The sequence below is a fragment of the Hemibagrus wyckioides genome, linkage group LG18 (genome assembly GCF_019097595.1).
Source record: "Hemibagrus wyckioides isolate EC202008001 linkage group LG18, SWU_Hwy_1.0, whole genome shotgun sequence".
Classification (NCBI taxonomy): domain Eukaryota; kingdom Metazoa; phylum Chordata; class Actinopteri; order Siluriformes; family Bagridae; genus Hemibagrus; species Hemibagrus wyckioides.
Window position 1 is genome coordinate 10412928 of NC_080727.1, and position 69573 is coordinate 10482500.

The 69573-nt window shown below is 37.1% G+C and overlaps 4 protein-coding genes across 8 annotated transcripts in view; 1 reads left to right on the forward strand and 3 right to left on the reverse strand.

Moving 5' to 3' along the window:
• Nucleotides 1–5067: 5067 nt before the first annotated feature.
• On the reverse strand, nt 5068–47073 carry slc4a4b (solute carrier family 4 member 4b). Of its 4 annotated transcripts, none has more exons than XM_058415467.1 (28): nt 46674–47073; nt 33925–33995; nt 31875–32048; nt 27605–27740; nt 26000–26160; nt 25598–25777; nt 24893–24988; nt 22761–22837; nt 21055–21212; nt 19841–19928; nt 19404–19558; nt 19177–19308; nt 18810–18984; nt 16592–16725; nt 15132–15400; nt 14409–14464; nt 14049–14234; nt 11940–12053; nt 11478–11639; nt 11014–11192; nt 10465–10537; nt 9802–9870; nt 9528–9635; nt 8004–8069; nt 7458–7619; nt 7239–7332; nt 6816–6880; nt 5068–6725 (listed from the first exon to the last, which is right to left on the reverse strand). In XM_058415467.1, exons 1-27 carry the CDS (start codon nt 46688–46690, stop codon nt 6846–6848), a joined length of 3327 nt encoding a protein of 1108 aa, XP_058271450.1. In that variant the 5' UTR covers nt 46691–47073; the 3' UTR covers nt 5068–6725; nt 6816–6845. The 4 variants fall into 4 exon arrangements, with proteins under 4 accessions (XP_058271450.1, XP_058271449.1, XP_058271452.1 ...); XM_058415466.1 differs by having other exon boundaries at nt 14049–14237; XM_058415469.1 differs by lacking the exon at nt 24893–24988 and having other exon boundaries at nt 46674–47072.
• Nucleotides 47074–49976: 2903 nt separating this feature from the next.
• Nucleotides 49977–59115, reverse strand: dck (deoxycytidine kinase). The gene is made up of 7 exons (XM_058414774.1): nt 58926–59115; nt 58079–58194; nt 54570–54763; nt 53170–53317; nt 52684–52799; nt 52245–52344; nt 49977–51787 (listed from the first exon to the last, which is right to left on the reverse strand). The coding sequence occupies exons 1-7, from the start codon at nt 59014–59016 to the stop codon at nt 51761–51763; spliced, it is 792 nt and encodes a 263-aa protein (XP_058270757.1). The 5' UTR covers nt 59017–59115; the 3' UTR covers nt 49977–51760.
• Nucleotides 59116–59337: 222 nt separating this feature from the next.
• Nucleotides 59338–67847, reverse strand: mob1bb (MOB kinase activator 1Bb). Its single transcript, XM_058414775.1, has 6 exons — nt 67648–67847; nt 65602–65768; nt 64187–64280; nt 61230–61363; nt 60837–61000; nt 59338–60501 (listed from the first exon to the last, which is right to left on the reverse strand). Exons 1-6 carry the CDS (start codon nt 67659–67661, stop codon nt 60424–60426), a joined length of 651 nt encoding a protein of 216 aa, XP_058270758.1. The 5' UTR covers nt 67662–67847; the 3' UTR covers nt 59338–60423.
• Nucleotides 67848–69549: 1702 nt separating this feature from the next.
• The window catches only part of cacfd1 (calcium channel flower domain containing 1), an 11302-nt gene continuing 11278 nt past the window's right edge, over nt 69550–69573 (forward strand). The window contains exon 1 of one of the 2 annotated variants that reach the window (XM_058414778.1): nt 69550–69573. This exon is cut by the window's right edge and continues 631 nt beyond it. The gene's annotated coding sequence lies outside the window, so the exon portion shown is untranslated. The other variant, XM_058414777.1, reaches the window with a different exon arrangement.

The following is a 69573-nucleotide window of genomic DNA, read 5'->3' on the forward strand; positions in this document are numbered from 1 at the left end:
GTGAGTGACAGAATAACAACAAAAAAATTCAGAAAAACACATTTCAAAAAAGTTATACATTGATTTGCATTTTATTGAGTGAAATAAGTATTTGACCCCTTTGCAAAACATGACTTAGTACTTGGTGGCAAACCCTTGTTGGCAATCACAGACGTCAGACATTTCTTGTAGTTGGCCACCAGGTTTGCACACATCTCACATCTCAAGGAATTTGGGCCCACTCCTCTTTGCAGATCCTCTCCAAGTCATTAAGGTTTTGTGGCTGACCCTTCAGCTCCCTCCACAGATTTTCTATGGGATTAAGGTCTGGAGACTGGCTACGCCACTACAGGACCTTAATGTGCTTCTTTTTGAACCAATCCTTTGTTGCCTTGGCCGTGTGTTTTGGGTCATTGTCAGGCTGGAATATCCATCCACCACCCATTTTCAATGCCCTGGCTGAGGGAAAGAGGGTCTCATCCAAGATTTAATGGTACATGGCCCCGTCCATTGCCACTTTGATGCGGTGCAGTTGTCCTGTCACCTGGGGATGGTGTACTTGGGGTCATAGGCAGCATTCCTCCTCCTCCAAACACGGCGAGTTGAGTTGATGCCAAAGAGCTGGATTTTGGTCTCATTTGACCACAACACTTTCACCCAGTTCTCCTCTGAATCATTCAGATGTTCACTGGCAAACTTCAGACGAGCCTGTACATGTGCTTTCTTTAGCAGGGGGACCTTGCGGGCTTACTGGATTTCAGTCTTTCACAGCGTAGTGTGTTACCAATTGTTTTCTTGGTGACTATGGTCCCAGCTGCCTTGAGATCATTGACAAAATCCTCCAGTGTAATTCTGGGCTCTGGGATCTGGGATCTGAGATCTTGCATGGAGCCCCAGACTGAGGAAGATTGACAGTCCTTCTGTGTTTCTTCCATTTGGGAATAATCGCACCAACTGTTGTCAACTTCTCACCGAGCTGCTTGTCGATGGTCTTGTAGCTCATTCCAGCCTTGTGTAGGTCTACAATCTTGTCCCTGACATCCATGGACAGCTCTTTGGTCTTGGCCATGAAGTTTGGAATCTGATTGATTGCTTCCTTCTGTGGACAGGTGTCTTTCATACAGGTAACGAGCTGAGATTAAGAGCACTCCCCGAGAGTGCTCCTACTGTAATCTCAGCTCCTTACCTGTATAAAAGACACCTGGGAGCCAGAAATCTTTCTGATTGACAGGGGATCAAATACTTATTTCACTCATTAAAATGCAAATCAATGTAGAACTTTTCTGAAATGCGTTTTTCTGGATTTTTTTGTTGTTATTCTGTCTCTCACTGTTCAAATACACCTACCATTAAAATTACAGACTGATCATTTCTTTGTCAGTGGGAAAACGTACAAAATCAGCAGGGGATCAAATAATTTTTCCCTCACTGTATATTTTCATATTTTTACACCTATTTTCATATTTTATTTTTTATTTATATTATTTTTTTATTTACACCTATATTTTCATATTTTATTTTTATTTATCTATATTATATTTTATTTTACTTTATTTTCTATTTTCTATTTTTATACTTTTAAGATACTCTAGTTTTATTTTTATCTTTATTTTTTATGGATCTCTTTCAAACATACTTTTTATAAATGTTTACATGCCGGACAGTCGTGAAAAAACATTTCACTGCATGTCGTACTGTGTATGTTTATGTATGTGACAAATAAAAAAATTAGAGTTTGAATTTCTGCTGGGAAACCTTTGGTCCTGGCATTCATGTGGATGTTAATATTACATGCACCACTTACCAAAGCTAGCAAAATGCTACTCTGTCTGTGCCCAAACCCACAGAGGAGCTACAGTAGTACAAGTTGCTGAAAAAGTTTATGCGGGCTATGATAGGAAGGTGTCAGACCACACAGTGCATCTCAGCTTGCTGCGTATGAGGCTGTGGAGCTGCAGAGTGCCCATGCTGACCCCTTTCCACTGGCAAGATTCAAGATTCAAGAAGCTTTATTGTCATTTCAACCACATATAGCTGACGCAGTACATAGTGAAATGAAACAACGTTTCTCCAGGACCTGGTGATACATAAACATACAACAACAAGTTCAACACAAAAACAACACCACAGAGCTAGGACAGAAGTTTGTCTTAGCCACGTAAAGTGTACAGTGTGCAGCTAGGTGCAAACAGAGCATAGACAAGACAGTGCAAAAGACAATAAATACAAGAAAGACAACACAAAAGAACACAGGACACTTTCAGCCGCTTTCAGCTCCCTGCCACACAGCAAAAATTGTTCAGGAATGGTTTAAGGAACATGACAAGTAAAGGATCTGCTGCTAACGTCTTGGTGCCAGATACCACAGCACGTCTTCAGAAGTCTTGCACAAGGGAACCTAAACTATATTAGGCAGGTGGTTTTAATGTCATGGCTGAGTGGTGAATATTAGCAAAGTTAACAATAGTAAATATTGCTTGAACCATCAATTACATGTTAAATATGTTTTCAGAGTGCACATGTCTAAAAATTGTGTAATAAAACAAGGGTTAAAAGATGAAATGATAATTAAGCACAAATGACACCATCATTGGCTCTTTATTCCCCTAAATACTATGTGTGATGTGAAGTGAAGCATAGATTTACTACCAAAACCCAGTGAGATTCAGTCTTGTTTCATCTGAACAAACGTTCACACATAATCATAGACAGCTTTAATCCATAGTGCATTCAAGCGTTAGACAATCTTAAGAAGCCACATGGCAAAGATTTGGATTAGGCGAAAGAGAAGGAATGAGTAAAAGTTAGAATTCCTTCAGTTCAAAACAAGCAATTAATCTTCAGTGGTATTATACTGTATTATCCACATGCAAGTTTTTTTGTTGTGATCATGTTCAGCATTGAATGTCTTTGTCATGTCACAGTGGTGGTTAATGGCTCATATGAAAGTGGACACTTAATATTTCTGTTTTTAACTGGCCTACTGGTGCAATATATTCATAGAAACTCCTCGCACTGCACCTCACTCAGTGAAGCAGTGTTGATGTAGTCACTGATAGAGATTCCAAGCACTCTTGTACATCGCTCTGGATAAGAGTGTCTACCAAATGCCAGAAATTTAAATGTAGAAAAGCTCCAAAAATTCAACAACCATTGTTGTTGTTGTTTTTTTTTTGACACAAATGTGAAACCTGTTTTTTTCATAAGCATTTAAAATTTCAACCACTAAAATTAAGTGTAAAATAATTCAGCAGAGCTAAATACATCCCACAATGAAAGCCAACAATGCCCTGACTAATTTTATTTTAGACTTGTGATCATTAAACAATTCATTTGTTTATACTGATAGAAAATGTCCCATATGTCGATTTCACCAGTGTACTGGTAAAAAGGGTTAATTCTGCCCCTGCGCCACATCATAAACCAGTCATAAACCAATTCTACTTGAAGCATCTTCTCTCTTGATTTGACTTGATACTATACTATTATATATACACTACCAGTCAAAAGTTTGGACACACCTCGTAATTCAATGTTTTTGTTTAGGGATTTATTTTCTACATTCTAGAACAATACTGGAGGTTTCAAAACTATGAAATAACACACATGGACTTAAGTAATCCATATGTAATGACAACAAAAAACAACAGTCAGTTGTTATTTTAAGACACAAAGGTGAGGTGTTCTGGAATTGTTCTTGCAAGAACAGTATTGTCAAGTGCATTTGCAAAACCCATCAAGCACCATGATGAAACTGGCTCACATGAAGACCATCCCAGGAAAGCAAGACCAAAACTTACCTCTGCTGCAGAGGAGAAGTTCATTTAGAGTTACCAGCCTCAGAAATCACCAATTAACAGCACCTCAGATTAGAGTCGTTATGAAGGCTTTACAGAGCATCAGTAGCAGACATATCTCAATATCAACTGTTCGAAGGACATTATTGTGTATTTCGGCCGCCTTCAGCATTGTTTTACAATGTAGAAAGAAATAAACATCAGGAAAGACCATGGGATTAGAAGGTGTGTCCAAACTTTTGACTGGTAGTGTATATATAGTATATGTACTATTCAGTAATTTAACAATTAATATTTTATTTTATTTTTCTGTTTTATTAACAGAATTACATTTTTTTATCTGTTTTATAAACCACTTTTTCTTTTAATTTTTCTTTGTTTCATGGATGAGACAAGCACAAACTACTACGAATAAGCATGGAAACAACAATGTTCAAAAATCACTTTATTTTTCTTTATTTTCTTCATGTTTCATTTCATGCTGAAAATGTGATGTATCGTGTCATATTTAGTGTAGGCTTTCTCATAAAGCCATAATGACTTATTGGGCAGGTAAAACATACACAAATCACACAGAAACTGATTGTAAAACACAAGTCTAATATTATCCATGATACATGTCATCCTCTGATTCTAAAATAATTCATTATCATTGCTCTTTTGTACAGTTTGAAGGAGTGCAGCTCTTTCTTAAGTGTAAGTAGTTAAGGTCATTTTAAGTAGCCAGAATTATGCCAGAATATCAAAAATCACAGAAATGAGCAAGGTTCAGAAAGATTTAAGAGAATTTGTCTCAGTGGAAAAAATAATGCACTTTCATTAGTTCCTTTAGTTAAAAAAAAATGTTTTTAGCAATTTCAAATATATACAGATGAAACATCCAGGGAATGGAAGCGAACCAACAATTTTGCTCACATTCTGCATTTCTTTACATTCAAGTGTATATTGTCTGTCGATGGGTCATAATTATAAATAAATGGACTAGAAGGCTTTTAGATATCCCCTCCTGCCTGAAATACCAGTGTGCACACTACCAAAAGGCTCTAAAACATCACCTTTGTTCTAGAACCGAAAGCATATAATTACCATATAACATGTTTTAAGTGATCTACTTATTTAGATCCCCCCATTCCAAGACTTCATAAAACCTGACTTAGTTTCTGACTCAAACCCAATTGCAGACATAGTGGGCAATAGTGTAGCATTAAAAACACTGTGGTGCATCTTCCCATACTGTATCTTTCTTACTGAGTTACTGATAAAAAAGTTTAATTACTGATATTGATTTATATCTTATGGACTGGCCACTTTAATTGATAATGCTTGTGTACCTGTTCGTTCATACAGTTATCCAATCAGCTAGTCATGTGGCAGCAGCACATTGCATCACAGCAGCAGATACACAGATACAAGAGCTTTATTTTATGTTCATATCCGTTCAGAATGGGGGAAAATGTGATCTTGAGCTTTGGATATTGGTACCACACAGGCTGGTATGAATATTTCATACACTGCTGATCGCCTGGGATTTCCACACACAACACTCTCCAGAGTTTAGACAGCAATTTTGGGTTGAATTAATAAATTAAATTGAAACTAATAATTTGAATAATTTGAAAGTATTTCTATTTATTATCAGTTGCTAATATAAATCTGTAACCCACATCGAACATTACCTACATATGTATAAAAGACTATATGCTAGATCAATCATAATCTCTTTGTTAAAAAAAAAAATGAAGTACAATAAAAATATATTTGCACAGATGATACTCAAAGTACACTTAATAAAATCACATTTTAATCTCTTCAAGACAAATCGGTCATTTACTTAGTAGAAATACACATATTGTGTTTTGCATAGTTTATGGAGGATTATTATAATTTGTAATAAAATGATGACAGCAATCTCAGTTGTGCACACTTTTAAGAGAACTATATTTCATCGTAATTATTCCGTTTCTGCATAGATCAAACACACAGAGCCTGGCACTACAGCACTCTAAGAGGTAGAGCTATGATTCAAGGTTAAATATAATAAAATTAACTAATCAGTAAAGTATTAGTAAAAATGTCATGTGTGTGCAGCACTGGTTCAGAAAAACAGATAAAATAATGAAATGCTTCTTTTTTTTGTTTCAGAACTGCTGTTTCTGTCTATTATTTATAATATCTGTTTATCAAAATGATCTATTTGATCTATTTGCTCATAGGATAAAAGACAAAGACATTCTGCACAAATTTAAGACTCCTTACAAGAGAAACAGATGTTCCATAATATTAAGTACAAATTTAATATTAAATACAAACTTCTTTGCTTTACTTTTGCCTTCATATGAAGACCACTCTGCAAAACTACATGATCTTATCTCCTTTTAAACTCTAGTCTGTAAATGATTGAATTTTAAATATGTACAGTATTATTCATATATTTAGAGAAGTGTTTTATCTAGAGAACAAAATATTTCTTCTTACAGTCACAGTGGGTTTTAGGTCCAGCATTTGTATTATATTTCCTCATACTCTTTGTATCCACTAAGTTACTGACTAAAATCTAACGCAGAAAAAGACTGATATGAGATAGAGTACACTGAAGTCTCATGGATAAATAATTAATGAAAAACAGAGGATGGAAGCTGGCAGCTTGTTAAATAAATGCTAAGTGTGTGTAATGGTGAACACATGCACCCACCAGCATGTATTTATAATATGCATCTATTTCCATATATGTTTTACTTATAATCCATATAAATTAAGATAAATAAGTTATATCACATCATACATTTGGCTTTGGATCTAGATCAGGGCTATCATGCTAGCTAGTGTATAGAACTTGAGGGCTAACGAGCCGGTTCATCCGCCTGAGCTTTTCAGAAAAATCTGTTGAGTTTTGGGTCCAAATCAGCTCTGTTTACAGGAACAGACATCTTAAATGGGCTTAAATCTTGACTGTGAGGGGAAAAAGATACATAAACATAATTTAATCTTTTGAAGATATTATGTGATGTGCAACAAATGATCTGAAATTTGCATGTTTACCTTGATCTGGAAGGAAAGAAACCCAGTGAATCAGTATGGAGTGAGGAATGACATGGGCTTATTTCCTGTAAAATATAAACATGAAGCATTAAATGATTCTTATGATAAAGTGCAGTGAAAAAGAAGTACACATTTGTAAGGTTAAACACGTAGAAGTAGACACAGCTGGTGTCACAACTGTGCGTGAATCTTCTGCATATGAAGATTAATGTTACATGAAGCATCCAGCAAGCAAAAAGAGTTAAGGCTGATTCCAATCAGACCAGACTGACTGGGAATATAATTGAATCAGGAAAGAAGGAGAGAAATCAAGAGGAAAAGAGAGTGAGGCAGAAACCAGAGTCAATAGCAAAAGTGTGCAAGTTTTTTTAAGGGTTTTAGATTGGCACCCTGGCTTTCATGCAGTCTTTCTGCCCTACTCACTCTCTGAGGGTTTCTCTCCCCTCATTTGTTCCTCCTCCATCGTCTCCATGGATATCTTTATACTGGGAATATTGTCATTGCCTGGATAGTCTGACTGTAAAGTGCAGAGGGTGGACAAACTTACTAACATGAATTAAAATTCAGTGACCAATATCTGATTTGGACAGCAGCCGTTTGTCATTTTTAGATAATCACAAATATAGAACACAGTTTTCTTACATAGTTTAAGTCACTGTCAATGCTGCCCTTCTTCTTTTTCTTCTTTTTTTCATCCTCTTTCTTCTTCTTGTCTTTCTCTGGCATAACATCATCGAGGTAGCCAAGATCGTGCTGAGAGAAAATGTAGTCCATTGCCTTCCTTACAGCCACCAGGGCCAAAATCTATGAAGAGTGCAAGTTATAAAAGAGGATCAGGGTGTTAGATAGACATCCAAATAAAATCCCTGGAAAGGAGTGGAAGGGTGGTTTTACACTCTGGCCTTTTCCAAGACAGTTTGAACAAGTAATCCACTGGACAGTGGTTTTCAAACCCCAATTTGATCCAGGGAACTGATCTCTTTGGTCCACCAGAAAACAGTGGTCTGGAGTTTGCTTTAATTTGTTCCCCATATTTAGTTTAAAACAGAGCAGAAATAATTAACAAAATTTTCAATTAATTTATGATTTGGACTGAATTAATGTGTGTGAAAACAGCCCTGTAATGATGACATCCTGCCCCACCCTGAGTCAAGCATTCTGTCTAAGTGTCAGAAACTCCAGACTCACCATGACTGGGAAGATTATAGCTGCCACAGTGGACTTCAGGATCCAAAGCAGGGCGAGACAAAGAATCTGTGCAAAGACATCACACATACATTCAGTGTTATATAGATATCTGGGTTACCTAATGTCTGCCAGTGTGAATCTCAGGTAAGAATCTCCCTGTAAGAACACAGCTACTAAACCTGGCTTTATACACTATATTGCCAAAAGTATTCGCGCACCCATCCAAATAATCAGAATCAGGTGTTCCAATCACTTCCATGGCCACAGGTGTATAAAATCAAGCACCTAGGCATGCAGACTGTTTTTACAAACATTTGTGAAAGAATGGGTCGCTCTCAGGAGCTCAGTGAATTCCAGCGTGGAACTGTGATAGGATGCCACCTGTGCAACAAATCCAGTCGTGAAATTTCCTCGCTCCTAAATATTCCACAGTCAACTGTCAGCTGTATTATAAGAACATGGAAGTGTTTGGGAACGACAGCAACTCAGCCACGAAGTGGTAGGCCACGTAAACTGACGGAGCGGGGTCAGCGGATGCTGAGGCGCAAAGTGCGAAGAGGTCGCCAACTTTCTGCAGAGTCAATCGCTACAGACCTCCAAACTTCATGTGGCCTTCAGATTAGCTCAAGAACAGTGCGCAGAGAGCTTCATGGAATGGGTTTCCATGGCCGAGCAGCTGCATCCAAGCCATACATCACCAAGTGCAATGCAAAGCGTCGGATGCAGTGGTGTAAAGCACGCCGCCACTGGACTCTAGAGCAGTGGAGACGCGTTCTCTGGAGTGACGAATCGCGCTTCTCCATCTGGCAATCTGATGGACGAGTCTGGGTTTGGCGGTTGCCAGGAGAACGGTACTTGTCTGACTGCATTGTGCCAAGTGTAAAGTTTGGTGGAGGGGGGATTATGGTGTGGGGTTGTTTTTCAGGAGCTGGGCTTGGCCCCTTAGTTCCAGTGAAAGGAACTCTGAATGCTTCAGCATACCAAGACATTTTGGACAATTTCATGCTCCCAACTTTGTGGGAACAGTTTGGAGCTGGCCCCTTCCTCTTCCAACATGACTGTGCACCAGTGCACAAAGCAAGGTCCATAAAGACATGGATGACAGAGTCTGGTGTGGATGAACTTGACTGGTCTGCACAGAGTCCTGACCTCAACCCGATAGAACACCTTTGGGATGAATTAGAGCGGAGACTGAGAGCCAGGCCTTCTCGTCCTACATCAGTGTGCTTCTGGAAGAATGGTCAAAAATTCCCATAAACACACTCCTAAACCTTGTGGACAGCCTTCCCAGAAGAGTTGAAGCTGTTATAGCTGCAAAGGGTGGACCGACGTCATATTGAACCCTATGGATTAGGAATGGGATGTCACTTAAGTTCATATGCGAGTCAAGGCAGGTGAGCGAATACTTTTGGCAATATAGTGTAGCTCGGGAGTTGGATTAAGTGTCAATAAAAACGATCAAACTATGCTGCATTCTGATCTTTCATGACTGAAGCAGGACATTTCATTATATGCAGACACAACCTGGACAAAGGTGAACAGGTGAACTCGGCGCAGGGGGACATGGCGCAAGTAGATCAGATCTGGCTGGTGTTTTGCTGGCATCAGAAACAGCTTCAAGCGATCCATGAACTACACACACATACACACACACACACATTGAGATGGAGACATACATTAAAATATCTCACTCACTGTATTTTAAATATATATTACTATAAATATTAACATTTGTACATATTAATTACATAAATTTTTACAGATCACAACACACAAGTCGAAACTCAGAAACACTCACCTGCACTCCATTTAGAGACGCTACTCCCATATAGAGGAAGACACCATAAAGCACCGGCATGGGAATGAACTAAAAGGAAAAAAAATAGTACAATATATGTTAAATAAACCAGAAACAGTAAGCAGACCACACAGTAGAAATAATATGTACCAAAATAAACCCCCAAAAATCAATTAAAAAATATGAAGATATGTGGTGTAGCCTGAAATAAACATCAGATTATATTTTGGACTTATATTACCGCAGACAAGGATCCAATAAATTAAGAAATTTCACTTTTTGCCCTCATTCCTGAGCCCAATCAAGTGTGTTGTAGTAGAGCAGCACTAACTTACTCTAAAACAGTGGTTTGGGAAATTAATATTTCCAATGAGAGACTTGTTAAATTCTTTGCTTAGTTTGGCTAATTTAAGTTTTAGGCCCATGTTTTCAGAAAAATAATTGGCTCAATTTGGGTGATTCCTGATTGTAGAATTTGATGTATGTATGGCTACTGAAAGCTGGACTACAGTGGATAATCTGATACATGGAAGACTGACTCAAACACATGCACATACACACAAAACCAGCCTCAATAATATACTGTAACTTTCCAGAGGGTAGAGAGCCAAAGTTATTTAGAATAAAAGGATAAACTGGTAAAGTGGTCAGCCGTGTGTGTACCTTAAGAACAGGTGCCATGAAGACTGATAGGCCAGTTAGAAGGAAGACACTCACTCCAGTTACTCTTTGTTCTCTAAATCCAGAAGATTAAGCACACTAATCATTTATAAACAAACACTCATGCATAAGTCTATTCATGTGCACACACATGTATTTGCATGTAAATAATTATGTATATTTGAGAATGAGGATGAAGCAATGGCTAAACTAATTCCATTACATTAGGGTCTAAAACTTTCTTAAATGCTATAAAGCCACCACTTTTCTTACTGATATATTTTGCCAACATATAAAAAAGACCAGTATAAACAGGTAACACATAAATGACTCACAAAATTAGTCATTACCATTTAGATGAAATACATGACAACTAAATATATGACAATTAAAACAATCTGCAAACCAATATTAACATAAATTTGCATTTTATATGGATTCATTGACAGTAAACACTGTTTTAAATAAAATGATAACCTTGTTTTCACATTATGTTTGCATACTTCAAATAGTTTTCCACTACAACAGCTACACCAGATATTATCTGTGTACCTGACTCCAAGGAATTTGGGCTGTTCGCCTGGTGCTGATGTCTCTGTCTCCATCTTAAGTGAGTCTATGTGGGCAATAGAGATAACAGTGGCAGCGACATACCACGGCAGGCCCATGAATGAGCACACAATCATCAGCACAGCCACCCAGAACAGATCCAAATGGTACCCAGCACCTTTCTGCTCTCCAGACACAGACACAGACATTTAGGAAGGAGTAAGATGATATTCTCTCACAGTTTATTAATCCCAATTTACCATTCATCTTACAGTGTGCAGTGTAGTCAAAAACAAGCATAAAAGATTTAGAGTCAGATAAAAAAAATCAACATGGCATGTTAACTAAACAGACTCTTTCTTATATTCTCAGGAAGATTAGTAGGATCCCCTCTGCTGTCTTGATTTATTGATACTTGTGCATTCTTGTGAAAGGGACAACACACACACCAACGTGTTCACACACACCTTGAGTTTATTCTCCTTTCTGTTGACGATGACGGCAGTGATCTGCTGGTCCATAAAGATGAGGATAGTGACAAGCAGTGCAGGGAGTAAGGAGGCCAGGTACACCCACCATGGGTTTCCACCAAAAGGGGGCACAAACCAGCCACGGGTTGGATTTGTAGGCTTTATATACACACACACACACACACACACACAAATGCATTCAATAAAAGTATAAGAACCACACATGTATGACTTGTATGAGCAGCTCAGTCTGAGCCATGGGTATTTTCCCTGGAGAGAAAATCCAGTAATACTCTCTATGAGAACAACGCACTCTCTTTCTGCATGAAATCTTGATGTGTCTTTTTCACTGATATAATCAGCAGTACAGGAACAAAGAGACTATTGTAAAACAGAAGAAAAACACTTGCTCTCTCTCTTTCTCACAGAAAACACACACACACACACACACACACTTACCTTAAATTCACTTGGCACTTCTAGTTTAGGTGTGTCCACACCAACCAGCGCGTCTATCCCACAGAATATCAGAATGGCCAGTATGATTGCAAAGTCACTGATCAGCTTACGTACCTGTCAATCAGTCAGTCAATCAATCAATCAATTATTTAATTCTAGCATATTTCTTATATCTTCTAGCATATTTCAAGAGTTATACTACATCCAATAAAATAACATAATCTTGCCATAATCTTAACACTGTAACGATTCCAGGTTGCCACAATACCAACACATGGACGTACTAATAATGTCATCTGATCAAGCAAAGAAAACTGAGTAATTGGTATTAAAATAAAACACTATATATAACCAAATAATTAGTTTAGTTTAAGTTTTTTGTGAAAATGCCACTAAGGATCAAGAACAAGTACAAGGCTAGACCCTAATGGAGATTAATGAGCTTTTAATGAGCAAGGATTGGATGTAAAAATAGATTTTTGGTAGGATTTATAGATGGATATTTTCCATCTACACTGCCAAAGCCTGCTCAGCAATTCAGCAAGTTTTTGTCTCTCTCTCTCTCTTTCTGTGTGTGTGGTAGGGTGGCGAATGGAGACAAATAATCTAAGATTTTACTGAATAATCAGGGACTGCCGAGGTGTAAGAGAAAGAAAGGAAGGAAGGAAAGAAGGAATTGGAGGGCATGCAATATGCCAGAGATCTCATAACAGTCAGTTACTGCATGTGTTGTCTTTTTTGTGGCAATATGCTAGTGGCAGCATTAGAGCCATAGAATAAGGAAACTCAATAAATTGATAAAGAAGGCTGGCTCTGTACAGGGATGCTGCTGGACAGTTTGAAGTGGTTGGAGAAAGAAGGACAGTAAGCAAAGTATTATCCCTCCTGGACAATGTATCACATTCCCATTCATCAAACAGTGGCACACCTTTAGTAAAAGACTCATCCAGATTAATTGTAGGAGAAGAACAGGAAGTCATCCGCACAATTGGCAATCACCATGTATGGTAATGCATCACTGTGCCAGGCACAAGCTCATTGGAAATATGTTACATTTTTACATTCTGCTTACTGAACTGAACTCATCATATTATTGTGTAGTGTAAACGGGTGCCTCAGAGGGGTACTAAATCCATAACAAAATGCAGGGGTAGCATAACAAACTGGGGAATTATTAAAATAACAGAACTACAAAGATATAGGAACCCTGGGGAAAATCTAGATAACTGAAATACAAATTAACAAACCAAAAAAAAAAACCAAACCATGAAAAAAACCAGGAGACAAAGACAAGGACTCAAACACAAGACAGCAGGTATATATATATATGGAGGGTGAGCAGGTGTGCAGAGGGAGGATGGAATTAAGGGTAGGGTGGGGCAAACACACGTGAGCACAGAACGTAAACAAAAACACATGGCACAAGACACACACTGCCGGAACACCCCCTAATGTTCCAGCAGGGAATTGTCTAAGTATAACTATGACAATTTGGATCCTTACACTAAACATTCATATTCCCTGGGGTTGATACTCCAGTATTGCACTAATACTTTCACATTTACTTAGAGGGCCTGGGTATATAAGGTGATATTCACATTATATAATGCACAATATTTTATAATAATAATAATAATAATAATAGTAATAATAATAATAATAAGCATAACACTCTATCTAACAATAATAATAATAATAATAATAATAATAATAATAATAAGCATAATACTCCATCCATCCATCCATCCATCTATCTATCTATCTATCTATCTATCTATCTATCTATCTATCTATCTATCTATCTATCTATCTATCTATCTATCTATCTATCTATCCACACTCACTATATTAGGAACACCAGTACAGAATGTCAGTGATTTTGACTGTGGCATGATTGTTGGTGTCAAATGGGTGGTTTCAGTGTCCCCTGGGAAGTTCACACACAACAGTCTCCAGAGAAAAAAACCTCCACTGAGCCCCAGTTCTACCAAGTGAAACACCTTGTTGATGAGAGAGGACAACAGAGAATGGCCAAGCTAGTTTGAACTGACAGAAATGCAACAATAAGGCAGATAACCACTGTGTGTGTGTGTGTGTGTGTATTTGTACCATGGTGGGGAAGAATCTGCTGGTTTTAAACTTCTTTAAGCCCATGGAACACGTGTAGGTGCCCATGAACAGGATAAATGACATCAGTGTGATGTCAGGAACAAAGCCACAGGATTCTCCTTGCAGAACTCCGCCCCACTCCAAACACTCCGTACGAGTTAGTGATGACCAGGTAGAATTCCAGTGCTGCTGCCCATGTATACACATACATAATACACACACACACACACGCACACAACGTTGCAATAATTTTTTACAAGGAAATTTCTAATTATTTTTCTATATTTTCTATTTTTCTAATTAAGGTTTTAAACAAAATCATTCAAAAACAATTAACTTAACATACATACACACACTCACCTGTCCAGTGGAATTAAATAGTGCTTTAATTTTTCCATCTGAGACAGACTTGTTGCCTGTTTTAAACAAATACATAACACAACAGATCTGAGTTTAGAATGTTCAAGCTGTGATTTAGCTTGACCCTACTGCTTCAGTGCTTCCTAGGCAAAAGAAGTGACACTGATGTTTTGCATAAGCAACAAATGATCAGGAACAATACAAACAGAAATGCCTACAGCTCTTCTACTGGCAATACTGAAATTTCCTTGTAGAGTGCTGGGTAGAACATGCAAAGATTCGAACTTTAGATGACCCTGTACATGAAGCCATTTGTTTTGCACTACACCCATTACTAAACTAAACCTGTACCAAGTAACCCACTTGAGGTGTCTGAATCCTTTAGCAATATGAACTGTGAATACCACCTTATTAACACTCATCTCAAAATATGATCAATATGTCAGAAATATTCATATGCAAAAATATATTCACATTAAGATGGACACCATACACCAACTAGTATCTACACACTACACTACACACACAAGCACAAAAACAAAGACAGATATGTATTATCTATCCGTATATATCTGCAATCATAAATACACAGGTGTATAAAGAGATACCATTATACACCATCAGCAATGAAGAATGTATGAATGTCTATCACCTGTAAGCAATATAACCTATACTCTGAGAGTGTTTGTATAAATGCTTTTACATTCAAACATAGCCACATACCCTCAGGAGGCATGCAGTGGCAGGCATGTTGAGTGACCATGTCCCACTGGTAACCGGTGTCGATGGGGTAGTGGTGGGCAAGCTTGAGCATCTTCTTGAATGCATCGTAGATGAAGATAAAGCTGATAAGAGCCGCAAAGCCTTCCTCTGTGAAGCGTGTGAAATACTGCACAAGGAAGCTGGCATCTGTCGCCACCAGCACTAGACACAAGAAGCCTGACCACAGTCCAATCCACAGCCGGAATTCCAGGTAATCTAAATCATGGTCCCTGAAAACAGTAAATCATTAAGATCATGTCAGGTGATAAAATCACAATTATCAGAATCCTGCTAAAGGGATTTTATAGAAAGAATTGGCAGCCACAAGAAAATTAAAAATATAGAGTAAATAATCTCTCCAATCCACCTTAACTGAGGAGGTTTGGCTTCAGTAACTATCATTCCTTTTTGGAGCACTAAGAAGTGCTTCCACACAATACACTATGATTTCAGGCAAAAAGTTTATTTTCAACAACACCACAGAATCTGCTACAGTATGGTATGACACAATGCCAACTTATTTCAGTCAAAAATATAAAATAAATAACCAATTTATAAATATGCACCACCACACTGGAAGGACACTAAACATTCTTATATTTAAAATAATAATAATAATAATAATAATAATAATAATAATAATAATAATAATAATGTACTGTGTGAAAGTCAGGCAAAAAAAGCCAAAAAAATAATACAAGTAAAATTTCTACATTCAAAATTCTGTCATAAACAGCACTAATATAAACAAAAAATATTTGGTGTGACAATATTTTGCCTGCACCAGTAGTTTCAGTTACACTTTATGAGAATGTTGGCTGGATATTTTTTTTTTCCTTTTCATCCTGAATAATCTGCAACAGTTCTGTTTTAATGGTAATCCCTACCAAACAGAATTAATTTATTTTTGAAAGCGGTCTATAAAATATAAATAAGGAAGGAACTGAGAAGGTTTACATTAATATAGACTGAAGACATTCAAAATCAATTTTTTACAGTTCCACACTTTTCAGCTATGAAACATTTCTATATTAAGTCAATTATGGTCTATATCTTCTTTATTTCTATATGAGGTCATTTAAAAAATATCTATGAGACAGATTTATTCCAGCATTTTTCTCCACTCTCACCAGTTCCTTTGTTGTCTTGGGATTCAATTGAACCATCCAGAGTTTGTCCATGTGTTAGAGTTCATTTCTCCTGCTTAGTGCAGTGTCTATATAACAGTGTCTTGGCTGCAATGTTTGGGCAAAAAGGCATTGTCTCTAGAAGTACTCCCTTTAATAGCCAGAGGTGTACTCACAATTATATTATATTAAAATGTGAAATATTTAAAACTGTTTAAAGAGCAAGTAAACATTTGAGCCACTGGAATGCTGATATAGTGAAGTGTAAGTGTACATGATGTGAGTCCTACTCACTTGCTGAAGTTGAACAGCAGTCGCTCAAACACAAGCACTGGTCCTGTACTGCTGAGGATGGTCAGGGGCTGGCCACCTAACAGACAGAACACTGAACCTGCTAATGCTGTTCCCACAAAGCTCTCTATCACACCCTACAGAGAGAGAGAGAGAGAGAGAGAAGAAGAAGAAGAAGAGGAAGAAGACAAGTTACAGCTTTTGGGCTACTAATCAAAGGGTCAGTTTAAAACCCAGTCATGGTTGGGCCCATGAGCAAGACAAAATCACAAAGGTAGTTTCTCACACACTGGCAAACTCTCCATATGCCATGAAAACAGGATCAGAGGGCTTTTAAAATCTGTTCATAGAGAGAGCTGCTGGTACATATCAGTGTCTAGCTATTTGTCTTGTTTACCTCCAGTCTGGCCTTTTTTGTTCTCTCTGTACATTTGTGCCCTGTCCTATTCCCACTTATTTCAGCTTCTCTATCTGATGCTGCATTTGTAGTGTTACAAGCAACCAGATATTTTAAAAATGAAAAAAAAAAAAGCTGAAAGAGACCACTGCCATTAGAAATACAATTGACATGAAGAAGTGTACTTAGTTTGAAGTAATGTTAAGGTAGGTGGTAAAAGCTACATCCACATGAATGCCAGGACCCAAGGTTTTCCTAGCAGAACATCACATTGCCTCTACCTGCTTGCCTTCCTCCTATAGTGCATCCTGTTGCCATCTCTTCCCCAGGTAAGTGACACACAAGCACCTGCCATCCACATAATGTAAAAAAACAACAAGATCAGACCAGGCCACCTTATTCTTCTATTGATCATTGGTCCAGTTCTGATGATCACATGCCTACTGTCGACATTTTTGACAAGTGGTCAGGGGTCATCATCGGCACTCTGACCTGTTAGCAACTATGTAGCCACATATGCAACAAATACCTATTGATACCTTTCTATCATAGCCAGCATTAACTTCCTCAGCAATGTGTGCTACAGTAGCTCTGTGGGTTTGATCAAGACAGGCTAGCTATTGCTCCCCATGCACATCAATGATCCTTGAATGTCCATGACACTGTCACTGATTGTCCTTCCTTCAGCCACTTTTGGTAGGTATTGAACACTGCATCCTGGGAACACCTCACATGACTTGCTGTTTTGGAGTTTCTCTGCCCCGGTCATCTAGCAATTACAATTTAGCCCTTGTCAAAAATGCTATGATCCTTACACTTGCCCACCTTTCCTCAAACACCATCTTTGAGAACTGACTGTTCACTTGCTGCTTTATATATCCCACCCCTTGACAGATGCCATTGTAATGTTATTTACTCCACCTGTCAGTGGTTTTAAAGATATGGCTGATTGGTGTAAATGCTACTGCATTACAGTACAATCAGCTTCACAAAAGGAAAGACATGTAACTTGCTTTAACCAAGCAAAAATCAGAAGAACACAATCACAAGCAAACAAAGAAGCAGCATGTGGTGATTGTTTCACAACTTTTGAGGGTGGCTGGGATAAAATCTCAGGGTCATGATCAGTTATGTGTCTCTGTGTGTGTGTGCATGTTTGTGCTCGCTCACATACTTTGTAATCCACCACTATTTAAAGTGAAGCTGATCCTTCTTAGCTTGAGACTTACAGAGCACCTACAGGTCTAAATAGATGTAACTGTCCTCTGATTCCAGAGCACATGGCTTTATGCCCCACCACACATACCTACTAAAAATACACATCGAGACATATACATATACATCTCAAAAACGTCTCTGAGTTTCAGTTGTTCTTACTGAAAGAGGTACATTAATAGACCAGTGCTTTTTAACATAGTGAACCACCACACTGTAACACACCTTAAATAGGAAAACTCTGGTAGGTTTTTCACTGTTTCCAAGAATGTGAATGATTCAGACTTTTATGAGACCGCAGCTTCTAGAGACAGAAATGTCTGATTGCCGTCATATCAGTCATGTTCTTCGTAAAAGCCAAAAACCCATAATTTCATACATGCAGAACATGTTATCATCTCAACATACATACACACACATGAGTGCAAATAAAAAAGTAATTTCTTAAGTTTAAGAGTTATTAGAAAACACTACATCAACCAGTCGGTAAATATCAGAATAGGTAGAGACAAGACATACACACAAAGACAGACACTGTGTTCCCTACCTCCTACCAATGTAAACATATTAGCTCATTAGTTTAATTAGCTGAGCAATAATCTTTTGTACCTGCATGTTATCTGTGGCATCTCCAAGCAAACCGCCAAAGGTGATGGCATTGGTTACAGTGCCCAAATAGATAAACAAAATAGCAGACAAGGCCTGGATGTTCAGGGCATCATAAAAATCACTTGCAAAGAACGGCAGCTTTCGCTTAACATCCAGATACAGACCGCCACAAAACCTGAAAAAAGAAAGACAGATAGTAAGAGAGAGATAAAAAAGAAGACAAAAGAAAATAATAATCATTGAGCTAGTGTTAGCATAGGCCTAGGTTAACTTATTAGTGACATTAGGGTTATAGCACCACACGCAAGCCTCTGTGATTGCACTAACTGCAGTCTTAGCAATAGCATAAAGGGCAAACGCCACTCACTTTCCAGTAAACTTGAGCTCATCTCCAACATGGTGACCTCCACCACCTCCTCCTGCACCACCTTCAATAGGAGCATCGCCATTAAGCTTTGATCCATCTCCACCCCCAGCTCCTCCTGCTAGGTTGTTCTTACTATATAAACAAGAATAAACAAATATATCAAAATCTCTATATACTTGGTCCACTTTTACACCATTTTAGATTGTGAAGATAAACAATGTGTGTACCGTTTGTCGGAGGATGGTAGAGATTTTGGGGGCTCAATGCGTATATCAGGGTCCCACTCTCCGGGGGGTAACACAATGACCTCATCAAGGAATTCCTCAATGCCAGCCAATAGGTCACCCCGATCTTTAGCCTTGTATGCAATGTCATGAAACACCTAGAGCACAGAGAATCATTCATCTTCAAAACTACATTTTCAAATGCTAACACTTAGGATTAAATATTAAAAAGAGATAAATTAATTAATGACACAGTTCAATCTGTGATGGTAGATGGTCAGATTACAAACATCTCGGCATCATCAGTCCACTGTGGATATACTCCCATGAGTATTATAATTTTACATACATGTAAATGAATTCATATACTGGCACATGCACACACAAAGACATTTGTAATGGTTGTCCATAGCCACATAATCCGTAACATGCACACACACCTCATCTGACATTAAAGTAGCAATGGCTCGACCAATCTCATGGTATGATCTGGCTTTTCCTTTTGGTCCCAAAAGAACAAAAAGAAATCTGAAAAACAATACAAAATAAAGCATATTCAGGCAAGAAATGTGAGCTTTTATTTTGCATACTTAAAATAAGTAAGAAAATGCATCACATATAGAGCAAAGTATTAATAAGCACAAGGTCATTACTGAATCACAGTTCATTGGAAAATTAAATACTAATCATTAAACTGTGAGTTTTCCATTTTACACTAGACTGAATATGTGCTTCAATTTCAAAGTCGTCTGAGTTTATCAGCTACCACAAGGCATTATCATAGCATCTGTGAAACTTTCCACTGTGACTAATCACACACTAGTTCATTCGTACTGGAAATGATAATGTTTCAGATTTGACATAGCACCCCTGCATGTTGTGCACTGTGTGTGTACTTCAGTGAGTGTTTGCATTTCAATTTCCTGCCTGTGATTGCTGTAGTGTATGTTGCATGTCTCCCTTTAATCTGCTAAACAATAGACTTAGTTTGCTATTGTGAGTGTGTATGTACTGCGGTATAACAGTACAGCAAGACATAATGGTACAAAGATATGAATTATGATGTTTTATTTTTTGTGGCACAATATTTTCTATATTATTAAAGAAGTGCATTTAAAAAATATTTTACTTATTTCCTTAAAAATATGTCTTTAATTTTACATTGTTGCTACAGTGACTGATAGTGATGGATGTTAAATACTGATTCAGATGTCTTTTTGTTTTTAATCCATTATTATTGGAGATTTAATTCTAAATTATCCATAATTTAATTTAGTAATTCAAACATGACCCCAATTTGACCTAAAACATCTATTATTACACTTTCCTAACCATAGGTCTATATGTCAGTCAGATTAAACTCATAGTGATTGTATATGGGGCAGTGGTAGCTTAAGTGGTTAAGGCTTTGGGTCGTTGACTGGAAGATTGGGATTCAAGCCCCAGCACCGCCAAGCTGCCACCATTGGGTCCTTGAGCAAGGCCCTTAACCCCAACTTCTCCAGGGGCACTGTATCATGGCTGACCCTGTGTTCCGACCCCAACCCCCAAGGTTGGGATATGTTTGTAATGTAATGTTTATGTGACAAATAAAGACAACTTATATACAGTCATTTTTCCTAGCACTGCATCATTAATTTAAATTTCAGATTACCGTGTAGGCACAGGGACTTCCGTAAGCCCTGCAAGCATAACGGACTGCTGGAGCCGCACAAAGGCCACAAAAGGAGACTCTAGGAAGTCCACTTCACCCACCAGAATGTTAGACGCCTCTGCATCCCGCGGAATCTTCTTCATGAACTTATTATTCAACTACACACAGAGAAAAACATGGGCCACAATTTATAGTATAGTAGTGTCCAGTATTCAGAATATTTGTGTCAGTAAAAGTCTATAATAAGTAAAATTAAATGAAAACACACCAGTGGAGAAAAATACAAAATGATTAAAAACAATATTAATAATAATATATTTGAAAGAATTAATTAGCATCAACAACTTAGAAAACTGGTGCAAATTATGTGAAAAATGGCTTTAAAAGTTATTTCAATTTTAAAGCAATTATTTAAGAAAGTGTTCAGGCAGTGTTTTAAATCTATGAGCATTTCTTAGTTTTAGAAGAAAACAAACATTACACTCTGTATTTAAAAACAATCTGTTCGGCACAAAGCAGAACCCAAACCAAAGGATTGCTCAGGAACTTGGATAAAGAATAAAACAGAAGCAGAAACTGATACATTTATAAAGTAAGTAGCCCAATCATTATGGCTTTTTCCATTTCTAACCGAAGCTTCAGAAAAGTAAATTAGAGACTAACAGACTATTTACTAAACACTTAGTGACAAAGTCTAGGCCAATGTCCTCAATTACTCAGTGCATTTTCCTCTACTGCTTCAGACATTTTGACACATTAAATCATAGAGGGGTTTGACAGAAACTCAAAAGAGGAGTTATGAGGAGTCAGAGAAAAAAGTTGTCCTGAAAGAGTAAGCAAGCTATTACTAAAGGTCTACTACAGAGCTTCAAGAACACACACACACACACAACGTGCTTGATCTTGTGTGTGAAACCATGGGGTTTGAATAAGAGATTATCAGAATAATGACTCCCGCGGTGCGATTTGTCCAGTAGCAGTGGTGTTTACACATGAGGAACATCATGGTTCTGACGCAAGAAGAGGAGATAAACCAATTCCTGTGATTGGCAGAGTGAATCTGCATCCAAACTGAAGTGCAGGAAACAGAGGAAAGGTACTATGTGAAATCTTGAATGAAGAAAGAAGCCAATATTCACTGAAGAGTAATTTAGTGTCTGTGGCGTTCTGACAACGGGAGAGAAAGAGCTGCTTGTATTTGAGTGTGTGAGAGAACAGGAAGAGAGAAGCTATTACAGAAGTATGTGTGCACATTTGAATGAGTGTGTAAGAGAAAGTGAGATATTTTTGAGATTTTTAATGTACACTATATGGACAAATGTTTGTGGAAACTTGTCACAAGTGTATGCTTGTTTGTATATGTGTTTGCACATGGAAAGATATCTGTGAAAGAATGTGTACATTTGAAAAACATGTCCATGTTGAAAAGGTGTGTAAGAGAAAGTAATATTATACAATTCTTGACTGTCTGATAAAAGTTTAAGTACAGGTCCTATATATTCAAAACCTATTAATGAATGTCAGAACCAACACAGAGGTGGCATCCATTAATATCTTAATTAGGAGTTGTGAAGAGAAATGTAAAAAAAGGTAAAAAGGTAAAAAAAAGGGGTAAAAAGAACAAATTTAAGTTCACATGAGGGTTTCAGAAAACATGCAGGTACACAAGGTTTTATGGACACTAATTGTCCTTGTCATTGTCCTACCTGGTCCTTCTCTGGCTTGTCAGAGAGGTCATTAAGGCTGCTGGAGGTCAAGTTTTGGGGCGCTGTAGTTGGAGTACCTGTATGAATGAGATAGATTTTTTATGTAACAGATTTTATGTTGTTATATATGTGTAAACACTAATCCCATGTTATTACAACTATCATACAGCTTCAGTTTCATCTGAGCATTTTGTGACAAAATGTGTCTCACTGGGTCACATGGCAAGTTCTTGTTTTTGGTGTGTGTGTGTGTGTGTGTGTGTACTTCTAGATTTATTTGTAACTTTATTTAAAGTTTCAGGTTTCCTTCTTGTCCATGAGGAGGCAAGTAAAAGTGTGCTAGTCTAAATTTAAACTGAATAATGTATTTAGGAACAGTTTTCCATGAACAGATTAAAAATTAGTTTAAATTAATAGCTTTACATACGTCTTGTACAAACCACTAATCAGCTGATTAGCTCTGATTAGCCAGTTAATTATAGGCTGCAATGGCAGGATTAGAAGTGCGGCCCAGGCTGTCCGCTAATGAGGAAGAGTAATGAGGATGATTACTCTTAGTGATTAATCTTGTGCCAATAATGACTATGGCCCTTCTTTCATGGTGCAACCAAATATATGCAATAAGATTTTGTTATATCAGGTAAGAGTGTGTATGTCAGTGGCTCTGATGTTTTTGTAAAGCTGTATGATTTTGGCTGGGATGTCTTCTGTCTACCATCACTCATAGATTTTACATCTACATTTTGGTTGTTGTGTTGCAAACCTTGAAACTTATAAGCGTATAAAAGCATGAAAATGAAGGACAACAATCCACTGATGTAGTTAATCAGCAAGTCAGTGACAGATATGATTATCAGGATAATATGGAGATCAGAGAATATAAGCAAGAAAATATCCAAAAGGTCAGTGACAAATATAGACAGAATGACAGAGACCTCAGTGATGACTGCACATACACTGGGTAAACTGGATGTGTATTTGTTACTTAGTATTTTGCAACTAATTACTGCTTAGTAACATTTTTGTGCTAACTGTCCTTAATAAGTACGTACTGTGAGAATTGTTATGGTCAGATGCAAAGGTGCAAAGGGGAGCTCAAGGACTCATCTTACAATGTTATGTGTGTTCACTTTGAGTAAGCTTGAGAACATTTATATATATCCTCACCTTACAATATTATTGGACATTTAAATGATTCTATTATTTGAAATAATGACATGCTAACAGCCTAATTCACATGTAAAAATACATTTGAGTTTTTTTATTTTTTTATTTGTTACATCATGTAAAATCATTCAGTTTTACTGTTTTACTGTTTAGCTCACTGATAATGGAAAAAGTGAAACAAGTGAAACTTATATTTTATACAGCCACAAAACTGATTTGTAAGAAAATAAACAGGCATTTTAAGCTTCAGCTTGAAGCCAGAAAAATATTGGTGTTGCATTGCATCTGCACTATAAGGGAGGGTTTCGTAAGTGCATTTCTGAGATAAAGTAAGATATCTTTATCCCACATCAGTAGCAACAGTGCACAGGAAAATAATCATCTTTTTCTAGAGGTTATAGCTGATGTCTGTTTTCTTTCTAGTTTCTAGCAGTTTTTTTTTTTTTTTGCTTAACTTTTTGTGAAGTTGCTTTGTGTTCAGAATTAAAAGAAATGAAATGGTATCAGGGTCAGAGAGGCAGCTTCTCAAATCTTGAAGGCCGCTGGAACAAATACATAGACATTCCTCAATGAGACAGAGGGAGTGCAGCTCTGGGAGAGTGGAGGCCTTAGTTACCCTCTGACCGAAAGCTGGATCAATATAGTTACAATGTTTGATGTTTTTTTTGCTTGTTTGTTTATTCTTTTACTTTCAATTTATTCTATTTTTGTGTGAAACACAGCATTAAATCTGGTCATGCTGGATTATTATTTTACTCAGTGCATTTGACAAGGACAAGTTTGACATTGTGGAGTTTTATGGATCCTTACAACGAAAAGTTATGATATTCCTTTCCTGCTTTTCATGATGTGTCTAATATTGCAAAACTGAAAAAGGGATACAACCTTCAAAGATTTAGTTTCTCATTAAGCCTAACAGGGGTGTGAAGATTGTTTTTTTTTTTTTTCTCTTGTTCTAGACTTACAGAGCAGACCCGTGCTGTTGCTTCTCTGCATCTGTATTTGGCCTTCAATTTCAGAGATGCTAAAGCGTGGCACAGAGTGGTCTATAGAACCACGTACTGTCATGCCGCGCACACACACACACACACACACACACACACAGAAGAAAGCAAACCATGACAGAGAGGGGAATGGGAAAGGGAAAAAAGAGGAACAAAGAAGAGAGAAATGTCAGTTTAGAGCACAAGATACAGAAATGTTTTTTGTAGATCATTATGCTGATTTTCTTTTCATTTCTGACACAGACAGCACAATTACTTATTACAAATGAAGATTTTATCTCCAGGATTTCAGGTCTTTAGTGTCTTACAAGAATGTCAGCCACTTTAATTGTTCTGAAGAACACTCAGTTAAAGCCTGACAGAGCCTAGCCTAGCCCCTGATGCTATATATATATATATAATTTATTTTTATTTTTTTTACTACATAAAGCATCTTCAGTCTGCATTGTCTATCCCCTGATTTTCTGGGGGCTTAAATGCATGTGCTTCTGTTAAAATGTCTGACATTCTGGTAAAAGCACTAACTATTCTAGCATTTGGGACAGAGAATATGAGTGTTAGCAAAGAAATCGAAAATTTACATTAGCGTTTAAGCATAGATATGGAAAGAGAATCACAAAGAATGAGAGTTTTGTGTAGTTTTGTGTAGCAGTAAGACAGCTTTACCATTCTCTTGGTTTGAAAACAGCCTACTTGCACTTGATACAGTTCGGCCAATGTCAGCCAATGAGCGCAGGTTGGACTTCTTGGTCTGATGGCGGTGTTTTCGTAGTAGGGTGTATGTAACCTTCTCCTTCAGCTCAGCCTTCAACAGCCCCATCTCAATCTGAGTGTCTGTGATCATATCTGAGAGGACGAGCCAGAGGATGGAAAAGACATTAAAAAATAGAGAATTATTAAGATCCTCATATTCACTACTGAAAAAACCACTGACCCAAGCTACTTCTTGATTTTTCCTTTACAATTTAACTGTTAAATTAATTCATGGCTTTTCACGATCTTTTCATCTTGCTTTCTCGGTCAATAAATATACATGAAGTGTGTATGAAATTGCTGTGGGGTTTTTACCAACAATCTGCTGCAGTGAGTTAGCCTCCATGTCAAGCATGACAGTGCCTTTCTCGATGCACTTCTTCAGCTCAAACAGTGAGTGCAGATACAGAGTGGCAACATGAGGCTTACTCCACCTCTCTCCACCCTCTTCCACCTTCTCCTCAAACTTGAGCCACCTATAGATATAAACACATGCATAAGTACATAGTACTACATATAAATGATCAGTTTGTGTATATGATCCTTCACCTGTACATGCAGGGACGATTCTAGGATTTTCATTTAAGGGGGGCATAATGAGGGTATAATAGTAAAAATAAATAAATAAATAAAATAAAATAAAATAAAATAAAATAAAATAAAATAAAATAAAATAAAATAAAATAAAATAAAATAAAATAATGGTTTAACTAACAGGGTAGGATGGTAAACTTATTGCAGCATTTCACTGTATTGTATAGATGTGTATAACATTTGAGTATTGAACAAGCCAAATAGCTAGCAAAAAAAAAGTTAATAATGCAGGTCAGACAGTTTAATATTGATCGACATACACTGGAGCACTTAGCATTTCTATGAGTTTCTCATAGTTCTTTAGAAGTTCTTTAACAAGATCAAAGTTCTGCTCATGTCTGTGTTCATCACAAAATGCTGCTTAATAACCTAGAAAAGAACTTGTTTATAGCTTGGGAATAAAACACAGGCAGGAAAACAATCCAATACAGGGTCATGTTATACCATCACCACCCTAAACTGGGTTATTTTCCTTTAACAGCATATCTCAAAGTGCTTTGTTCTTCTTATACCTCAGCAATTTGAAATTTTTACTATATTAATGAACAACCCTTCATGTTTTAAATCATTTAATGCATTTAATGTTGTGGATTATCTGGAAGAGAAGTTAGTACATATCTTATACATCTACAGAACTGCTGTAAGTAGTCACTCACTCACCAGTGCCTCTTTTTACTCTACACAGAATGCCATGTTACAAAGAAACAGGAAAGTACAAAATGCTCTGTCTTAAAGACTTTCCCAGAGCATAAACTTAAGATAATCCATTTTATAAGCTTCTTAAGATTTACTTGCGGCCCTTTACACACACCTAAATTAATGAATATCTGTACTGTCATGTACTCAGAGGAAAGAAATGTAATCTAACGGTCAGTGGTTTCAGCTAAGCCAAGCACTATGATACTGAGACACATCAGTGACACAGGGATAATAAGTAATAACAATTTGTGGCTGATTTGCTTCTTTGTAGTTATTTATGGGCTTCAAGTAGAAATTACATCTCACTTAAGCTCAAATGTGGAAGGGATATTTTTATTCTTTATTCATTACCCATTATCAAATCAAACTAATTAAAAAAGCTCTTACAAGCAGGTTTTGGAGTGGTGTGTGCTGGTGTGCTTTCTGTGTATTCTCGTGCCAAAATGAACTGAGTGAAGTGAATTAAATTCAGCTCCAACAGAAATAATACACTCAGGAAATCACTATAACCTGAAAAGGGCCACATGACTGCCTCTGTCTTACTATCTGTCATAATCCTTAGATAGAGTAAGATAGATAGGCCTCATAAGTGGGCCTGTGGTGTGTGTGTGTGTGTGTGTGAGACACCTGGCTGTCTCCTTCCACTCAACCTCGTTGCCATCAGTAGTGAGTAGCTCATCGAGCTCAGTGAATAACTGTGGCGGTGGGGGGCCACTTTCCTCCTCACCCAGAATAAAGCGAATACGTTCAGCTGCCGGAGAGACTGCAGATAGACAAGTGGCCGATTAAAGACCAAAAACAGAACAGCATGTACAAATACATATGTACAGTAACAACACTGTAAAAGTGTTATATCTAACTGTGCTGTCCTTTTTGTTGACATAAGTTTCCTTTCAAGAAATAACTTAGAGAATATTAAACAAAAATAAAATGTTAAAATGTAAAAAAAAAATGTTATGTAAATAATAATAATAATAATAATAAGTAGTAGTAGTATTGTGATTGTTGTTGTTGTTATTATTTATTTATTTTTAGTAAATGTATTAAATATACATTATGAGTAGTGAGAGGTGAAGTGAATAACACTGATTATCTCCTCATCATGGCACCTGTTAGTGGGTGGGATATATTAGGCAGCAAGTGAACATTTTGTCCTCAAAGTTGATGTGTTAGAAGCAGGAAAAATGGGCAAGCATAAGGATTTGAGAGAGTTTGACAAGGGCCAAATTGTGATGGCTAGACTAGACTGGATCAGAAAATCTCCAAAACTGCAGCTCTTGTGGGGTGCTACTGTTGCTTAAATTACTGAAGAGGTTAATGCTGTAAAGAGAAAGGTGTCAGAATACACAGTGCATGCAAAAGGGGGACCAACACAATATTAGGCACGTGGTCATAATGTTATGCCTGATTAGTGTACATTACTTGGCCTATCGTTATTATCATAATATCTTTTTGATAACTTTAACAGTGCTCAATGGTCTCTGGCTTTTGTTGCTGGACAAAACAGATTACATTTTCATCATGATTAACACTTGCATTATTATATACTGTATAGAATTATATGACTATTTAAATTTCCCATTCATTCAGATTCTATCACAATTACAGTACAGTTAGAATAACCTAACCACTTGATAGACCTGCTAAATATTAAACTACAACCTACATACCTAACCCTTCACTGCTTTCTATACAACAAACACTTTATAATGGTAAGCCAAGCCTGATGTCAAAGACATGCTGAAAGATCAGATAAAGAGAATGTGGCAGTGGAGAAGAAGAAGAAGAAAGGTGCTGCAACTTCCCCCCAGTAAGTAACTTATTTTGGTTTGTTTTGGGTATTGAAAGTTTGAGATAGAAGTGTGAGAAATTAATATATGCTTTGAAAATGATGCTAATTCATAATACAGAATCTGCGGATTTTCTAAAAATGGGTTGATTTAACCTGGGAGTTCTAGCAGTATGTTTATTATAGCGCTGGTTTATATGTGTATGTATGTAATTGGAATGAATGTATTCCCCTCCAAAAGTATCGGAACAACAACGGTAAATTTTTTTGTCTTTTGAAATACACTATATTGCCAAAAGTATTCGCTCACCTGCCTTGACTCGCATATGAACTTAAGTGACATCCCGTTCCTAACCCATAGGGTTCAATATGATGTCGGTCCACCCTTTGCAGCTATAACAGCTTCAACTCTTCTGGGAAGGCTGTCCACAAGGTTTAGGAGTGTGTTTAGGGGAATTTTTGACCATTCTTCCAGAAGTACATTTGTGTGGTCACACACTGATGTTGGACGAGAAGGCCTGGCTCTCAGTCTCCGCTCTAAATCATCCCAAAGGTGTTCTATCGGGTTGAGGTCAGGACTCTGTGCAGGCCAGTCAAGTTCATCCACACCAGACTCTGTCATCCATGTCTTTATGGACCTTGCTTTGTGCACTGGTGCACAGTCATGCTGGAAGAGGAAGGGGCCAGCTCCAAACTGTTCCCACAATGTTGGGAGCATGGAATTGTCCAAAATGTCTTGGTATGCTGAAGCATTCAGAGTTCCTTTCACTGGAACTAAGGGGCCAAGCCCAGCTCCTGAAAAACAACCCCACACCATAATCCCCCCTCCACCAAACTTTACACTTGGCACAATGCAGTCAGACAAGTACCGTTCTCCTGGCAACCGCCAAACCCAGACTCGTCCATCAGATTGCCAGATGGAGAAGCGCGATTCGTCACTCCAGAGAACGCGTCTCCACTGCTCTAGAGTCCAGTGGCGGTGTGCTTTACACCACTGCATCCGACGCTTTGCATTGCACTTGGTGATATATGGCTTGGATGCAGCTGCTCGGCCATGGAAACCCATTCCATGAAGCTCTCTGCGCACTGTTCTTGAGCTAATCTGAAGGCCACATGAAGTTTGGAGGTCTGTAGCGATTGACTCTGCAGAATGTTGCGACCTCTTCACACTATGCGCCTCAGCATCCGCTGACCCCGCTCCGTCAGTTTACGTGGCCTACCACTTCGTGGCTGAGTTGCTGTCGTTCCCAAACACTTCCACGCTCTTATAATACAGCTGACAGTTGAATGTGGAATATTTAGGAGAGAGGAAATTTCACGACTGGATTTGTTGCACAGGTGGCATCCTATCACAGTTCCACGCTGGAATTCACTGAGCTCCTGAGAGCGACCCATTCTTTCACAAATGTTTGTAAAAACAGTCTGCATGCCTAGGTGCTTGATTTTATACACCTGTGGCCATGGAAGTGATTGGAACACCTGATTCTGATTATTTGGATGGGTGAGCGAATACTTTTGGCAATATAGTGTACATTGAAACCATTTGCATTCAAAATATGTAAAGGAGATGATGAGAGAATTCCAGTTTTCATTTCTTGAAATTTCTATGTTAGTCACCTTAGAACATGGCATCTATGGTGTCAGACCATCGAATTTTTAGTTAAGCAAACTTATTGGACCACATACAGTGGTCTTAATTGAAATGTAAGTAAATAACACTTGATATACTTGATTTATGTTATGTTCAGATCCTTTCTTTCTCCACACTTTGTCCTTCCCATCACTTTGCTCATATCTGTATTTGTCTGTAACTCCATTCTAGCCTTAATTCTTAAGTCTGATGAGATGTTTGTGTTAGAGGTATGGTCCCTATACTTCTGCCTTCAAAGTCTTCTTTGAATTGTGGATAGTGATACATTCACACTGCCCTATGGAGGTTCTTGTTGATGTCACTGACTAATGTTTTTGTATTTTTCTTCTCAGCTTTCATAATGTTTCTGTCATAAACTGCTATTGTTTCGCTTGGCCAACCTGTCTTTTTTTCCATGACATTCCAAATTATTGTTTTGGCTATTCCCAGTGTACTTCCGCAATATGCAATAGATCAATTCTCCCTCTTTTCTTAGCTTTAAAATGGCTTGCTTTTTCAACTGTATACAGCTCCCTGGTCTTTCTCCCTGATCATTTTGTTTTGTCCTCTTAAACAACAAATGCAGTCTTCACAGCTGAAACCCAGGGCTCAATACAAGAGAAGATATTTATCATCTAGTGCTGCTAATATTATGAACAGCAGCTACGCTAATGCTGTTCCATTGTTTCCCTTCTTCTACCCATCCCGAGGCATACAGAGACTGTGCCGGCTCCAGTGGCATCCAGAGATGGACCAGCTCTAGCCGGGTTCTGCTTGTGAGGATTGGGATATTCAAGCAGAGCTGTGGACAACAACCTCCTTATTGACTTACATAACATTATACACATGCTGTATCTGCATCACACAATTGTCACCGAAATGAGGATGGGTTCCCTTTTGAGTCTGGTTCCTCTCAAGGTTTCTTCCTCTTACCATCTAAGGGAGTTTTTCCTTGCCACAGTCGCCTCAGGCTTGCTCACTTGGGATAACATCTAGGACTGTTTGTCTGTTTATATGTTTGTTGTTTTCTTATGTTGTTTCTCATGTAAAGCTGCTTTGAGACAATGCTCTTTGTTAAAAGCGCTATACAAATAAAATTGAATTGAATTGAATTGAATATTTAGAGATATTAAATGCTTAAACAGTAATACATTTTCCAGTATTATTGATAACTTGAGAAATGGGTGGATTCAAACCAATGGTGCCATGCGCTACGTTGTTTAATTCATCTAGATGTAAATATCAGGAAATTAAATTTTAAATTCTGCTCTATCATCTCAGGGTCTCTTGTTGTTCTCAAATAAAATATCTTCAGTGTATAACAAAAACAAAAGAATTGCCCTTGCTGTTCCAATATTTTTTGGTGGGAACTGTATGTTCCTGTTCCGAATGATTATGAATCAGGACTTCAATCTAAGTGGGTGAATAAAACTAAAAACATAGGTGCATGCTGGATATTTTATCCCCATGTGACTCACTGAGAGGTTTGAGGATACTGGTGGCGGAATCATCCACATTCTCAGTGTCCGATTTGTCGCTTACTCCTTCATTTAATCTCTCTTTCTTTTCTTTGTGACTTGAACGTCTTCTGTGTCTCCGTCGGCGATGGTAGCTCTTGGGCACATGAACGCCGATGTACACTGTGTGATGGCCTGTGTACACACAACACACAAAAATAAGCGCAAACACTTTAATGGAATAGCTGCAACTATCAAGAGAGTGTAATTTTTCATACAAAAAAGGTCATTTCTATATGTGAAATGTTACATGTTTGGCGGCTAACACATTCAAAGGTAAAATAATGAAATACTTTTTTAACTATTAAACTAAACAAAAACTATTAAATTATGTTTTAATTATTTAATAATACACACTATATATTAAGAAAGTACTATAGCAGATCCATCTTTTAACAAGAGAGAGAGAGAGAGAGAGAGAGAGAGAGAGAAAGAGAGAAATATTGAGACAAAGAGAATTAAGTTAGCAAGCAAAGATTCTCATCTGTTATTGCTGTGTGCTAATAGCTGCTGTTTCCTGTTTGATCTGCTGAACAGGAAGTAGTTGATGTGTATGCACAGACTAATGGGTTTGAAACACACACACAAACACACACACACTATAGTAATAGCTGTTTACTAGACATTTGTTGCTTGTATAAGTATTTATCCACCCCCTGGGTCAACACAACTGCTCTGTCAGATTGGATGGAAGCCATTGGTGAACAGCAGTTTTCAAGCCTTAACACATTCAGTTTCTTGATTTTGAACCACTCCAGTGCAGCAGTGGCAGTGTGTTTAGGGTATTTTTCCTGCTAGAAGGAACAGGCTGTCTTCTCATATTCCTGTTTCTGCAGTGTTCTTAGGTTGATGAACAGTGTTGAGTTTCTCAATATTGTGAGACTGTGTGCCAAGGCCAAAAAGTTCAAAACTCTAGGCAGTTCTAGACATTGTTTTCTACAAGCAAAACCACTATGATAAACTGGCAACAGAATATTCAGTGGAAATGTTGACAATACATCCATTACAGCTATGAATAAATATTCTTCCAAGAAAATTTTCAGGCAGCTACTGAGTGCTGTGGGCATCCAGTCAAAAATATTGCCTGTGATTTGTTTATATGTAAAATGTGTTTATATGCCAATATTACTTGGAATGAGTAACATCTGGAACAAGCTATAAATGTGTCACTCTTCCCTTAGTTATAAATATGACAAAAACAAGAAATGGCATTATACTTTTGATGGGATTACACTTGCTGCTTGAATTTAAAATCTGTCCCTATTCATACTTGCCAGTGTGTACCAATTCGTCTCTCTGGGTTGATTTTGTTTCTTTTTATTTTGTTTTGCATATCATTCATGCAGAACGCTAAAGGTTTCATACATGTGTTCCAACAATTAGATTAATATACAGGCTACAAAATTTTACTAGACACTCCATTTATACACACCGTGACTAACCAAGACTACTATCATGCTTGTGTACTTGGCACATATCACTTACAGCCAAGATTTTTTACTTTCAGACTGTGTGTTTGTGTGTGTGTGTCACGTACCCTAAAAGTTCATGATCAGGTGAGTAAACATAGATGACATGAAAACAGCAAAAAAGGTTTGAAAAAACCGATGTGGCCACAATGACTAATGTTTAAGTGTGTGTATTGTGGTTAGCGTGTTTTCTATGAACAGGCTCACCAAACATCAGTTGGATTTAATCCTGAAACAGTGCAAACATGCCAAATTTAACACCAACTTCTTTTAAACCAAGATCTTCTTTGTGTGCAATAAGGATTAGAATATTAAATGTCTTTACATGTGTTTAGGGTCTAACATCTATGTACTTGTTGTCTTTATTGACCATAATCCTGTCCTGGGCTAATGTATGTGTCATTACCACATCAACAATGAACACTGAACAATGAAAACAAAATAATAAAAACCAAACAAACAAATTACAAAAAAATAACAAAACAATGGAACAACTTTAGATTGTTGGGCAAAATGTGTGTGTGTGTGTGTGTGTGTCATACTCTCAACCGCCTCCTTGTCACAGTGTTTGACATATGAGGCACCTCTGTCCACCACAGCCTCATCGTCCACCCTACAGAAAAAAGACAAATGAGGAAAAAGAAATAGAAATAGACATTAGACATGACTACATTATAGGCAATGAAAATTCAACAATGAACTATTTTTTTTTCTAAAGCAGAATTAGTTATTCATTGCTTAAAATTGTAAACATGGATTTTTAGTGAAGAAATTAATTATCCCATATCTCTAATGATTCTTTCATTTTTCACAACAGGAGAATCATGTTGTGTATTGAGGTCTCTTGCTTATTAGCATCTGGGATTTCTGAATAAAACATATTAGCTGAGAAGTAACACACACACACACACACAGACAAATCATAATCACTGGGAAAACATATATGCAAACACAGAATGCCATGCAGACATAAACAAAATTCAACACACACAACACACATACACACACAGATACAATATAACAGATCCCCACAGATAACACTTTGCCAGTTAATTCTATTGACACACAGTAACACAAACACATACAGTCAATTCCAGAATTATTGGCACCCTTCAAGAGAAAGGGAAACCTTATAATCACACAAAAATAACTGAGGAAAGCTCCTATGCCCTTCTCAGCATACATGAGCTTACCCACGTCCATGACTGCCTACAATTATTGGGAACCAAAACAAAGAAAATGTGAGTGTGTTTGTGCTCAACTGCATACACCTTCTGTATCACAGAAGCTCCAAAGGACTCAGGGGTGCTAATTCATTGCATGGTACATTCACACATACACAGACACACACACACAGACACACGTCACATACTCACTGTTGTCAAACAGCCTACAACACAAGCCTACGGACTGGTGGAACCCAAATATCCAGATGAAATCCCTGAAGCCCTGGAAAAAATGCAAACTCCACACACACACAGTGCAGGGGCGGGAATCAAACCCCCACCTGCGGAGGTCAAACACTCTAACCACTAAAATAACCCCCACCAATATTTTCATAAAGCTTGCCTATAATATTGGATCTGACTGATGTGACTGCTGTAATACAACACACTTACACATCTAGACCAAAACAAGACTACACACAATGATTCATGACAACCAATAGTACTACATACATGTATGTACATGCACACAGAAAAATCACCAAGCCACTATACATCACACACACAGAGACGGGCACACCCTGACAGCATTCACACACATCAAGTAAAAAAAATGCCTTTCGATTTAGCACTCTGCAGCTGTCCTTCTGCCTGTTTCTCCACTCCATATTTAGCACATATCAGATAGTCATTAAACTGAACTCTGAAGTTTTGTGTATTTCCATTGACTGTTTAATATTCTGATATATTCTTTGAGGGGAAAAACTAGATGAAGCCACCCAAACACACATTCTCAGCAGGACTGTAAATCTTCACCAGCTCACATCAGTGTGTAGCAGGCAAAGGCTTGGAGGTTCAATATCACACATGCAGTTCTGTTTAAAAAAAAACTATTAGTGCACTATTATTTAACAACATTGTCAAATTCCTTTCCTTTCATTTAATTGTATTTCTTAATATCTTTATTTTCTAACACTTCTGCTTATGCTTGTCTTTTCGTATTTCCACAAGGCTGAAGGCTGTGTCCAAAAACGTTCACAGAGGCACTGAAATATACACCTATATTTATCTATAATAAATCTAAATAAAAATTCCATTTAGTATCCTAAAGGGACATTTTGTTTGTCCCTCTGGGGAAGCCACTACAATTATTTGAAACTGTTCCAAGGAGAAGCCTTTTAGAACATTATAACTATTAAACACAGAAAAGTTGATTATTTAACAATAATCAGTTTGGAGTCTCAATATAGGTTTTCTTAAAAACAAATTCAACCTTCGTTTAGAAATAGCTGGACAGAAAGCCTGCTTCTGCTTTTTTCTGTCTTCTGCTTTTAACTCTACACTCATTTCATACACCACAAGGGGCCTTATACAGCTGGATTATGCAGTTTAGAGCAAGAAAGTAAGACAATTCTTACAGACTTTTTTCTTCTCTTAATCAAAAAGATGAAATCAAGGAACAAGGCAAAGTAGACCTAGTACTGATTTTACATACTTTACACAATGCTCAATATAGAAGAGAATAAAATAATTACAGGGAATCACACTGGAAGCTCTCAGAGAGCCAAAAATACTCCAAGCTCAGAGTAGGTCATTATCAAGTTTCCTACACATGCTGTGTTTAAAGTGCATAGCTGCTTGTGAATGATGTACTAGTTACTGGGTATGTAGCTCCTACTAACTAAATCTGAATCTACAGCTTCAACTCGAATAATTGTATACGGTGCATTGTACCTGATAGAGATTCTGCATCATTTTCCTAATTTCTGGGTTACTTTAATCTGAGTCAGAAGTTTAAATAACTTCTGAGGGATTTTCAACGTTCTTGCTGCCTTTATCTTCTAGTTTGTTTGGGTAAACTTAACCTCTTGGTCTCCATGTGGCTAACATTCTTTATAAGGGACACAAACTAAAAGTCCAATGTGACTTCAATAATTTTTCAGCATTGGGTGTCAAACTTAAAGATGAACTTTATTGATTCCCAATGGAATACAGACAGGATGCAAGGCAGCATGAGTGGACTAACAGATGTTCAACTTCTCAGCAGTGAGTCATGATCATTAAGGCAAACAAAAGAATTAAATCCTAAACTCGTTAAAATTGCACAGCAAATACATATAAATGGCGACATATATTAAAATACATAACAGCTATCTATCATTGTGTAACATATGAGTCAGACCATGTGCTTGAACAATATCAGCCCTGTGTAAGAATGTACCTTTCGAAACCAGAGAAGCAAAACTCCATCCAAGCAGCTGCAAGCCTTTGAAAAAGGCAAGGAAGTTAAAGGTCATAAAGATTACAACACTGTAATGCACACAAAGTGTAAGAGCGGGATTTATACGGAACAGTTATGTTTGTCCAATGCTGACTGTTTCTATAGCCATAGCAGGTGGTGGAGCCTGATTAGCATTTCAGCACAGTTGTATTTATATGTCTGAATGTGTTAAAGATCACAAGAGTTCAGATCTTTAAAACAAACGCAGTAAATAATTCATTTTTATTTACCTAAATAGGATTTGTTCCAAATGCATCATTAAATTAAAAGACGAAAATAGTTCTGAGTTTTTAATGCTGTTTCACAAACCTCACAAACGTGTTTGAATGTTTTTTTTGATGCACTGACACTACACCAGTCAACAGCAGTTGCAAATTTTGACAGAACTTTCTCTCTCTCCTACATATTGTCTGTAATAATCTACGAGTTAATCATACAGATCAGTGCCATTCAGAGCAATTAATAGCTGTTTACACACAATTCTCTGCTTGTAAATATGCACATTTACGATGCCCAAAACACACACACACACACACAGAGTATCAATTCATTACATTTCTCTTTTCTCTCAGTTACAGAGGCTAGTCAGCTGTCGGGAACACAATCCTGCCCTTTCAGCTACACATAGCCTGCACTATAGCCTTTAGGATGCAGTATTTGGCATGTAACACATTAACTACACATGATGTGCTGGAGCAGGTGAACTTTACTACACAGCCCTTAACAGAGACTGTCATTTAAAACACTGATCCTGTTCCATGGGATCGTTTATCACTTTGACCAGTTATGTGAACTTTCGCTACTACTACCCGTGTGTAAGCCAGGCCCTAAAGTGAAACTGATGATGGTGTTAGCGTTAGCATTATCATTAGCTTTAGGTGTTGTATTTCAGGAGAGGATAGGTTACAGGCACACTCCTGCATTAGGAAATTTAAACACCAGTGGCTTTGGGCTCAAATAACTACAGCACAATACAGCCTCGACTTCATTCAGGGAAGACCCATAATGCTCTTTTTCTAATCTATTTCTGTTCCTGAACCAAAAACTCATCAAAAAATATCAACTAGTCATCTAATCAAATATGTAAATATATAATCATCCAAGATAGAAACAAATAACTCAGGATTCATAATATGTCTATAACTCAAAACAAAGAGCGTATGCAGCTTTAGCACTTAGCATGGCAAACTCCAATTCTGCTTGACCTACTGTCCCAACACAAGGTAACATTCTCCTCAAGCTTCTTTGCTACCCATACGTGATGATCAATTTTAATGCTCTTATTCACAGGCAAAAAAAGTAATAAAATAATGTGAGCTGTTGACAAGGTTGTGTGGGACATGTATGTTCTAGTGTGTCTGCAAAAGATCATGTATCAGTTCCTTGAGCACAGATGCTGATAAGCACAAACATCTCTATCAATTCAAATAAATACTGATATTTTTTGTGCTCTTAAATAAATAATATACAAAATGTCCATAATCTGCAGCTGTATTTGAACACTTGCTGATTATATTTAAAGATGCTCAAATTCATTTAGAAGAAATAAATGTGTAAGAACATTCTACATTAAATGCTTATCATTGTAAGTGCATATAAGGGTAAGAAAAGTTCTAAACTTTACTGTGTAACAGTATGTGATTGACCTGTACAGAATGCTGGTATTGTAAAAAAGGAAACAGTGGAAATGAGCATGTACAGTATATTTCTACTGTACTGTAGAAAATTCAAAGTTTCAATTTCAGCAAACACATCAAACGTCTTATTTTTGGTTAACAATTGTTTTTAAGAGAAAAAAGTTTGACAGAACAAAATGAAGCGATTCTGTGACCTAACTGTAACAAGCCTTTTCACCTACAGCTCGCAACGTCCAGCAACATGAGCAACAGCGACCGTTGGTGACTAGATATGGGCGTGTCTGAAGTTTAACTTTATGTAAATATAGTGACTCTAATGGGAATGAAGACAGTAGCATGCACATGATCCCTGGCAAAGCACACACTCTGCTTCTCCTTCATCTCGTATGATATCATGCAGATATACACAAACACCAAATTTCCCTCCAAAATGTTTCATTTTTAGCAGCAAGAATGCTAATTGCGCCACTCACTGACATTAGAACGATGGCAACCATTAGTAGGAACACCTACTGGTGACTACATAGTACAGTGATTTTAACATGTATGCATTTGCAATTTAGTGCATTGTAAATATAATTTTACAAGCCCTTACATTTAGTCTGTTACAAGCTTGTTAAAGTTCTCCCCCAGTTAGTTTCTGTTTATAAGCATCAGTCGTGGCTTATTTTGCTCTGTTAACGGAAGTGGAGAGCTGAGGTACAGGTGTGTACCAGCAGAATGGCTGTTTCCCTTCATTAATAAATACATCCATAAGACTGGTAATAAGCAGAGAAACACAGACTGATCTCAGTATTCCCCATTTCTCAACTGTCTTTCACACTTTCTTTTTCCTTCCCCAGTGTGGTTTTGAAAGGGGTGATGCACATATAAGAAACCTCCAAATTAAGAAGTTTCATTTCCTAAACAGAGTTTCATAAGACAACGCTTAAAACACCAGCATTCCAACCACCTTCCAAGTAGTGCTTATGTTTACTTTTTTCCATAAGCATTACTTAGAATGTTTGCTTGATGCAAACTGAGCTGGATGTCTGTTTACATGAAAGAGTACAAATGGGTTTGTCCATTTTTTTGTTTTGTAATCTGATACTTTTATAATTTTGTTCTTTCATTGTTCATTTTATCTCGAGCACAAGTTCTTAAGCCTTTCTTTTCCTTGAGTTTCCTTCCATAAATGTTAAATAAATATTCTACTTACAGAAAGCTTTACATAACAACAATTACACTGTAGTCAAAATATGTCTGTTTATTGTTATACTATAATGATTTAATTAATTTGCCAGAGTCATGCTGTTATAGAAAAGTCTTAATACGATTTAAGAAATTCTAATTTAATCCCTGCTGGTCCATGAGTTTGGTATTAGCTGGACTGCAATCTTTTGTAAAGGCCTATATTTTATATGTTTGTGCTACATACACACACAACTAAAGTGGATACGTTTTTTCCAGAAGTAATAAGGGCATCTAAAGGCTCTATATGGGTTATAGGGGCCCAAGGCTGCAAACTGCCGAGGAATAAAGGTGCGTGGGAATGCAGGTTTCAGTTGTTCTCATACATACTGGTACACACCCATTTACTTAACTCAGTTATGTCACATTTGAGGGTTCATCTTATGGTCAGTACTGTATTTATTAGCATTACCTAAATTGTTTTTTCATTGATGTATTTTATTAATAATTGATTCACTTACATATTCAACTGATTGGGGGTTTTTTTCAGCCTTTTCATTTGGTGTTACTATTTTTAAAGACAATACATGTCTTTTATGTCTTTTATTTATTTTATGCTTAGATATTAATTTTAGTTCATTCCAATTTTTTCTTTTTTATGTCTAATAATTTTAGGTATAATAATCAACAGTGTTTCCATTTAATTATCTCCCACAAAATCCTCAATGTAAAGGTCAATCCATACTGGATGTGTTGTTGTTTTTTCCAGAAGTACGTCACAGACACCATCCATTTTAACAAGCCTTTCAGTCCACAAAAGTTGTGTCAGCGGCATGTGACTATCAAGCCAGCATGTTGCACTGCCTTTAGTTTACACTTTGTTTCACTCTCTTTTCACTTTGTTTAACTGAATTATAAAATCCACTTTTTAAAATCCAGTTTTTCCAGTAAATATAGTTGTTATGCCAGAATACCTTTTCCACATGTACACAATATGGAGCTGCCCTCTAAGCAGCAAGTTGGAGCAACCGTTATCCTGTAGCCACCACACATCCACTTTTGTCTATGTAAGTATGTTTCTGTATATTACTATTACTAGCTAAGTACCTATTATTCACCAGGTAGTTCAGTCCTTTGATCTGTAAAGATTTGCTCTTCATTCAGTAAGCTGAATGTCTCCCCTCTGGGTCAGATTCTTTCTTGATGTTTGTTCCAAATATTCCACGTTGATGACATTCTAGTACTGAATTATATTGCACTTTTAATTGCATTGCAATGGCAATCCCTCAAATCTATACATATTGACCCCTCTGTAACAGGGCTGATGGATACCTCACTCCTAGCGATGGGACACACAGGCCCAGATATGGTGTGACTCTCTAACTTGGTTTACACACAGTGTCAAGTATCATTAGCAAATGCAAATGACCATGTGGAATCTACCTTGCATGACCAGGTCCCTTTTTGAGCCAGGATAGGAGAGCACAGGTTACAGAATCATAAAACAGACTGTTCATGTTACTCCTTTAGGTGAGTGCAACCCATCACTGGACCAAATGGTTTCACACAGGTCCTGCCTGCCTCACACAAAGTTTAGGCAGGGAAAATCACACCCTTAGACCTCTGGTAAGTACCTGAGTGAATCAACCTGTAGTTTTCAAACCATGCAACCAAAGGTCTGTTTCACAATGAAGGATCTGATCCTCATTTTCTTTACACATATTCTTTTAAGGTTTGCTTTCCAAGGAAAGTATTTGGCCTTTCCCTAGTCTAAGCAAGAAGTTTTCACTTATCTGATGGCCAATGGCAATAGGATAGTGCAATACTTACAAGACCATATGTACCCCAACCAAGGAACTGGCCATTGGCATAAACATACTCACACACATTACAGCTCTGTGACCATGACCAAGTATATTCCTACTTAATATCCAGTCTTGAACATTCTTTCAACACAGTTTGAGTGTATACCATAGAGATGTAGAAGAGTTCAGTCATACAGTCATTGAGTCCTGCTTGTGGTGTCAAGATGGTCAGCAAGATGTTCGTTTCCACTTGTGATTATAAGCCTATGTAAGATGCTGAACTGAAATGACTATCTCTGAAAACTGCTTTCTTGCTAGCAATCATTTTACGCAGACCAGACCTCCTGCCCCAGCAGGTCCCCTTGTCACTGTGACACATCAGACTAAACATGCTAAAATGATGCTACTGCCCCTAGCAATAACTTGTAGAACCATGGTTATAAATTTAGCCTGGCCTTAGCTATGTCACAAAATGGGTTTCCACTTTATCCTTTTTTGGCATGCAAATCAGAATCTGAAATTAAACTTTGAATGGCATGATACTCAGACAAACAATCCAGTCTGCTAATTTAGCTATTTAACTTAGCTGATGCTAGTGCTAAACTAAAACAAAAGCATTATGGTGTATTTTGAGACGCTTGACTACTGTTAAATAATTCATTGATGCTTTGACAATGCAAATTCAAATATTGTACCTGTTCAATTCCAACATAGTAAAATATAATTATATTCATAATATGTTCATTAAGTTGAATAGTTTAAATAATACTTTCATGATGACTTTGTAAGAATAAGCAGAGTGCCATATTGTTTTACACTGTTTCCTTGACTACTGAAAACCTGGATACTGGGTAACAGTAATCATACAGTGAATTTTGGTTGTGCGGTTTCACTCCAGTTTCCACTTTTTCTATTTGCTCAATCATACTCTCACCCTCACTCTAAACTTCTTTGTTCTTCATACAGATAAGAACCAGCACTGGTCTCACACAAATATTGTGAAGAAAGAGATTCATTCTGAAGGTCATTTCCTATCGAGTCTGAGTTAATTCTGTTTTTTTTTCTTTGTTAATCTCTCTTGGAACTTCTACTCATAATCCCTGTGCAGTTAAAAGTGCTTGCAAAAGCATACCAGGAAGTTTACTTATGTGTATTTAATCTGACATCACTGATAGACTTTTACACTGTACAGTACTATCTAGATAACAGCCAGAAACCAGATTAACAGGTGAGTTACCTCTCCCTTACAATGAGTCATAAGAAAGCATGTTGGAATTTATTTAACTAGTTTTATTTAAACAGTTTTATCAAAATCTCAAAGCCTCTAGGTTTTCCAATGCCAAACAATTTTATATACGTTTTTTAATTAGCCATGTATTGAAAGAAATGGAGGGGGAAACATTGACAGAAGAGGATAAAATTTGATAAACAGATTTTTGAAACTAATGATAACAGCGGGTATGTGTTGAGTCAAAGAGACTCATTGTGTTTGGCAGGTGCCCTTCAGTATACTGGATATAGTAGTTGTGGTCCCAGAATTTGAAATTTGTTTTGCTTATCTGATTTATCTCTTGAGTACATACTGATGATTAGAGCCAGTCCTTACCCTAACCCTAACCCTAACCCTAACCCTATCATACTGACTTATCAGCATTTGGTGGTGGACTCCAATTAATGGGAATACGTGCATGTGGTATATAGTTGAATATTACAAATCCCAGTTTCAACCACACCTGAGCCAGATATAAAGTAATGCTGCTTTAATACATAATATGTGTTATGAACTTGAATTTGACAAAAGTCTGCACAGTCAAGGTAATCTAACTGAACTAACAGTAATAAGGAAAATTCAAAAAAGGGAACTGTTGGTTGTCAGAGCGTTTCCTATCAGATGTAAATTTAAACTTTAGATCAGAGGTAAAGTTAAAATTTAACTTTCAGGAATATGCTCCTAGATCAGATCAAATTTCTCAATGTTACATATTGTTCACTTATCAATCTAAGCACAGGAGCCATTGCCTAAGGGCCTGGGCCATGAATAACACACACAGATGGTTCTATTGTGCCATTTTTCTATTTCATATACAATATGGTGGTACCAGGCATTGAATAATTTATATCGTTCTAATGTTTTAAATACTCTTATTTTCTTTGTACTATCTACACATTAATAATTTATTCAACCCTACCTCTGCCATCCTGCCTATCTACTACTTGAGAGATGCCATTGTGTTTGTTGTTTTAACATACAGTCCTGCTCACCATTATTGGCACCCCTTCATTTTATGCATAACCTGTGCAATATCTTCAGAAATAAATGCCAATGTACCAAAATTATATCATCAGGATTTTTTAATTGGAGGTCTAAAGTAATTAAACAAAGAACATTGTTTTTCAACTTGCATGTAATAATTTCAAAGAAGAAACAGGAAAAAACAGCATGGGCAGCAATAAAGGCACCCTTCCTTAATATTTGGTTGCACACCCTTTCACAGCAATGACAGCCTCAAACGTTTCTTGTAGCCATCTATAAGCTTCTTGCATTTCTCTGCTGTTATTTTCTCCCACTCTTCCTTTGCAATTTGTTCAAGCTCTTGAATGTTTGCAGGGTTCTTTTTTCTAGTGGCAGATTTCAGCTCACTCCAAAGATCCTCAGTGGGATTGAGATCAGGACTCATTGCTGGCCATTTTAAAACAGTCCATTTTTTCCTTTTCAACCATTCCTGCGTGCTTTTGGATGTGTGCTTTGAGTCTTTGTCTTGCTGGAGGACCCATGATCTTCGACTCAAACCAAGTTTTTTTTACACTAGGTAGGACATTTTGCTCCAAAATCTCTTGGTAATTCTCTGATTTCATGATTCCTGTGATACGGTCAAGGCCTCCAGTACCAGACGCAGCAAAGCAGCCCCACAACATTATGGATCCTCCACCATGCTTAACTGTTGGTACGGTGTTCTTTTCCTTATAAGCTTCATTCGTCTGTAAACAAACTGTTGGTGCGCATTGCCAAAAAGCTCTATTTTTGTTTCATCTGTCCACAGAACATTTTCCCAGAAGGATTGTGGTTTGTCCAGGTACTCTTTGGCAAAGGCCAGTCGTTCCTTTTTATGTCTTTTCTTCAGCAATGGTGTTTTCCTTGGCCTTCGCCCATGAAGCCCTGCTTGGTTTAGTGTGTGGCATATAGTACTTGTTGTAACCATGACCCCAGACAGTTCCAGGTTGGCTTTCAGGTCTTTGGATGCTAGACGTGGTGTTTTTTCCACCATTCGCACCAACCTTCGAAGAGTTCTCTCATCAATTTTCCTCTTTCCCCTACGTCCAGGGAGGTTCTTGACAGTTCCATGCTTGGCAAACTTCTTAATAACATTGCGTACTGTTGAAACAGGGATACCAAGGTCTTTGGAGATTGCCTTATACCCTTTGGAGGTCTTGTGTTTGCTAATAATAGCACTTCTGATGTCCTCAGACAGCTCCTTTGTCTTCAACATTATGACAAAGGAAGAGGGAGTAACATGGCTTTTTAAAACACTGAAGTCATCATTCAGTGGATAATTTATGTCACATGGGACTGACAGTTTATCACAGGTGATTCTCATTTGTGATTTACCACAGGTGAATCAAAATGTATTTCCATACTGATTTATAGTAAAGGGTGCCAATACCAGTGTCACAGCAAGCTTTAAGTTTTTTTAAAAAAAATGTTCTCCTATTGTTTTTTTTTTTAATTGTTGTTTATCAGCTCTTTTGTATCAAACCCAAGTTGTCTGTAGAAAAAAGCTGTTTCACTTGATTAACTTTTTCAGGAGATATTCCACATTATCTACATAACCATCAAGGGTGCCAATAATGGTGAGCAGGACTGTATACTGTAGTTGGAAATAATTGCTTTCTTACAATTGTGCTGGACCTTTACACTTTATCATTGGATACACTTTATCTACTTGGATACAGCTGCTATACTGAGAGTAATTACACTTGGGTTGCTTTGCAGTTAGGATGTGCCAATATACAGTATACTATGATAAATTAAATTAATTAAATATGTATGTCATTAATGTGATTTAAAAAAAAAAAACAATGTGGAAATGACCAGTTTTGAAACATCCTGTGTCATAGGGAAGGCTGTATGTATGGCTGCCTATGGAATTGGTTCACTTGTATTTATTAATGATGTGTTGACAAAAGCAGGAGGATGCATAAGGCTATCTGCTCAGATTCAACTGTTCTTCAAAACCAAATGGACGGCATTACGCAGATGCAGATGGATGGACAATGAAATGATGAATGGAGATGGATGGACAATGAAACGAAACATACTTTGAAAGCAACCCAAAATTTTTTAAGCCAAAAGAAGTGGAATGTTCTGTGCAATGGCCAATACAACCACCTGATCTGAATCCAAGTGAGTACGCATTTCAATGCTGAAAGCAAAACTGAAGGCAAAATGCCCCAAGAACAAGCACAAACTGTAAACAGGTACATGGAGCGCCTGGAGAGGCCATCACCATGAAAGAAACAGAATTTTCAACTAGTTATTGACTGCAAAGTATTGATTTGCAGTGAAATATTAAAAATGATCATTTAACTTATGATTAAGTTAATGTCTAATTAATTTTGGTCCATTTAATGGGTAAAAAGGGCTGTAATTCCTACACTGTTCACCTGTTAAAGATAAATATTTATCCTTTCAACTCATAATCATCATTTCAACTCCAATGTGCTATAAAATAATAATAATAATCAATATTTGGACCCTTTGTCAGGGTCCAAATATTGATGTACCTGACTGTATATGCCACCTAAGTGTTGTAAAATGTCATTTTTATTGTTTTACAATAAAAAACAAAAAACAAAAACAATAAAAAGTGCAAGCTTTGATATACCGAATACTATGATACAGGACACACTGGTACTGTTATGGTATCGTTCCTCTTCCCTACTTTTGCGCCACTCTATACATGTGTCTTATCCAAAAGCGCAAACAAAGATGAGAATGTTAAGTGTCCATGAGACGGCTGTGTAAGTATAAAACAGTAACTTTCTTAATTTGGCAACAACTCACCAGTTATCCAGTTATGACACACACACACACACACACACGCGCGCGCGCGAGTGACGCTAACATAAGGCAGCCCGCGTGGTAAAGCTTTCTACAATACACGCAGGCTACTGAAATATTCCAACTAAACGATGGTGTTATTTAGGAGGACCTGATATTTATGAAATACTTACTTGTTTTTATCGCTCATTTCGAGTGATCTCCTTCTCCCCGAAGTGCTTAAGTGCGCAATGGTGTCTCAGAGTAATACAAGCCGTCCTGTCAGTGTGAAAAACTCTCACTACTCTCAATGTCGGAAATTGTAGAATACACCAAGAACCGAACTCCAGAAGATGACTGCAGAAGAGCCAGGCACTTTGGCGAAGTATACTCAGTCCAGGCTGTTTGTATTCTATCTGTCGGGATCTAACGGTATTTCACTGGCTCTACAAACTACGATCAGGTCAATGTCCCTGTCGGTCATAACTCAAATTCTCTGCACTGTTTTATAAAGAGAGGAACGCTTTCCTTGCCTGGTCGCTCGTCTCGAGCGTTAACGGCACTTCTGTCTTCGCGTCTCCTTTCCATATTTAAAGCGCTCTCCCTCCTCCAGCGTGACGCGCACGATCGAGAGAGAGAGAGAGAGAGAGAGAGAGAGACTATTGGCACTAAACAAATAGTAGTGAGCAAGATGAGCAGCCCCTTGAAAGGTACAGAAACCAACCTTTCCTACAAAGAGTTGAAGAAATGAATAAAGAAATCAAATTGAATGTGGTCCAATACCAACAAGACATTTAGTGTATTGGGATTAGCAGATGTTTCTTACTGAATGTGGGATTTACCACATTCAGGGTATGCCTTGTGTATATATATATCTACATATTTGCTTTTATAACTGCTTTCAGCCTCTCATGTTGTCTGAGCAGCTTTTGGATCCTTGGATCCACATCTGCTCCATGCATACATCCATAAGTCTAAATGCTTCCCCTTTCTCTATATACCTGCTCTCTAAGTGAGGTTAAATCATGACATTGCTTTTCATATCACTCCTATGCTGATGTCTCATTTGAACCTTTATCCCCCTCAGACACTCATGTTCCTGCTTATCTAGCACAACATCTCACTGTGGATGTCAGCTCATCATTTGAAGCTAAATGAGGTTGTATAAGAATGAAGTTGGATATATCCGTGTATATGTATCTCCACATCAAGAGCATGTCATCACCTTAGGAAACTCCTGAATTGCACACTCTGATAATGTGCAGAATGGTGTGGTTCCACACAATCAGTTATTGCTCTCTGTTCATGTCGCAACTCTGACTTGATCATGTAGGTTTCTTCTGAGGTCACTCAGGTGCTTGAGAAATCTTTTGTCATCTAGAGATTGGACTATTGCAGCACACTTTTGAATACTCTGCAACTGATCCCTGTGTTCAGCTTCCCTAAGGTCTACCATGGCTGTGTTCCCTCCACTGGCCCAACCTGCCTGCATCAGGGTAAATATGCTGAAGCTTACCTACAAAATCTGGACTGACACCCAGGTGGTGGAATGAACTTGGCCTGGCTGTCCAAACAGGTGAGTCACTGGCTTTTTTCAAACGAATACTGAAGACTCACCTTTTCATCAAGAACTTAAATCGACATAACTTATATATATATATATATATATATATATATATATATATAAAAAAAAAACCTGTTCTGTCTTCTTTGCTGTACTAGCTCTCGCATTAAATCCCATATAACAGGCTTAGTCTTATGATATTCTTAGCCTATAGTCTATTTGCAGAAGCGTGAGGACATGACAGAGGCTCCAGTGCACTACTGTAAGTAGTGCTGGTTAAGACCTCCTAAATGTTGTAAATATAAATGTAATGTCTTACACTACCTTCAATAAGATCTGCATAGTAAAAAAGGTCAAAACATAGATTTTGGTTTGCTCCAAACTATTTTCTCTTGCGTTATGATTTTAATGTGGTATTATTTTTGAATGCTTGTAAAATATGTGCATTTATCTTTTTACCAAGATATTCATTAGGAATGCAAACATTTCCAGTCAACTTTATATAGGAAAAAACACTTCGAAACAGCATGCTTGTAGATGGATTGGCTACACTAAAATGTCTGGGTATGAATAGGTGTGTGCATGTGTGGGTACAAGATGGCATGTAAAAAACTGGTACCTTTGCCAGGGTGTATTCTTGTCTGGAGTGTTCCTGTGATATGCTCCAGATCCACTCTAACAGTGACTCAGACAAAGCATTTATTATAGATGAATGAAAAGTATAAAAGTAATTGTTTGATGACTTTTGATTACTCTATGTAGCACCTAACCTGGGATTAGGGAGCAAAATCCTAAACCCCTAAATTCTAAAAATACAATACACTACACGGTGTGCAGAAGCTATCATGCAGTGCATGTACATAGAGAGAAGGAAGTCACAAACTAATCCCTAATAAATATAGAGTGCACTATATAGGGTGTAGAAGCCTTTTCATGTTTTACCCTATGTGGTGCACTCACTGTATCTGAGAAACAGGGATTCACAAACTGATCCCTGCTGGCCAAAAGATGTATAATACGAGCTGAAGAAGCCAATTAGTTAAGATGCTATAAAGTGCACTATGTAAGGCATGTAGGAAGCTAAATATCAAATGACTGACACCAATGCCAGTTTATTTCAGTTGGCTTCAACTGAGCAAAGAAACTTGCATCTATATGGTTTCATCTGATTTTTTTTTTTTTAATCCATTTGGGATCTTTACCACTTACCTGTTGAAATCATTTAGATTTCCACTATTTTAATCTTTTGGAACCATTTGCACAGTAAAAAAACAGCTTTTCCCTTAAGGATGAGAATACATTTTTTCCTTTTGAGTAAGCCAAACAAATCCCACACAGCTTACTCAAAACATGGTAGTCAGCCCATTCTTGAAAACAACCTAATTTCCCACTAGAATCAGCCTGAAATGTTTATAAAAGCTTTCCAAGAAGAACTTAAGAGAAACTGCAGCCTGACAGCTCTTAATCTTTCCATTGTTATATTAACATGATTTATGGATTTTTGAGCAAGATTAGTAAGACATAGCTACGCACAATAAATTGTTCACTATTATTATTATTATTATTATTAATAATAATATTATTATTATTATTATTATTATAAATGATCAGTAATTATCATTTAATCAACTGAGCATAGACTGCAGGCCAAGGTCATCTCTTTTGCTTTACAGAAATAGGTTTGCAAACTGTATCATAAAATATCCAATAAAGGCATATTTTCTTCTAATTTATCAATATAAACAATATTTAAGGAAACTGACATGAATGCTTAGAGATCCTCCTGGTGGTCACTGTGTACAAAGGTCAAAGAAAAGAGAGACAGAGAGAGAAATGATGACCAGTCATTTATCCTGTTACTTTTATGAAAAACACATATATCATACAGAATATAATTTGTATAACATTTTTATGGCCAGTAGAGAAACTGAGCTAAGCATCAATTTTCCTTTTCTAATACTGAGGTTATACAATTATGCAAGATTTGTAAACCGCTTCATTTGGAACACAATATGTTTTGCCAGGATTTATAACTAATTTCATGACTTTCATGAGATTAGGATAGAGACTTGATTGGTAGAGTTGACTTTTTGTAGTTTATTTGCTATTTTGATTATCACTAAATGATTAAAAAAGGCATTTCAGTTTAATGGTTCACTGCAGTTTATTCGTAATAAGTTGTTTTTATAGGACATGTTGTTCCCATAATAGCACCAAAATTGCAATCAGTGTATAAACTGAATATAGCATGTGCTTTTTGTGTTTACACCTGCATTTTTGCTCCATGTTCTGAGTAATATGTGCATGAAAATATGTTCTTATTTTTGAATTAGTAAGCAAAACACCAACCATAACAAACCAATTGTGCCCTTTGGCAGATTTAATGGAAAAGTGTATGCCTAACAGGACTAAACAAAGGTAATCCAATATATATACTGTTATATATATACACTTCTGAACAAAATCTTAAGACCAGGGGAAACATTACACGTATTCGCATTTTGCGAATCCTAACCAGGTTGAAAGTACTGCTTGAAAATGCCAGAAGAAGAAACAAGAGCAAGAGAGAAAAAATAAAGAGCAGGCAATTTATTGAAAACTGAACTCAAACAGGCTGTTTATCAGCTGATCAATAGCCTTTAAAAGTTAAAAAAGTGGCAGTGGCTTTGAAAGTGGCAGGATTGTTGAGCTGCACAAGCAAGGCCTCTCACAACGCACCATCGCTGTCAAGGTTGTATGCAGTAAGACAGTCATTTTAAATTTCTTAAAAGATTTTAAGAGTTATGGGACAAAAAAGTCAAGTGATAGACCCAAAGAATTTCACATGCACTGAGCAGGAGGATCTGATGGGCTGTCCATCAAGACACAGGAAGATTGTCGTCCCAAATAAAGGCCCTTACTGATTCTGACTGCAGCCCAATAACCATAAGACGGCATCTGTGAGAGAAGGGCTTAAAGGACAAAAAACGGCCACGTCTCTTCCCATGCCACAAACTTGCCTGTTTTGCCTCAGTATGTCCAGGAGCTCAGTGATACCCTGGTCGAGATCTGGGAGGAGATACCCTAGGACACCATCTGTCGCCTTATTAGGAGCATGCCCCAACTTTGTCAGGCATGCATACAAACTACTGAGTTCCATTTCGAGTTGCTGCATTGAAATTTCAGCAAAATGGACTAGCCTGCTGCATCATTTTTTCACTTTGATTTTCAGGGTGTCTTTGAATTCAGCCCTCTGTAGGTTTTTCATTTCCATCAAACAATGTGGCATCCTTTCATTTCTAACACATTACCCAGTCCATATCAGTATAGATATCCAGCATGATATTTTTCCCCATTGAGATCTGATGTGTTTTCAAAATGTTCCTTTAATTCCTTTGAGGAGTACCTTATTTTTTAATGCTCATGATGTTCATGTTACAGCTCTGTACAGCTCTTTCTTGCCAAGCTTGCAATATACTTTACTATAACCATAGCCTGAAATCTTTATTTTCAATTCCATTAAATTTTCAATCCAATATGATTTACATCCAGTACTGAGATTAGAGTGAAGGGGCTAACATTACAGGCAACTTCATTGTCAAGTCCAAGAATATATTGCTGTAGTTAAAGTTATACTGCTAAAACAATAAAATCAATAATACAATACAATAATCAATAATGTTACACACAGAGACACACACAGACACAAACAAATACATCCAGTTATACTCCTGTGAGTCAGAGAGAGCTGAGAAAGTCTTTCACCTGTGGAGAAAAAAGGAACAACATTGTAGTCTACAACATTTACATGTTCAGAACACTTATCTGATATGAAAGACAAAAAGATTGTGTATCTATGAAAAGGGTGTATATATGTGAATGAAAGTGTTCTCTTCTCTATCTCTGCAAGTATCACTGTTCTCTCTGTGCAATTACTCCTGTCTCCCCCTTCAAACAAATAAATCTAATCATTTAACTCGGCTTCATTAGGAACACCTCCATCTTTAACACACAGACAGTAAATGGGTACATATTCAGCATGCAGTGCTGCACACTCTTTCGTTCAGTCTTGTAGTTGTAGTTTTAAATAGAAACTTTAAGCTACCTAAATACACTCTTCCTATGAAAGAATGCCATATTCATTGTGGCATTTTGTGTGCGTGTGCGTGCATGCATAATTATGAGTATGAGGGAGAGGGAAAGACAGGAAGAGTGTTGCTACCTTTTCAATCATGTCTGCACATTTGATTTTATTGCCTTTAAAGTCATCATTGACGTCCAGTGTGAGAACAGGAACCTCACAAAGATAGTCAAAGTCCATACTGCACAACACATACAAACACATACAATATACACATAAGTACCATAAGTATAATGCATACATATACACAATGTTTTGAATAGACTTTGCTCATCCACAAAATAGGGGAAAAAATGTAATCTCAGATTTCGTCAGTGGCATGATTGTTGGTGCCACACGGGCTGGTTTGAATACTTTTAGCTTGTAGTTAAATAATCACTCCATACAGTTGTGGTGAGCTGAAAAATCTCGGAGACTGAGCATAAAACAAGCAGTCATGACCTTGAAATCTTTAGATTGTTGTCCATTAGTACACAGTGTTCAGTGTATGGGTCAGGGTCCTGTGTGTGTGTGTGTGTACCTCAGGGTCTTGTGCTGCAGCCAGCACTCGTGTTTGTAATGTAGTTTCTCGAGATACTCCAGTGGAATCCCTTGCTCTTCCTCTCTGCCTCTAATGTGCAACCTCTCCAGACACCTCTAAGCAACACACACATACATACACAAATATTCATTATCAAATAAATTTGACCTTCTCCTCATCTTCTTAAATGAAACTGTGATTTACACTGGTCTTTTCTTTTTTTGTCTTATTATCCTAAAGACCTTACTAAACTCAAACAAATAAAGAAATTGAAATCAGTTCATTCAAATAAAATTGTTATAAAACTATAAAACAAATATAACTATCTGATCGTTGTGATCCATTGTGCTGCTTCTCGCAACTTTTTAAGAAAAGTTAAGCTTTAAAACATTTCTCAATTTCCCCACATTTAATGGATATATATAAGGTTAAAGGTAAAGGGTTTTTTTAATCTAGCATAGTTTGAGTTAAGGAATGTGTGTGTACCTCTGGTTTAGCCCGCAGGTAAATAATGCCATCCAGCTCAATGTGCTGGCCGAATTGTTTATGCAACCAGCTGTGCCAGTCCTGGTAAATGGCCCACTCAGTCTCATTTAAGCACTCACTCTCATACAAATTCGCTGCAAAGATGTACCTGCAAGAGAGACAGAGACTCAGATTTCAACACAATCTGAAATCTCATCAGATCAAGCAAATAATATATAAGTAGATAAACACTTATTTTACTTTGCAGATTTCTCTGATCCCTTTTTTTAAGGGGGGTGGATCTTTGAAGGTCAACTGATTATGGTGTGAAAGTTAGCCACACCCACATCACTAACAGCAGCACTGTCTCTGACATTTACAACTATGGGATGCATTATGGTATGATAAAGAAATAATCAACAATGAAAGTTCATCTACAAACAATTCAACTGCACTGAAAACAATGAATTGCTTTTATAAGCTTTTTAATGTTGACTCAGCGAAATGTGCCCTAAGATGTGGCATAAATCACAAAACAAAAAAATCCTCAGCTAATAGAAAGAAAAAAAAACAAGCGAATTAAAAGTGTGAATCTGTAAAAGTGTGAAATTCATTTGATTCTCATTATTTGCATTTGTAAAATATACATTTTTTCCTTATTCATATTTTGCTAGTGGATTTTATTATTAGTGCTGCTTGCGTTGGAGTATTTATTGTGCATAATTCTAGTTTCAGGACACTTTTTTGGATTGCATGTTTTTGCCCCATTGTCAAGAGACGTACCTCAAAAAAAAAAAAAAGGCCTATAGAAAATGAATACGGAATAAAACACAGGTGCCACAACTTGTACGTCATTTTACATGTACGATACATTTAAATTTCATATGTATAATTTATTTCCCATTTATTTATTTATGTAAAGATAAGTGAAAAGAGAAAGCTGAATTGAATTGAGTAGACACGGCATATACCCACTGTGTTTTAATAACATTTCTCCGGGTCCATATGCAATAATAGAATATTTTGGACATCCCCCAAACCCTGTTTAGATTTACAATGTTAACAGGGAAACTTCGGCACCTAATGTGCACACATGTAGCTCCCCCTATTGATCGGTACGTGCAGCTGCAAGCACTGCGCACATTTTCTACAGAAATATAAATTTTAGTTTTATTTGAAACAAAATTGACCTTCATACAACACATACAACTGTGTGTAAGAAGTGTGCATTTATGTGAAAATAATGACATTGGTGGCAAGATTTGAAATAATTATACAATGGACATGTTCTTAATTTAAAGTTATATTTCATGGCTAAAACTGAATTCATATCAGTTATATATCATTTATATCTATATATATATATAAAACTCATATAAATACATCTTGGACCCCCACCCCACAGCCCCATCCCAACCCACCTATCACTGTACACAGATCTTTCGAAGAACTGCACTGGGTTCTCAGCGTGGCGCAGTTTCCCATTGGCCGAGTTGATTTGGGCACGCACACGGCTCATGCATGCATAACTCTGGAATGTGTAAGCCCAGCGTTCTGGCTTCTCGTACATCATCTGCAGCACGTTCCCCCCACTCTTCTGAGATGTGGTCAGCTCCTGACACACACACACAAACAAACAAACAAAGAAGTTCACTCTCTGAACGTGGGGCCTTTTAAAATAAATTCATTTAAAAATTAGATTAATTATTTCAATGTCAGTTCATCCCCTGTACTGAAAAATATACTTTGTTTTTTTCATTTATTATTTAGGCAAAATGCATTCTAGCATGAGCTCTGGTAAATAACTTAAAAACACTATCACACACTTTTCTGATTTTCCTACAGGTTATCAGAGTTTATGTCATATATTACTCATTTGAGCAGGAACAAGAAACATATTTAAAGCAAAAGGTTTTCAATATTGATACAAAAATGCATCTATACTAATGTTCTATTTACTTCAAATGAAACGTCATTTCAAGACATGTTTGGCATGTAAATACTGTAATGAAGAAGCTCATTTTTGACACCTGACATGTTCAGTTGATTTGGCTGCATTAACGGTAAATAGAACATTTGGGTAAATGTGATTTCCAAACTCCTCCTGTAAGTCATCATGCACTGCTACCTCTGAAGCTTTGGATTAAAGAACAATATTGCTTTGTAACAAAAACCTCTGTGGTAGAACTCAGAGGTAGAACTCTGTGGTAGTGTACAGTTGTTGACTATACCATCTGCTGACTCTCAAGGGACATGTGTGGTGTGGTGTATTATTGCATCCCACAGCTGTTGATGGTAATACATTTGCAGAACATGAACAACAGTTGCTCTGAGTGGCTAAGTCCATAGTGGCAGCAAAATGATAATAACATTTTTTTCTCCTAAATATTACAAGGAAGAAACCATCCATGTTTCTTACAAGTCAGAGTAGCTATGTTTTAACTCTGTTTTCGAGTTTAATAAAAAAAAAAAAGCTAAAGCATTTTATAAATATACTAATCCATGTACCTTGTGAAATAAAGTATGGAAAACTGGTTCTACATTCCAACAGACAAGGCTGTTTTATTGCCAGCAAGCATATTTCAGAAATAAGGCAGCTGATTTGCAATGTGCTTTATAGTAGAATATTGTAATCTTTTTCTTTCAGCATTGAGAGCATTTTCTCTGCCACATACTGCAAATTCTAGCCTTGTGAGCTTGTGTGCAATATGTCTCTATTGTTCCCTAACTATGGCCAGACATGAAAAATGCTTGTTGTGTACATTTAAATATGTACATTTTTTAACCAAAATAAATAAATGAATGAATGAATGAATAAATAAATAAATAAATAAAATCATTTGAGCAACTAAGGAGAATTGCATCACATGCTCACTTTCCTTATTTTGTCACTTTTATTCCTCTCCCTTCTTAAATATCCTGGTTTTGTCTTCATTGTCTGTGTGTTTCATACACTATATTGCCAAAAGTTTTGGGACACCACTTCAAATCATTTAATTCAGGTGTTTCAGTCACTTCCGTTGCCACAGGCGTATAAAATCAAGCACCTAGGCATGCAGTGCTTCTACAAACATTTCTGAAAGACTGGGTCACTCTCAGGAGCTCAAATGTGTTCAAATGTGGTACCGTGATAGGTTGCCATCTGTGCAATAAATCCATTTGTGAAATTTCCTCACTATTAAATATTCCATGTTATAACAAAGTGGAAGCAACTGGGAACAACAGCAACTCAGCTACGAAGTGGTAGGCCATGTAAAATCACAGAGCGAGGTCAGCACATGCTGAGGTGCACAGTGCGCAGAAGCCACCAACTTTCTGCAGAATCAATAGCTACAGACGTCCAAACTTTGTGTGGCGTTCAGATTAGCTCAAGAACAGTGCATAGAGAGCTTCATGGAATGGGTTTTCATGGCCGGGAAGCTGCATCCAAGCCTTACATCACCAAGTGCCATGCAAAGCGTTGGATGCAGTGGTGTAAAGCACGCCACCACTGGACTCTAAAGCAGTGGAGACATGTTTTCTGTAGTGACCAATCACGCTTCTCTGTTTGCCAATCTGATGGACGAGTCTGCGTTTTGCGGTTGCCAGGAGAATGGTACTTGCCTGGACGCATTGTGCCAAGTGTAAAGTTTGGTGGAGGTTATCGTGTTAGGTTGTTTTTCAGGGGCTGGGCTTGGCCCCTTAGTTCCAGTGAAAGGAACTCTTAATGCTTCAGCATACCAAGACATTTAGGACAATTTCATGCTACCAACTTTGTGGGAACAGTTTGGGGATGACCCCTTCCTGTTTCAACATGACTGCACACCACTGCAAAAAGCAAGGTCCATAGAGCGAGTTTGGTGTGGAGGAACTTGACTGGCCTGCACAGAGTCCTGACCTCAACCCGATAGAACACCTCTGGGATGAATTAGAGCAGAGTCTGTGAGCCAGGCCTTCTTGTCCAACATCAGTGTCTTACAACCTTACAAATGCGCATAAACACACTCCTAAAACTTGAAGCTGTTATAGCTGCAAAGGGTGTGCCAACTCCATATTAAACCCTACAAATTAAGAATGGGATGTCATTAAAATTCATGTGTATGTAAAGGCAGATGTCCCAAAACATTTGGCAGTATAGTGTAGCTTCAACACCACAGTGGGTGGTGGCAATGCTCCTAGTAAAGGTGAGTGAAACAGAATTTTCCCAGCAAAGATTTACTGTAGGAAAAACATTTCTCTCCTACTTTACTATAGTGTACAACAAAACAAACATTCTAGTGTTTTAGATTAGATGAATAATTTGTGAAACCATCAGACATTTTAAAGGACTTCATAGCTGTTAAAATTTAGGCAGCTGCATAACATTTACAGCTAGATTCCTTCTGAGAAGATGAAAGTCAAAGCTACCTAGATAACTTTGGATAACCAGAACAGGCTAAATTATATCAACCATCAAAAATACAGTACCATAAGCAATGAATTTTAAACTTTAGAACTGTTATCCTCTACATTAAATGTTCCCACATTCAACATATCTCTCGTGTTTGTTGCAATGTAAATATATATATATATATATTTGTCCTAACACTCACTCAAAAGCGAACAGCTGTACAATATTTAAGAAGTAGTATAATATTCTCTGAGGGCGTGGTTGATGGGGTGACTGACAGGTTTGGACATGACAATTGAGTCTCATGAACGCGTACACACTTTCACTACACACTTTAAGCTCTTTTTTATTCATGTTGAGGTCTGATGTACTGTATACGGTCATTAGTTTAGTATTGGACTGCGTTTGCCTGCAACCCGGATGTTACTTTGTGATTCGAACCTAAAAGCAGAATGATTGACAGCCTTTAAATACTAAATAATCTGGGTATGGTGTTATTATAACAATGACTTCAATATAATGGCCAACACGTGCACACATAACTTTAATTTTTTCCCTTACCTCAAATTCGCCATGTTGGGTTTGTACATTGCACCATCTGGCGATGGGCTCGGGCACCACTTCCCACTCTTTATCATGTTGCTCCAGCAGGCGGACAAACGTTGACTTTCCCGCCGCTAAAGACAAACATATATAATGAAACGGAAACCACCGAGTTACCATGTAATTAAACTATTCACTTATTATCTATTTAGTTATCGCATGAGTTAATCAGGCTGTAGAATTCATGTGCAGTGTTTAAAAGTGTCACTTATATATATACAGTATATACACACATGTACACACTGTACATAACAGAAGACTGCTTCCGCTCAGTTTATTCTTAACCCGCTTCCCTCACTATAAACTCATCTAAATCTCTTCTCCAGACTGGAACAAGCTCTTTTCGAAGTACGAGACATTTTAATAAATAGTTAAATATTTAAATAGTTAAATATAATAAAATTTATTAAAAGTCCAGTACGTGTCAAAATGTCAAAAAAAACTGACAAGGTGTGAGCGCGGTTGAATTTCGGGGCTTTGTTAAAGAAATAGATATCAATACAAGCAATAAGTCATTTTAAGTCCTACTACAACATATATTATATTTACATAATGATCTATGTAGTTATCACATCAATTGATCTAGTGAAAAAATTAATGTGCACTATTCAGAAGTGTCTCTTATAATGTTAATATACTATATATATATATATATATATATATATATATATATATATATATTTTTTTTTTAAAAAAGTCAATTAGAGTCCAAACTTAAGCTGTTATTGAACCATCCATTAATACACAATCTCTTTTATAGCAAAAAAAAGGGCTGCTTCTGCCCAGTGTAATAATCACCACTCACCGATATTTCCTTCAATAGACACCCGTTTTAATCTCTTCTCCAGACTATCGTTTAGAGGACTGGAACAAGCTCTTTTCGGAGTACGAGACATTTTAATCAATTAATTAATTATTTCTTTTTTAAAGCATATGCCCCTTAAACGTCTGTAATGTCAAAAACACCGGGAACGAGTGAGCGCGGGTTGAATTTTGGCGCTTTTTAGAGAAAAGGGAAATAATAAATATAACCAATGGCGGATGAGATTACCTCAATGGGAACGGTTGTGATTGGTTAGCAAATTGATCCGTTGAGCAGTGAGCACGCTGATTGGCCAGACACAGTAGGCGGGGCGTTTCGAGCTGAATGATACGACCATATATAAGAAAAGCAATGAAGTTGCGGATGCTTGATAATAATACACAGTATTTATTACTGTAGATAAACAGTCACAGATTTTTATTTTATTTTTTAAAAATACCCTTTCCCACAGCCACCTTTATACATATTAGAACTAGATAAAAATGCCTTTAATATTATACGTTCTAAGGAAAAAATATCCATCTCATTGTCAATATTAAATATTGATTCAACAGCAATCATTGGTTGGCACATATTATGGTAATATCTGTTTAAATTACTCTGAACAAGCTAAGTTAAATAAATAGTCAACTGAGAAAGCTTTGTAAAGAACTATTACCAAAAAAAAAAACAAAGTCAAATGTTGGGAAAATAAACAAAACATCAGGAATTAGGAATTCTTAATTCATATTTCTGACAATAGCAAGAAAAATAAACAATACAAATTAGTGGTGTAGTGAAATCTAGCAAAGACAGCGATCTACACACAGCTACAACACTGGAGTGTAATAGGATCTGAGGTATAAAAAAAAGAGAAGTGGATAAAACCTGGCCAGATAAACATTCGCATTATGAAATATAGGTAATAGTAATATAATAACAAATAATCAGAATCATTCAGCATAGTAATTGCATATGAAAATAGACTATAAGTGTCATTCTTTCCAGTATTTGTTTACTGTTACGATCACTTGCATTGACATGCTCACAGACATCCTCAAACAAACACGCAAGCAAACCATCAGATATTAATAGACTGGCACCATTACATCTCACTGCTGTTGGATTTGTCCCAACAAACTGAAAAAAATAATGTTTTGAGGTGGACAAAAATTAATGAGCAACACTGTAATCTATTATGTTGTATCCTTTAAACAATTTCTGGTTTAAAAAGGTCAGAAAACTATGGTTTACTGATGAAACTATAAATAAACAAACATCTAATTAAAGGCTGTAAAATTGTGCGACTACCAAAGGACTCTAGCTAACTCCCTTTTCGGCCAGTAGCATTGTGCTAGCCCAGTTTAGGTTATTACAGAATGGCCTCCCCTGTTGCCCAGCTAATGTTAGCTCAGCATGTGCTCTAGAGAATAAATCAGAGTAAAGAGGACAAAAGCAACCCAGAGAGGCAGAAAAAGACAAGATGGAGATCAGTAACCATCTATCTGTCTTTGGTTGTCAGTTTGTCAATCAGCTCTTGAAGTGGTGCAAGTTCCTTGCGGTCAATTAGGTTAAACTCCTGCATAAAAAAAAACAACACCACACCAATACAAAAACAAATGTTAGAAGAAAATAAAATACAAATGTCACACAAATACTGTCAAAAATGTCTGACCATCATCAGTAGAATGTGTTTGTGTCCTAAAACCACTCCCTGTAAACTATTGAACAGTATTTGAAACTAAGATTAAGAATTTGTTATTTTTAATTACTCTTCCCTGTCTATCTCAATATAACAAACACGAATGCTACTATAGTATTTAAATAATAATAATAATAATAATAATAAAGTATATACACATTATTATTATTATTAAAATGTCAGAGTTTTGAAAAACCAAACCAACATAGTACCTGGACAAAAAAGATGAAGTGTTTAAAGGATGTGTTGAGGTGTGCCTCCTCCTGCAGCTGCATGACTGAGTCAAAGTGTTGGTGGTAAATGTGAGCATATACACGAAAGAGACGCTTCAAAATGGTCTTGGCTACAGACATGAAGTTCTTGGGAAAGGGGACACCTGAAGGATGCAAGAGACAGTGAAAAGCAATCAGATAAATAACAGAAATGAAAAACATTTGGATTTAATTTACACCGAAAAATAACAAGCCTTGAGAATGAGAAAGGTTTCCTATTCAATACAAACATAAAAATAATAATTATTATTAGTTTTTATTATATTATTCATTCCAGTGTCTGTCAATTCTGATACTGTTTCTGTGATTCAAACAAAATCTTAGCATAATTACCAATTTTGGATGGGAAGAGAGTTTCATCATCAAGCTGATCCTGCACCCAGGTCATTAGGTAGTCAATATATTTAGGAGCTGAGCATTTGATTGGCTTTTTGATGTTTGTACCATCAGCCCAGTGATATTCATATCTGTGAAGGAAACAGGTGAACACACACAGGCTGTCATATGACTGTCTCCAGGCTATGGCTATTTCGATATTATTAAACATATAGGGTTCTTAATGCCACAAACATAAGAAGTACACTCTATGTTCATACTGCATAACTGTGTACTAAAACTAACCAGTTACAATTATAAAATATTTTTCTGCCAATTAATACAAACAATTACATTTATTTAATTATTTTCTATTAACCAGAATGTTTGGGGTTGTATTCTACTGACAGCCATGGGCTACAAAGAGTTGCCAAAGAAACTCAAGACTTAAGTCTTGCAAGGTTCCAGTCAGAAGAGGGATATAAAAGGATATCGAAGGCACTGAATACTGGCATGGAACACTGTCAAAACCATCATCAATAAGTGCTGAAAATGTGGCACTTTAGAGACATTTCAAAGATTAGGACTATCCTCCAAATTTAATAAGAGGACGAGGAGAAAATTGATCAGGGAGGCTATCAAAAAGGTCTATCAGCAACAATGAAGTAACTCCCGGAATTTCTGGCGGGTACTGGTCACTCCTTACATGTGACTAGCATCTCCTGTACTCTCCACAAGTCTGGGCTGTGGGGTAGAGGGGGGCAAGACGGAAGCTGTTTCTTAAAAAAATTAATATGCAAGCCCAACTGAATTATGCCAAAAGATTTATCAGTCACCCCAAACCATGTGGGAAAATGTGTTATAGTCTGACAAAAAGTTTTAACTTTTATAATTCTATAAGGAATGTTCGGTTCAAAGCCAGTACAGAACATCATCCAAGAAACACCATACCCACATGGTGGGGGTAGCATTATGCTTTTAGGGTTGATTCTCTTCAGCTGGGCCAGGGGCAACCAAATCAACCACGACATAGCTTCACAAAATAAAAATCAAAGTCATGGAATGGACCAGTCAGAGCCCAGACCTCAATTCTATTGAAAACCTATGGAATTGCCTAAAAAGAACCAGACACACCACTGTCTTTATATTTAAAAAAAAAAAAAAAAAAAAAAGGCAAAAAAAATCGCAAGTGTGTATAAAAACAACCCAGAATTACTTTGATGACAGCTTGGCACAATCATGGCATTCTTTCAACAGATTCACCTGGAGTTAATTTGTGACATTTCTTGCCTTGTTAATGTAATCAGTTGTCTTGTCTACTGTGTCAGTAGACCTATATGTGTAAAACCATCAAACATTATGATAAAACTGTCTCTCATGAGGACTGTACCAGGAAAGGAAGACCAAGAGCTTCCCATGCTGCAGAATATAAGTTTATTAGAGTTACCAGACTTAGAAACCACCAATTTACAACACCCCAGATTACAGCCCACAGAAATGCTTCTCAGAGTTCAAGTAGCATATATTTCAATGTCCACTGTTCAGAGAAGACTGGCAAAGAAACCATTACTTTAGAAGAACTTGCAGTAGAGACTTGCTTGGGCCATGAAACACAAGGAACTGATATTAGATCAATGGAAAACTGACATTTGGTCTGATCCTTAATGTGAGATTTTTGGTTCTAACAGCCATGTCTTTGTTAGACATAAAGAGGGTGAATGGATGGTTCCTGAAGGTGTGTTTCCCACTGTGAAGGTCTGGGAGTGCTTTGCTTTGCTGGTGACACTGTTAGTGACTTAGTCAAAATTAAGGGCATAATTAAACAGCATGGCTACAACAGCATTTTGCAGTGACATGCTATCCCATCTGCTTTGCACTTAGTGGGGACATCATTTGGTTTCCAAAAGGACAATGACCCAAAACACACCTCTAGATTATATGAGAGCTATTTGTCTAAGAAGGAGAGTGATGGATCATTTGGACCAGAGAGTGAAGGAAAAGCAGCCAACAAGTGCTCAGCATCTCTGGAAACTCCTTCAAGGTTGTTGTAAAACCATTCCAGGTGACTACCTCATGAGGCTGACTGAGAGAATGCCAAGAGCGTGCAAAGCTGTGATCAAAGCAAAAGGTGGCTACATTTTCTTGGTAAATTTAACACGTTTTTGTTGACTACATAATTCCATATTTGTTCTGTCATAATTACGTCTCTAATAATGTCTTCAGTATTAATATACAATGTTAAATAACAATAACAATAAAGAAAAACCATTGAATAAAGTGTGTTCAAATTGTGGACTGGTCGTGTCGATCAAAATTTTAGCTTTTCAGTTCCATTTCAATCTGTTAAGCCCCTCTGGTGGCAGACCACCCAATTTCTTGTTGAGCAAAAGTAATACACTCAGTTGAATATCACTTAATTTAATATCACCTTCTTGTAATAACTGCAACAAGCTTAAACCCTGGAACATCACCAAACTTCTGCATTCTTATTTTGTGATGCTTTTTTGGTAGTTTCCTTCTTTAATCTCCTTTTTAGGAGGTTAAGTACATGGTTAATTGGATTAAGGCCTGGTAATTGACTTGACTAGTCTAAAACCTTTTACTTTACTTCCTGTTGGGGAATAATGCATACTTATGTCACCCCTGAAATTATAAATCAGTTAAACCAGGGCCCAGGGCATACAAGATCTCTGTTTCAAATGCCAAAAAAACTAGGTTTGGTATAGGATGTTTTTATACACTTTCTGGAAAATAAAAAATGTATTATCACAGGTGACATGAGACACCTCTCACTCCATTGTTTTTATATGTTTGAGGATATTTGAATATGTATGTCTCAGCCTCTGTATAACAACCTTTTGGCCTTTGTAATGGAATACTTGTATGCTGAGGGATGTAGCCCAATGCTCTAGCTATCTGTAACAGACTCTTTCATATACTTTCTCTCTCTCTCTCACACACACACACACACTTACTTGGGTCCTGCTGACATAACTGGACAGCTGTTCTCAGAGCAAAAGTCTGTGATAGTCCCATACAACATGTTGATCTGGTTAAAGAAGTCCACAGCTGCACACATGCAAAATATAAATGTGTTATAAAGCATCTTTAATTCCTGTGTATTAAACATGAGTACAGCTGTCATAGAAAGTAATTACATGTGTGTTCACTGGTAATAGATTAAAAAAAGAATCCTGTATTTGGAATTTTGTCAATTCAAGTAGTTTTTCACAAAAAAAAGAAGCTGCAACAAAATCAGGAATTTTTGGCCATATAAATCACCAAAAAAACTCTGTGAAATCCTGTAGGGAAATAAAGTCATGTCACAAGACACAACAGGACAAAGAATCCCGCTTAATATTCAGGGCATAGCCAAGCACAGCTGAACACATAGCTCTCAAAACAGAAAGGCGTCCGAACTCACTAATAACAATAGCACTAACAACACCAAAACACCAAAGCAAAGTATCAACCCATTTAAACACCATAACGGCAAACACCAAAGATAAATGAATAAATGGATTCATGCTTTTTATTACAACACAAGACACCTTATTTAAATGCAACATTGCTGGAAACAACAAGCATTGCTTTAATTTGTGGGTTAAAAAAATGAATTTACCAACTCAAACATCCCGATAATATTCAGTGCTTTTACTCCATAAGAAAATTTGCAGAGGATGCAGACCAAAAAAATGCATATAAAAATCCAATGCACTGGCATCTTTTTTAAAATTGCCGTGATGTCATGTTTCACTGGTTTAACACGTGTGCATACTCAGTTCTCATTTCTTAACAACTTCCAACAGCTGATACTCTGATTCTGTGCCCAAGTCTAACAAGCAGAACTGAACCCCAACAACATGGGAGGTGGTTGACCTTTACCCAAACAAGTCCCGACCTTCTTATTACTAACATTTGACCTTACTAATGAAACTGCTTTTCTTTTGGCAAATGCAGACATTCCACACTTAAAGCACAAAGTTTAAGGTATTGATCTTAGATCTTTTTACCTCTTTTTTAATAATTAAACCCTGCTTTGAATTTAATTCCCCATGGCACTGCAGTGCACTATTTTCAGTGCTTGGGAACTGAGTATCTAAAATACATTCAATTTTAATCACAATCCTGAGCCATAATCGGGGACATGGATGTAATCAGAGAAGGAAAAAAGGCCTGAAAACCTCAGAGGAGACCAGGAAGCACCGTCATCCATATAAAAAAAACACCATTCATAGTTTCTTAGCTTTTGCAACACACTGCTTCTAATCTATAACAAAACTATTTGGGCTTCTTAGAGAAATATTGCGGAATCTTAGATGTACTTTTGGACCACACCTTGTGATGGGACTTCTATGGAAATGGAAAGCGCATAATGGCTAACACTTACTATTCACTGCAACCCATTCATTCAGATCTTCTCCATCTGGCAACATGACGGCCATGCGCAGGTTCCCACTGCCCAGTGTCGCCTCGGCATGTTTCAGCAGCTCATACTGGTGGGAACCTTCCGGAATGTTCTTCTTGGGCTTGAATGTCCTGGATGAGCGATTTCCACTTAGAAGAAGAGAAAAAAACTTCAGTTTTGCTTTAGTATAACTGAAGAATTATTAGATACTTATTATAAACTTAATTGCAAGAGTAACAACACGTTTGAGAAAATGAAATGTGCAAAAGTTGTTATAACTATGGATTTGACTAACCTTATTTACTTCATACAATTATTCAACTAACAGTCCACGACTAGTTGCTGGCAAAACAGTTAAACATTTTGGCGATACTTTAAGCTAAATAAGTCAAAGTATATTAAAAAAAATCACAAACATTGTGATTTGAAACTGGCTAATCATATGAGTATTAAACTGTAGCTAGCTAGCATTTACTGAGGTTAAGCCGGCTGCTCTTCCTGAAAGCATAGTTCATCTAGCTCAACGGTGTCCAGTCTTATCCGCAAAGAGCCAATGTGGGTACAAGTTTCAATTCGAACTATTAAGCCAGACCTGAGTCAAGATGCATGATTAAACAGATGGAATCAGGTTTCCTGCTTGATTGGAATGAAAACCTGCACCCACACCATTCCTTTGCACCTCTGCTCTGGCCGCACATAAAATTTTGTGGAGCTGCATAAAACGTTGTGTCTCATAAAAAAATTTGGCACACTGATTGGGTACGGATTCTATGTACTACAAACCAAATTTTGGGCAAGTGCCGCCATGGCTGTAGTGCAGGGATCCTCACATCTGGCCCATGAGATCCACTTTCCTGCAGAGTTTAGCTCTAAACTTAATCAAACACACCTGAGCATACTAATCAATGTCTTCAGGATCATTAGAAAATCACAGGTAGAGGAGTTTGATCAGGGTTGGAGCTAAACTCTGCAGTGCATTGGCCCTCCAGGGCAGAATTTCAGGAACCCTGGTCTAATGCCACCATCGGGTTATACTTGGAAGTATGTTTATATTCATAACTTTTAAACTGTGTGTCCAAAATATAAAATCCTTGTATGCCTGGTTTCCCTGGGTTGAGACATGTTCAACACACATTATTACTTCAATTTCAGCAATGCCACCCTGCCGCCCATTTGTACATCTATACCAGGGATGTCCAATCTTATTATCCGCACCGGTGCAGGTTTTCATACCAATCACCTGTTTAATCAGCTGATCTTGGCTTTCAGGTGACTCAGGTGTGGCTTCTGCTTGGTTGCAATAAAAAACCTCACCCAAATGCTAGAGTGAAATTAATTGAGGAAATTTGATATATTATTTTACTTCAGCAGTAAGATGAATTATAGTATGAATATTTTGGTCTAAGAGGCTTCTTCTTCTATAATTGAAAAATATATTTATGGTTAGATTTATATAATAATAATAATAATAATAATAATAATAATAATAATAACAGATGTTGTTTTTATTTCTCTTAATACTTTATGGCGTCTTGATGTTTAAAGGATTATAAAAACCTTTATCCTGAACACTAAATACTGTGAACTGTAGAGTTTTCGTGTTGTCACATATTGATTTAAAATTTCCGCTTTCAGCGCTATTACCGTGAAGCCTGTAAAAGCCGCGCCCCTGAATTTATTCGCACCCAGACTCCCCCGTGCTTTCGGCTGGCTTGACTGCAGCTAGCGTCCACCATGCAAAACAGTACAGTTAACTTACATAAAGAACAGCTGGCCTGAACAAACCGGGAAGATTTTGTTATTTATGCCAGTGTTAGGTCAGTTTTACACCAGCTGTTAACTGGTTAAAGGTAGCGAGATTTGTCCAGCTAAGCTAGTATTAGCAACCTGGGTGGCTAAGCTGTAGCAGAAAAAACACAGCAGCTACTTTCTGCTAATCGCCTCGCAAGTTAAACCTAGGTACGGGTTCAGTGAAGTGAGCTGAAAAGTGTTAAATGAATTTAGAAGTTTAGATCAGTAAATACTCACAATAAGAAACTCATCCTCGTGTGCTGATGTTCGGCTCGGAGAGAGACACAGCTGTGTTCCGTGTGCGCAGTCAGATCTCTCACACACGCGCTCTCACACACACTTTCACGCACTCTCGCACACTCTCACACACTCTCACGTGCTCTCACACACACACTCTCACACAAATTAGAGTGCAGCGACCCAGCTAGATCAGCTTCTTCAGACCTCTTCAAACACTTCTATGATCAGGGTTCATATCTCATTATTATATCACTAACATATTTTCATTGAACAACAAACACGTGGACTGTAGCCACGTCAACACTACTAGTGTATTTATTATTAATACACTACTAATATTATTACTTTAATAAATATGTAGTAGACGAAAGAAGTAAAGGGGAAAAACAATGATCAGCGTTGACCCACATCTGTCCACATCAACATTTCTTTTAACTTAATCTGACGGATTCAATTCAATTTATTTGTATCGCGCCTTTTACAAAGGACATTGTCTCAAAGCAGCTTAAAAAAACGTAGAGGAACAGAGAAAGGAGAAAAAATTCTTAAACTAAATTATTAACCTATTTTATCCCTCAGAAGGGAACCCATCCTCATTTGGGTGACACTGGACAGTAAATAATGTAACTGTAACTAAATAATGTCCTTTCAACAGCAACCAAGGGCCCATGAGGAACTATTAGGTCAGTGTAGTTTCTGAGTTTATTATAGGCACTAATTCCTTGATGTCGCAAGCAGATGTAACGGCAGAATTCTAAGACGGATTGCACTAGCTATATCAAATACCAAATTGCTTTTCTTTAAATGTCACACATTCGTTAAACTAACAAACATTCCCCAAATATTATTATTATTATTATTATTATTATAGAAAAGATGAACAATTTCAGCTATTGGCTTACATTAACTAAAACACCAACACAAAACTAACTGCACATAATAATGTCATTACAGTATACCAGTAAGAAAAGATATATAATTCAGTGGATAAAGTATACCCTTGTTCACAATATGCTCATGCTTTTAGCACTCTTAGCACTTTGACATTATAGTTACAGTTGTGGAAGGGTCATAATCAAATGTCCAGAAGACTGTTTCCTCTCAAGGGAGTTTTACAAAGGTTTTAAGAGGAGTAAAACACTCACCCATAGAGTCTAGAGGTGAATAGAGGATCTATAACACTGTGACCCAAACTGTGTTAAGTAGAAAAGCATGCCTGAAAGCATTCACAACCTTGAGGTGGATGACAGCAGAAACCCACGACATCAGGTTCTACTACTGTCAGCCTAAAAGGTATTTCAATGGCAGAGGAATCAAGAAGTGTGTGTGTGTGTATATATATATATAAATATAAAAAAACTTCATAAATCAAATAAAAACTTTTTTTAAGTCTTTAGTTGAACCACAATTCAAAAGCAATGTCTGATTTTCATTAGTCAATTTTCAGTGAATTTTTTTATTTATTATTACTTTTGTCAGTTTCAAGTTATGTCACTGACCATTGTGGGTTTTTCTTTCTTAAATAGAAAGGTACCAACAATGAAAACTGCCATTGCAGTTAATAAAATAAACAAACAAACAAATAAATAAATAAATAAAAAATTATACCCAGGGGGCAATTTAAGGCACGCGGTTAATAAAGATCTATGCAAATACGAAATAAAATAAAATAACAAATAAAAAATTGTTGTAATGATAAATGTCTGTTTGTGCAAAAAAGCTCGAGTAAACGTCTGTATAAAATATATATAAACTGTAAATAAATATAAACTGTTTAAACTGAAAATAGGTATCTGTGTGTGTGTGTGTGTAAGTAAATTCATCATTAGTGTGTGGGACAGTGTCTTAAATGCCTGCGCAATGACGAGGAATTTTGACGCACTTGAATGTGCGACTCGCCGAAGTGACGCAATTGTTTAGCTC

Excerpts from the sequence above, each read along its gene's own strand:
- slc4a4b (XM_058415466.1), bottom strand. Across the intron at positions 22,838-24,892 it reads CAACAGCACGGGTCTGCTCT|GTACTCCAACTACAGCGCCC; the intron begins GTAAGTCTAGAA and ends TCATTCATACAG. Across the intron at positions 16,726-18,809 it reads ATGCCACAGATAACATGCAG|GGTGTGATAGAGAGCTTTGT; the intron begins GTACAAAAGATT and ends CTCTCTCTGTAG.
- mob1bb (XM_058414775.1), bottom strand. Across the intron at positions 64,281-65,601 it reads TGAATGGGTTGCAGTGAATA|CTGTGGACTTCTTTAACCAG; the intron begins GTAAGTGTTAGC and ends GCATGTGTGCAG. Across the intron at positions 60,502-60,836 it reads ACTTCATCTTTTTTGTCCAG|GAGTTTAACCTAATTGACCG; the intron begins GTACTATGTTGG and ends TTTTTTATGCAG.
- dck (XM_058414774.1), bottom strand. The coding sequence starts at position 59,016 with ATGTCTCGTACTCCGAAAAGAGCTTGTTCCAGTCCTCTAAACGATAGT. Across the intron at positions 54,764-58,078 it reads CCCAACATGGCGAATTTGAG|GAGCTGACCACATCTCAGAA; the intron begins GTAAGGGAAAAA and ends TGTGTGTGTCAG. Across the intron at positions 53,318-54,569 it reads AGATCTGTGTACAGTGATAG|GTACATCTTTGCAGCGAATT; the intron begins GTGGGTTGGGAT and ends TCTCTCTTGCAG.